The 72,089-nt window shown below is 46.5% G+C and overlaps 1 protein-coding gene and 1 long non-coding RNA gene across 3 annotated transcripts; one reads left to right on the plus strand and one right to left on the minus strand.

The window, feature by feature from the left end:
- The first annotated feature begins 30,161 nt into the window (after nt 1-30,161).
- On the plus strand, nt 30,162-31,957 carry LOC135820601 (uncharacterized). Of its 2 annotated transcripts, XR_010554132.1 has the most exons (4): nt 30,162-30,569; nt 30,670-30,712; nt 31,318-31,418; nt 31,799-31,957. It is a non-coding gene; the product is annotated as an uncharacterized LOC135820601 (long non-coding RNA). The 2 variants fall into 2 exon arrangements; XR_010554131.1 differs by lacking the exon at nt 30,670-30,712 and having other exon boundaries at nt 30,168-30,569; nt 31,799-31,955.
- A 6,609-nt stretch (nt 31,958-38,566) lies between these two features.
- Nucleotides 38,567-39,211, minus strand: LOC135821704 (uncharacterized). Its single transcript, XM_065334700.1, has one exon. It carries the CDS (start codon nt 39,209-39,211, stop codon nt 38,567-38,569), a length of 645 nt encoding a protein of 214 aa, XP_065190772.1.
- Nucleotides 39,212-72,089: the final 32,878 nt, after the last annotated feature.

A 72,089-nucleotide genomic window follows, 5' to 3' on the forward strand; every position in this document is an offset into this window, starting at 1 on the left:
AGGGATTTGTCAGCTGCATTCCTCCAACGTGCCGTAGACGCAGCAGGACGATGGTTGAAGGATTGGCATCTCCTCGTCAACACCACGAAAACCGTCGTCCTTTCCTTCCAACCCCAACACACCATCCACATCGCGCTCCACTCGACTCGGCTGCAGCAGGTCCACCAACATAGGCACCTTGGTGTTACACTCCAAGACGATTTGCGATGGACCCAACACATCATAGAAACCACCAATAAAGCCAAAAAACTACTACACCAACTCCACAAGACACGTGGCACAATGAACACTTTCAGCCTATTGGTAATATACACAACCTACATCCGACCCGTTCTCGAATATGGCAGCCTTGCCCTCTCGAACACCACACAGCAACAGCGGGACACACTGGAGAGAATTCAACGCCGTGCTATACGCATCTGCCTTCGGATTCCCCTCTTTGCACCAGTTCACCACAGCTCCCTCCTCCATCACGCAAAGCTCCCCACCCTTAGCTCACGACTAGTTGTTAAGGTGGCTCACGCCTATTGCAAAAAAATTAACGATTGCTCTGAACATTTGGTGGGTGGTTACTCTTAGGTAGTGTATGCAAATGGCGAGTTAAAAAAACGGGGTCTCAATGCTAACTTTTGAGATATAGGCGATGACAATTTCACTAAATTGTCAAATTTGTACAGGATTTGTGATGTATAGCGGACGGGTATTTCATCAAGAACCTGATTTAGAATCTTCCTCATTTTTTGGTTATTGAATGGACTAACTGTGTACATGCCAATGAGAAAATAAAAAACATTATGCATCAATGCTCAATTTCGCCAAATAGGCGCAGAATGCCTTTTTGATAAGTTTGCTTTGTTACATGTACATGCACATCTACATATCCCATGTACATGTCCATATACATCTACTCTTCTCTACTAGCCCACCCCAACCCTGCAATACACATTGACACAAGTGTACACACACATACCACACACAAACACAAACACACACACAAACACAAACACACACACATACCACACACAAACACACACACACGCATACATGCAAACACACACATGCATACATGCAAACACACACACACACACACACACCTGTCCTGTCGAGCCACTACCACTAGGGTCACGTGGGCCCTGGAGGGGCAGCAGAGAGAGAGAAAGAGCACGTCACCCGGTGGCGCTCCAGACACACACGCGCACACACACACACACACACACACACACACACACACACACACACACGCCTTTGGACCTTTGGAAAGCCCATCGCCGAAGGCGATGATAGCTATTAGGCGAGGCAGAACACACACACACACACACACACACACACACACACACACACACACACACACACACACACACACACACACACACACACACACACTACTACTACTACTACTACTACTACTACTACTACTACTACTACTACTACTACTACTACTACTACTACTACTACTACTACTACTACTACTACTACTACTATGTACAGCTACCCTATCGGGCCACGCCGCTCCCAGAAGCGGGAGACAACGACAAGAAGAGAGAAGAGAAGAGAGAAATCGCAAAGTCAACAATATTTGGCATGGCGTTGCAAGTCCTGTGGCCTTGAGAACCGTCTTTCGCAATGCTCGCATTCATGACGGCAGTTATTCCTGGCTGCACGTGACATCACACACACACACACACACACACACACACACACACACACACACACACACACACACACACACACACACACACACACACACACACACACACACACACACACACACACACACACACACACACACACACACACACACACACACACACACACACACACACACACACACACACACACACACACACACACACACACACACACACACACACACACACACACACACACACACACACACACACACACACACACACACACACACACACACACACACACACACACACACACACACACACACACACACACACACACACACACACACACACACACACACACACACACACACACACACACACACACACACACACACACACACACACACACACACACACACACACACACACACACACACACACACACACACACACACACACACACACACACACACACACACACACACACACACACACACACACACACACACACACACACACACACACACACACACACACACACACACACACACACACACACACACACACACACACACACACACACACACACACACACACACACACACACACACACACACACACACACACACACACACACACACACACACACACACACACACACACACACACACACACACACACACACACACACACACACACACACACACACACACACACACACACACACACACACACACACACACACACACACACACACACACACACACACACACACACACACACACACACACACACACACACACACACACACACACACACACACACACACACACACACACACACACACACACACACACACACACACACACACACACACACACACACACACACACACACACACACACACACACACACACACACACTACTACTACTACTACTATTGACAGCTGCCAGAAATGGCCACGCCGCTCCCCAAAGGGAGGTACTGTCAGAGAGGTTAGGGGAGAGGTAATGGCGCTCCAGGTCCTGTCGCCTCCGAAACTGGCGTTGACTACAGACTCGGCAATGATGTTCAAAGTGCTGGCGATCAGTCACTGTAGGGCGCTTCGGGCGGGGTCCACAGCGATGGCGCTTGAGGCCAGCAGTAGACTTGAAAGTACGCTGGCAGGCAGTACACACCGGAACCTCGGCAACAGGAGGAGCATCAAAAGGCGGTCGGTCGTCACAGTTGTCACTCCCTAGGCAATTATGCACTGCAAGCCCACCCCTGCTCCGGAGCCATCTACTGCAGGCAGGACACTGCACCGACCCAGGCTGCTGTGATACGGGGAGCTGTCGGACTGCACAGACACACACACACACACACACACACACACACACACACACACACACACACACACACACACACACACACACACACACACACACACACACACACACACACACACACACACACACACACACACACACACACACACACACACACACACACACACACACACACACACACACACACACACACACACACACACACACACACACACACACACACACACACACACACACACACACACACACACACACACACACACACACACACACACACACACACACACACACACACACACACACACACACACACACACACACACACACACACACACACACACACACACACACACACACACACACACACACACACACACACACACACACACACACACACACACACACACACACACACACACACACACACACACACACACACACACACACACACACACACGCACGCACGCACACACACACACACACACACACACACACACACACACACACACACACTACTACTACTACTGCTACTGTAGCATGGTTGCCCAAGGGTCACACCATTCCGAAAGAAGCCGGAGTCGTTGTCAGGAGCAGAAACGGAGATGACGACTCAGGTCACTCTGTCGACGGAACTGACGGCTGCAGCGAGAACAGCGGACACAATATGACGCTCTGTCAGACTTGGTTGCCCGATGGCCACGGTCGCACATGTGACGTCTGAAACCAGGCACTGGCTTGAATTGCCGATTGCATGTCAAACACAAGAGAGAAGCATGGAGGCTGAGCGGAATAGATGATGCCGGCGCGGACACTTTCGATGGTTCCAGGGGCAAACAATGATGCACACGCAGACCACCACGAGAGTGAAACCACCTTCTGCATGTACCACATTGCACAGCACCTCGCTGATCCTGGATGGGGAGACTTTGCTCTGCACCACATTTGTGCCTTGTTTGTCACCTGGCTGGCGAAATGACCAATGGCAGATAAGACAGTCCACCCGCCTCCTCATACCAGGCCAGACAGACAGACAGACACACACACACCACACACACGCAAAAACGTGCGTGTAAACAGTTACTAAACACACACACACACACACATACACACACACACACACACACACACAAGGCACACACATGATCGCACGCCTGCAGACCATCGCTCCAATGAAGATAAGATTACTACCTCTTTGCGTAAATATGTTTGAGATAGAGTGTCACTCTTAGATGTGACTGATGCCATCAACCAATGTCAAGGAAAACAATTCACGGTTCGCGTCAGACTCGGCTAGAGGCCGAGTTTTCCGCATCCGTAGGAACACCATCATCCTTCAAGGATCAAGACACTCTTCCCAAATGCTCCCCGGATGACATTGGTAATGTGTTTGCAGGCATTGTCAATGATCCTCAACGTCCCCCAGCCTTGACTCTACCTCAAGGCCCCATGTCTCCGAACAGCCTTTCAATCTTTAAGCCTGCTACCATTGCCCGTGTGCGTAAGCTCCTATCGTCAATAGCCATGACAAAAGCTACTGGCAGTGATGGCTTGCCCGGAACGATTCTTAAATCATGCGCTGACCTTCTTGCACCCTCACTGATGCTCATCTTCAACAAATCATTGTCCGAAGGCCAGCTGCCACCGAACATGAAAATCGCCAACATCACTCCCGTCTACAAAGGTGGTGACCCCAGTCAACCCACCAACTATAGACCTGTCTCTTTGCTCCCTGTAGTCTCCAAGCTGCTTGAGCGTATCGTCCATGAGCAACTCAGTCAATACCTGGCTAAACATAATCTTTACCCTTCCTGTCAATTTGGCTTCAGACGCCAGCACTCTACAGAGGATGCTCTCACAATGGTTACAGACAAATTCCTAAGAGCCCGAGATGACGGGCTGTCAACTGGCGCTGCTTTCCTGGACATGTCAAAGGCCTTTGACAAGGTCCAGCATCAGACACTTGTCGAAGACCTATTCCAGCTTGGAATCTCCGGCACAGCCATGAACTGGTTAAGCGACTACCTCTCAAATCGTCAACAACAAGTCGTCATCAGCGGCGATAGTAGCTCATCTTTCACGTGCTCAAGTGGGGTGTCCCAATTGTCTGTAATGGGACCACTATTGTTTGTCATATATGTCAGGGATGTGGCCAGTGAAGTGGATCAGTTTGCCGTCCAGGTAACCCAATTCGCGGACGACATCATGCTACACGATAGCAGGAAGGACAAGGTAGTGCTGTCACACAACCTGTCTTCAGCCATCACGCATCTCAGCAACTGGCTTGGTGAGCGCAACCTAATCCTGAATAGTCGAAAAACACAAATATTGTTTATTCTTGCCAATCGTCATGACGACAAGACATTGAATGTGCACTGTGCAGCTACACTCCTCCAGCAGTGACAAGCGCCAAGTACCTGGGCTTGCACATCGATGACGACCTGAAATGGAACACAATGGTTGACCATAGAGCCAAGACAGTGTCCTCAAAGATTGCCATTCTCTTCCGCCACAGGCAGTGCCTCCCAATGCCATGCCGCTCAACCTACTTGAGATGTATAATTTTACCCACATTCTAATACGCATGCAACAGCTTTTCCTCTTCCCTTTCCTCTGCACAACGTGATCGTCTTGAGAAACTTCTCAAGCGAGCTGTGCGTGTTGTCTGCTCTGCTCCCTTCCTGTCTCCAACTGCCCCTCTTTTTGAACGCCTCAGCATTCAACCCCTGCAATCAATGTATTGCCGCAAACTCCTCCTGCTAACCTTTCGTGTAATTCATAATAACTGTAGTGTGCTTCTTCATGACCTTGTCACACCTCTGTCACACACCCGTCGAACGAGGAGCACAGATGTTCCCCTGCTTCTTTTCCCGAGGATCATATCTGCCGCTGCCACACGCAGCCCTTCATATCAATGTCCCGCTCTCTGGAATAAGTTGCCTGCATCTATACGATCACTGAAGAAACCAGGTCAATTCCGGACCGCTCTCTTACCCCACCTGAAAAATTCACCGACTTACGTTGCTCACTGATCAAATAATAATGCAATCTTTCCTCTGCTAGCTAGCTGCTGCCTTAAATCCTACTCTTTTTTTCTATTTTCTTTTTTTTCTTTTTAATCTTTTCCTTACATTTGTGTGCCTGTTTGTCTTTAGTCGATCTCATGTAATAAGGCAACACTGCTTGTTTGTTATTCGACGTTAAATAAACTAATCCAATCCAATCCAATCCAAGGCGCAGATGCAAGGAAAGAATGTGTTCAATCTTCTTCTGCACAGGTAGAAATAGGTTTGGGCATTTTCGATGATTTAGAATGTACGTCGCGTGAATATGACAATGTGACAGAGGCAGCCACAATTTACTGATTACTGTGCATTGATCTAGCTATATACACTGCAAGTGCATTGTAAATATTGTGTTACATGCACGTAGTTGTGAAGGGAGACAGTATACATGTACATTCACCAATGACACACCTGTCAGACAGCAGGTTAGGGCAAGTCAAAGTTATGAAGGCACAATATACGATACGAAGGCACAATTTTGCGATGTACTTGAGTTTGTGAATATATAGTGGACTTTGTGTTCACACATACTCTACCAAATTGCCATGCACACCCTTGTAACACACACACACACTTGAGCCTGGGGAGCATGATTGATGTCAGACAGTGTTGCTTTCAAATGCTTATTATCGTAAGGAGTGATGTGAAACACATACTGGTAAATATCAATCTCTAAAAAATGCGTCCTAAATAAAACGCTCAAGCACTGAGTCTAGTCGGAGTGATATGACAATAAATTGAAGGAATTTCTCAACAAAAACTCAGTGTACCGCTGTGATCAAGCCGTGGCAATAACTATAGTAGAGTTCTTGGTGGACAGCGATTACCATAAAGAAATAGTGAGATACTACAGTAGTACCCTCTACTGACACAATGCAACCACGTTGTCCAGTACATGTTCGAATCAAAAATACTTTCGTACATTCGTGACCATTTCAATTTATATTCAAGGGCGACCTCCACAATTCACTGGCTTCAGAGTCGATTGATCATTATAGAACGGCCATTCTTGACAAAATAGTCAGACAAATTTTGCGAAGGATGGCGTTCTACTGTGGAAGGGACTCGCCAAGTAACTTGAACCAATTCAACGAAAATACAAAATACTCAGGTTTTACACATTCACGTACCCGTCTGTGCCGTCCCCCATTCCTTCCAAGACATCCACATAGACTCCAACGCTTTTATTCTACTCTTTTTCCGAAGCCGACCATGGGCATGGGCAGTGCCTGCTGGAAGGGACATCCCAGCACTTCTCTGACAGGTGACAATTTCCACAAGTAAAAAATGCACCTAAAAAAAGTAGCCATGTGAAGGAGTGAAAAAAAAGAAGAAAAAAGCTCACACTCTAGACTCAAGTACGAGAGTTTCGTACTCAGGCCATCTGCTCGAGCTGGACCCTTCGAAACTGGAGCGCGCTACAAGCTCGCTACGCCAACTCCGCATGCACTTTTCTCGAAAGTAGGATGCGCGAGAACCTGCGCAGAAGACGAGTTTAGAAATAGGCGCGAGCCACCTTAAACAAGCCCTACTAGCATGGGACATCCACCACCAAACCTCCCCACCACACCTGCAACAACCACATCTTGCACCACAACGTCAACACCAACCATACACCATTCGACAGACAAGGACCTACTCCATTGGACACGCACACACAAACAGGCACCGAGACTCCCCATCAACAGTGCCCTCACCCTCTACAATTTCACTCCCTATCGACATCACAACCCAACCTCGTAGAAATTCTTTCCGAAACAATGCATCCAGTCTTCTTTTGAGCAGTACCTGCTCCTGCTCCGCGCATCCCCCTGGTTTCTGATATCTCGAACGTGTACTTAACTATCTCGATCAACCCTGCTAACATTATTGCCCCCGCTTGTTTTTCATGATAGATTGCTTCTTGCCTCCCGGATAATTTCCATCTAGCTGTTTCTGGGCGTCACGCCATCGTGGAATAAAAGAATATAAAAGGCCACAGATCGAGCGACAGGTTAAGCCTTGACTGCGTCTGGATTTCACCACATCATTAAAGCCTCAGTCAGCAGGATCTACGTGAAGAGGGGGGATGGAGGCCGGGGCTTGGTCTCTTGTGAGGATATGCACGGCCGGAGCATGTGTGGCCTGGCCCGCTACATGAGTACCAGCCCAATAGACAGAAAAAGCCTGCTTTATCAGTATCTGCAGTATCATCAACAAAAACCTACAACAAAAAGCCACTCAAGAACTGCAAAGGCCGCTAAGTTCCTGTCGAGTTTGGATCTGCCAGCAGCTGGACCAGCTTTACCCAATAAGCATTTTTTTTTTTTTTTTTTTACTAAAAAACACAGCCCTACTAATAATCAGGGGAAGAGGACAACTGAAATGACGCTGGACAACAAGACAAAGGGGAGTAGGGGCGATGTGCCGATGTGGTTGCATACCATTAAACAAGCGTGCGCGGAGCGAAAATCCAAAACACAGTTTCCACTATGCCGCTGCATGGGAGATATTGGAGCCGATTGGAGGAGAATCGCCTAGATAAGGAGCTTACCTTCATGTGGTTGAAATCAAGGACACTGAAACCTTCAACTGAAGGAATGATTATGGCAGCACAAGACCAATCCCTCAAAACGAAAAATTACCAATACGCCATTACGATGTCAATTGCTCGAACTGATGCCAATTGCAGGCTTTGCAAGGGCAGCTTAGAAACCATTGACCACATTGTCAGTGCCTGCCCAGTTCTTGCTTGGACTAGTTACATTGAACGACATAACCAGATAGTAAAGTATGTGCACTTCGAAATGTGTAGAGCACGAGATCTACCTACTGGTGCTTCACGCTTCGACCACCAGCTTAAGGCATTGGTCAAAAGTGATCGGTATCCGGTATCGCCTCTATTGGGAGTATTCGGTCCCAACTGACCTGAAACTATCAGGAAACTGGCGCATCGCCTACATTATAGACATCAGCGTTCCTGGTGAGAACAACATCAATAAGAAAATGGCTGAAAAGCGCTCGAAATATTATGATTTGAAGCGGGAAATTTCCAGGATTTGGTCCCTCACCCAGGTTGACGTGGTCCCTGTGGTTGTCGGTGCCCTGGGAGGCTTGGTGGGAGAGACTCCTCAATGCCTTCGGACTGTGCAGGGAGGAGACATAGCTATTGTGCAACAGGAGGCTATCCAAGGTTCGGATAAAATACTAAGAACTACCCTTACATGTAGATGCATCTCTGCTGCGTTTGCATGTTCAATAACTAAGAGTCTTGAATAACGACTGATAAAGAATGATATTTCCTTTGTTACTCCCTTCATTGGTTGATATACTCTGCCTGTCGCTGCAAATTCTTTATTATTGTTTTGATGTTGGAGTTCGGATTGAGTTTCTTTCCTTTCTTCCTTTTCCTTCCCCCATTTCTTGTCCCTTTGGTTTTTAGCTTTTTTATTTTTTCACTTTCTTTTTGCTGTCCCATCCATGGAAATATGTCTCGGTGGGTCTGGCTTATCGCCTTCGAAAGAAGTGAATAAAGGAGACATAATAAAGGGTTTGCTCTACACACCGGAGCTCGCGCTATTCCGCCGACTTTACAAACCCTTTCTTACAAATCATTGCTGAAGTCGCAACCACTACTTCGTACTGTTGTGCCCAGCGCGGGCTTGCGACTAGTTGGGTTGGAGGTGACAACGTTGCGAATGACCTAGGGGCCTCGACGTCTGTCTCACCGTCCATGAGCGACACTGACTCACACTGCTATCTGGTGTTCACGAGGTGTTTGTCGCGCTGGAAACGGAGCGTCTCTGTAAGTTTGTATCCCTGGTGATGTTTGTGCCTGCAGAGCACTATATAAGTGGTGCTCTTCAGGCACAATCTTCCTCAGCCTACTCAAGCTCAACTGATGAGGGGTGAGATCCCCGAAACACTGTGTATTGAGCAGGGAGTGGTGCTTTCTTGCAGGATTGCCGAGTCGAAGGTTCGATGGACTTCTCGTGTGCTCTGGATGGCAGTCGTGACTCAGTCAAGTGTCAAGTAAAGTCGGCGGAATAGCGCGAGCTCCGGTGTGGGGAGCAAACCCTTTCTTACAAATCATCGCCGAAGTCGCAACCACTACTTCTTCATAATAATAATGCTGATTGCGTTATGCAGAGCTCACTGACTTGTCAGTTTGAGCACTCTGGCAAGGTACGTTCGGGCCTGATTGGAAATTTTTATTTCCATTGCTATCAGGTTCGGCCTCATTTTCTCTGTGCTGCGCTGATGAGTTCAAAAAGAACGAAACAGCATGCTGTCCGCAGATTGAGTATTTCGCTCCTGCTCTTGTAGCAGTTGAGCACTCTTGCGTGGGGTAGTGCCTTTGCTGATTGCGTTATGCAGAGCTCACTGACTTGTCAGTTTGAGCACTCTGGCAAAGTACGTTCGGGCCTGATTGGAAATTTTTATTTCCATTGCTATCAGGTTCGGCCTCATTTTCTCTGTGCTGCGCTGATGAGTTCAAAAAGAACGAAACAGCATGCTGTCCGCAGATTGAGTAATGATAATAATTAAAAAGTTTACGTGGAGATAAAAATGTAATCAACGCAATAAATAGAGTAAGCTGCGCACTCAGTACAAACACCACTAGCAAAACCTGTTTTCATGTAAATAAAGAAGCTTGTTCCTAAACGTTTTCGTCGCCATCTCATCAGAGGATTACTGTGGCAAATCAACATTAGCTCTAAACTCAATATATATACGCACAATGCAAGCAATATTTTAGACCCTAACTAGCGCGAGAAAATGAGAGCTGAAAGAAACATGACATCAATCAACGATATCAGGTGACAACAGATGCGATAAATTCACCACTAGAAAGTAACCATGCAACCACAAACGAGAACTACTGATCTAAATTCACAAACAATTTCAACGTAAACAAATTCTTTTTCTGCCTACACAAAATCGGCTTGGTGGTAAATATGTAGATAGACTCCAATACACGCAAATACCTTTGACTACGTGAACGAGACCAAACAGAAAAGCAATCATCAGTATAACTAGAACGACAATTACTATTCTCAACAAGATGGTTAGCAACAAAATATTCATACACCCTAACATCACTACTAGAACCAGTACATACTTTGGAATTACCTGAAAATGAAACCGACCTGACATTCCTTGCCGCTACTGCCAATCCAGACGAGGCCGATGCTGATGTCAGACAAGTTGAAATGGAGATCAGACATTGTTTGGGGATGAGTTTTTGTTGACTGGAGACAGAAGCGGACTTGGCTTAATTTCAGTGTATTCTCATGCATTGATCTTTGGCCTTTGTACGCGTGCTGTGGTATTATTATTAATATTATTATGTAGAGAATAAATAGGATGAAGGCCGCAGACATCACGCAACTACGTTACTTGTTTGACATGTATTACTGTGTAGTTTATAACAAAAATATAATTGAAAACCCAGAATCGATTTTCTCGTTCCAATCATCAGGGGGAAAAACGGAACTAAGGATACAACCAAAGAAACTGAAGTTAAGTACTGTAAATAGAAAGGTGTTATAAATAACAACAAGATACAAGTGCAATAAAACCACTAAAGGAAACGCAAAAAAGGTAACAAGATTACATAATCGAAGGCGAGAAGGCACTGAACGAAGTGTCAACCTACGAATACAACTTCAGTGCAACAACGTGCTCTTTCTGCTTACACAAAACAGGCTTATGAATACGTAAACAAACTGCCTCAAGGACTTTCAACTGTTGGACATAACGCGCACGACACAGTACAGAAAAATGAGAGTCATCATACACACCAAGACAGTCAGGACGAGATAACAAGTGTAGATACACAGCTGACTTCTTACGATCAAGACATTCATCCGCCTCATCTTGCTCCTTCCCACCCAACTCCTCCTCGTCCATCTCATCGCCCTCTTCCTCGTTCCGCTCGTCATCCTCACGATCATAATCACCACCATCATCTGCCTCGTCCTCTGTCTCCTCAACAACCGTTTCGTCGATCCAATTCCTCTTCCATCCTCTGATCATCCGTCTCATCCTCCGTTTCAGTACAGACCACTTGTCTCCCATTTGTTAGCTGCTCGTCCCGTGAGCGGAGTTGTTCCTCAGATCCGCTTCACTCACAGACTAATGATACTGCACGACCCTCCTCCTGTTGGTACTGTCCACAACGCGTGGTCCTTAGCCGTTTCTGGCATAGATCTCTGTGGAGTAGTTGACTGAGGTGGAGGGTTGGTAGGACGTCCTTCCGCATCGTGAACGCACGCATTGTTGTGAAGACATGTTATCTACAACTTCGAATGCCGACATTGTGCTAGTCGGTATGTTGGTAGGACTGTTCAGCACCTGAACGCACATATCAAACAACACACTCCACTTCACATCCTTCCACCCAGTGCGCAATCTGGGAGGCCCAAACGCGGGAGGCCTAGGAAAAACCCATCACCTACACGGAAGGATAGTTCCCTGCCGCTGTCTGCCGTTCCCCCTCTGGCATCTGTGTTGGACGGGCTTGAGGTTGGCTGCTCTTTGGAAGTGCGTGCGGAACCGCCATTGGTGCAGCCCTCGGGTGTGCCTAAGTCTGTGCCTCTGGGTGTTTTGCATGGGGCTGTGCCTCGAGTGTTGCCAGCACCTCTGCCTCCCCCTGACCCTCCTCCTTCGAGGTCTGTGTTGGCGGGGAGCACCCGTGCCGGTCGATTTGTCTCACCGGAACCAGAGCTGGATTCAACAGAAAGACCAACAACCATGGCTGCAACAACAACACCAGCTTCACATCCAACAACAACACTAGCTTCACATCCAACAACAACTAATCCACAAAACAAAGCAGCAAAGGACAGACCACGCAGATCTACAGCAGATTACAACCGGACCTATGAATTCACGGTTAAAATACAAAGGAAACAATCGCAAAGGACGACGACTGACATGAAGGCAACGGCATTCACGGTTGGCGTGGGTGGTGAAGGTGAGACGCAGGACGATGCAAGTGAGGAGGAGAGTCAAACCGCTGTGGAATACGGAGCAGGTTCTGATGCGGACAGTGAGGGAGAAGGTGAGCTGAGTGAGGTGAGAGTGAGTGTGAGGGTGTGCTCGTGACTCGAGATTGTGTGCGTCCGTCTCGTAATAACAAGTCTTCAGTATAAAATAAGTTGCTTTCTAGTACTGACTGTTGTCGTACTTATTCTGATTCCTGTTTTTCTGTTTTGTGCCGTGCTCGTCATGGTTATCTTTTGCAGTTACAATTTTGTAAGCTGTTTGTCAGCGCATTCATAAGCCGAATTTATGTGTCCAGAAAGATAGTATTATTACCCTCAAATTGTTCAAATAATGTTCTTTTGTGTAATGTGGCAACGTTGTTGCCTCTTGTGCCTAAATGTGTTTTGTCACCTTCTTGTTTATTATTGTTATTATTATCATTCGTTCTCACTTTTTTTGTTTTTGTTGCTGATACACACTTGTCACGCTTAGTTCTTACTTGTATACCCTTGTTTTCTGCACACTTTTGTGAGAAATCGCACCTCGATATTCTAGTACTGTCATTGTATCGTGTTACCCTACCTCGATTGCTATATTATTTACTTTGTTCTCATTTTGTTCTTTAGTACAACGGTGATTTCTGAAGAGTGTTGTACGAAAACTTGTTCGAATCATCTTTTTTTCCATTGCCTTTTTCTTCTTACATGTATTTTTCCTTACCCTTTAGATTGTTTCTTGCATCGTCTCCATCACTTACATTGTTAATAAAGAAGTCCAAATGTCGCTTCAGCTCGTCCTACTTATTGCCATATTAATATGATTGTCTCCTCGTCGAATTATTAATATTATGTAAACAGTTTCCTCTGAGACAAAAATGCGATATTACTCATAAAAAGGACACACTTCAGGCTCATTACAAACATCTTGAAAGTTTTTGTCTTCACAAGTATACTTTTAAGCCCTCTCGTCAGGTGAAATTTAGGCAAGGGAAAAGGAACAGGAACAGTGGATTAAATACAGTAAGAAGGTGGTAAAACAGCGCAAAAAAGAAGATAGCTAAAGTAAACAGCAAAAATTGCAATAATGACACAAAGGTGCAAGTGCGAGAAAACTCAATAAGCGTGACATTTAGTGCGACAACAAGAGACAACCACTGGACATACATGTAACTAACGAGGTTTTGACGACCTACCTAACAGCCTACTTCGAAGTAAGTGTGAATTTGATTTGTTTCTGCTTGCAAAGGTTGGGTTTCTTTGTGTGGGTGTATACGGCTTCAAAACATTCAGCAATCTAGCACTGCGCACACGTGACACAATCGAAAAACAATCATCTGAATACACAGCACGACAATCAGGATGCTCAAACCAATGACTAGCAATGGACGACTCATACTTATCAAAACTAACATCAGAACAATCAGCATGTGCGGTGGACACGTCCGATATCACACGGCTAGTCGATTGGACCCTAGCCGTTGCCTCTGTCTGTGCTTTAGTCGCTGCCATCGCCGTCGTTGCCGATCTTGTCATTCTTCTGGTTGACACGGTTCCTGTCACTGCCACGCCAGTAGGTATCTTGTCCGGTTGCTTTTCGGGTGGTCTAGTTAATTTTGGTGTGACGTTGCTTGGTGTTGATGCCGCTGCGTTAGACCATCTTGTACCAGGATGATTCTTTGCTGGACGCCCCCTCCATGGTCGAGTGGATCGTGCGTGTTGTGGAATAATGTGTAGCAGTGCGTGTTGTCGGATGTGTGCGTCCAGATGTTGAAGAGGCTACATGTTACGCTTATTGAGTTTTCTCGCACTTGCACCTTTGAGTCATTATTGCAATTTTCGCTGTTAACTTTATCTATCTTCTTTTTTGCGCTGTTTTACCACCCTCTTACTGTATTTAATCCACTGTTCCTGTTCCTTTTCCCTTGCCTGTAGTTCACCTGACGAGAAGGCTTGAAAGTATACTTGTGAAGACAAAAACTTTCAAGTTGTTTGTAATGAGCCTGAAGTGTGTCCTTTTTATGAGTATTATTATTATTACTTTTCCGGTTTGTGTCTTTCCCTCAAACTAGTGAGTATCTTATGATTTGGGGCTCCCCGCGTGCTAGTCTGTACATGAACCTCTCTGGTAAGGGCCTGTTTAGACTGCTGCAAAACGAATTAATCCTGGGATTATAATCCAACTCTCCATATTAACTTGCCACCAGAGCGCCAAAATCGAGAGTTGACGCTCCAAAAAGAAAGCTATAAGGACCACCCCTTTCCGCTCCAAACAGGAGTTTGACGCTGATTAGCCATTGAAGCTGAAATTCACGGATTTTTCAGCTCGATATCGAGGAGCTAATTGGTCACGGACAACAACCAAACATATAAGGATGGTTGCAAAGGATTTTACTTCAGGTGTTGGCGATCCCCAAGGTGAACGAGTTTGACATCGTTCGTGAAGGTCACCACTTTACGCCCGAAATGAAGTTTGAATTTTCATTCGCCCCACATGTGTAGTGTGATCGCGATTCTAATTCTGGACGTTTTTTCGTCAGGTACCGAGCATTTGCCGCAGGCAGACCAGGCCCTTACCAGAGAGGTTCTGCTATACTCAGTACGTGAAAAGTAGAGAATTCACATAGAGAGCAGGTGTCTGGGTTAAAGTCTACGACTTAGCATGTTTGGGGTCCAGATTTCAACGCGTAGATGAGATTCTCTACGTTGTGGCACGCGCACACGCAAAGAAAATGCGTAACTATCTGCTGGGTATTATTATTATATTTGTGAGGGATTCCCCAAAGGCCGGAGCCTAAATCAAGGGGGTCTCCGAGAATAGATATACGTGTACAATACGTGTACAATAGGGTGAAAATTTTAAAAGAAAGATATTATCAAGATAAAAAGATTAAGGCCATGTAAAATATGAGCCGCAATCAGCGAAAACGACCCTTAGAGGTCGCACTTTTCAATAATGGTGCGGTATGGTGAACAAGAGCATTTACATATTAACTTGATTTCGTCATAAGATGGGCTAAAATATTCATTTTCCAAGCAGGAGAATGATAGGGCCAAGTCGAACACACCAGATGTTCTCTTTCCAAGTTCGTTTCGGCTCAAAAATATTCCCACAGTCGGCCAGCTTCCTGCACATTACAGCTTAAAAAAAGAATGGGAGTGCGAATGGTGAACAGAAGCATTTACACACTGTCAAACCTCTTCATTGTCGTGTCGTTGGACGGCAAAAGCAGAACCCATTGTCGAAATAAATTAATCATCAAACAGTTGGCCTTTTTCTCAACTGAATAACCCACCACTTCCTTATAATAAGATGCACACCCTGTGGGTCTCTGGCAACATGATCAGTGAGAATCGGACACTAAAACTGTATCCGTCCTAAAGTCTGACATACAACTGCGCACCAGGGAACATGACGCAAGCTGCATCTCCGCCCAGTCAGTATCGCCTATGGCATTGGTGTTTGGTTTAGAGTATTTTATCACTTTAAGCGATATAATTATTACTATGACCTACACTGCATGTTCTGTATGCGAGTGTAGTTGGATGTCTTTCCCTAGCAAGCATCTACGAAATTAATCAATAGAGGTGTGACATGCCACATCATCATCATCATCACCAATACGCGGCTGTTAAACAACTGCTCCAGCGTGGGAGCAATCAGGTTCCTAATACGATTTTCCCCAAGGCTGCTTCCACTACTTCGTACTGTTCTTAATCAGTGAAGGCTTGTAATCACATGTCAGGAACTGACAGTGGTGCGAACGACTAAGAATCCTCAGCGTCTGTTCCATCCATGAGCGACACTGAATCAAGCTGCTATCTAGTGTTCAGGAGGTGTTTGTCGCGCTGGAAACTGCTGGTTTCTGTTAGGTTTTATCCCTGGTGATGATTTGGCTTGGAGAGCACCATGCAAGTGGTGGGCCTCAAGCACCATCTTTCTGAGCATACTCATGCTCAACGCATGAGGTCTTTCCGAAGAACTGTGGATTGAGTAGGGAGCGATGCTTTCTTGGAGAGTTGCCGATGGGAAGGTTCGAACGACTTCTCTTGTGTTCAGGATGTAAGTCGTGAGTCCGTCAAGTCATGTCGGTGGGAAAGTGCCTGTTCCAGTGTGGGAGCAACCTACCTTCTAGTTAAAAGTATTATTTTGATGCCTGTATTGGGGCTGCGTCAACTGAGAGCGAGCAAAGTGAGGAAGTGGCAGGGAAGGCTTTCGAAACTCCAGCGCGTTGACCCCGCGCCTATGTATCAACAGTATGACATAAATGTGTTCAACATCCATTGCCTAATGCAGCTGCTTCCTGAGACAACCATGACCACTGCCCTTTACCCTGCTGTTGGCGCCATTAGCTAGCACCAGCCGGAACCGAAAACATGCACAATGGTTGTAGACACTTGTCCTAGCCGTTCTTGTGCAGTCATGCGCATGTACACGTAGGCTAGTTCTCATTCTGCTGGATGTGTCATATCAGATGTTGACTACCTCCCTCCTTTATCTCTCCTTACCCCTCGGTGGACGCAGCATAATGCTGCGACAAATCTATGAGTGAGTTCTAATAATAATCTCTTTGACTCAATTTGTGGTCCATGACCTATTGACACACAAAGTGCGCATATTGTATTGGACTTCTGAAAAGGTTTATGTTCTACCTAATCAGCATTGTGCTCCTCGAACGTGGCGTTACATCGGAAAGATGAACATTAATGACGCTTTGTATTTTTATTACAAGATAAACACAAACTTGAGTGTCGCAGAAGTATGTTGTTGTTGTTGTTGTTGTTGTTGTTGTTGTTGTTGAAATTGAATTTTGTGACGCAGACCAACCGGGCAATGGTTCCCAACATTATGATGGCGATAAAGTAACGGCCAAAAGCCAAGGTTACAGCAAGCAAGCCTCCTCGAAAGAGAGAAAAATACAGGCTTCAAATACTCAAAAAGACAAAGAGAAAGGGAACAAGTAGAAGGGAATAAGGAAAAAGAAAAGAAGACAAACATTACGGAAACAAAAAAACACAGTTGAGCCAATTCGCCGGACGACTCGACGTCCAAGCCTAGATGCTGGCTAGCTATAAAAATAAACCTTTAAAGTCTCTTCAATGATCTAGAGCAGACGAGGGACCTGAACTCTTAGGGCATGGCGTTCCATTATCAAACAGCGGAAACGAGCGGCCGACAGTCACCAGAGACTCGCCTGGTGGCAGAAAAAACATACGCATTTGGATCATTGATCCGAGTGACGTCTTCAGTTTCACGACATAGGCCCTTGGACAGGAGATTGCTAATTCTGGCCATGTGGATACGAAGCATAAGGAGGTAGAGTTTACAATGGGCGTTTTGGATGAAGGGGATTAGGCCAGGACGGGTGTCGATGGGATCTGTGAGGGAGGGGAACGGCGGGTAGGCAACGCAGCGGATACATCGCTTGTCAAGGACCGAAAGCGGATGACCTTAGTGCGCAGGTAGAATCGATAAGAAGACATTGGATCCATAAAACAAGTCTGATAGTATGTTACGATCCGTAAAATAGCAGGGATTGTCGCTCAGTTAAGCAGGAGCGAATGGCTCGAAGCGCCGTCAGTTCCTGGAAAGTGTTCCGTATGATAATCGCAACTTGAGTCTCCCACAGAAGCTGGGAATCGAGATATAGACCTAGATATCGAGCAGTTATGGTCTGAGCTAGGGGATTACCATTGCACTCTATTTTAAGAAACAAAGGATGCCTGCGGAATGCATTTAGGGCCGGGACGTGGGTTTTGGAGAGATTTAGTATTAAGCATCTTTCCTCCAGAAAATTGTCCAGGTTGGAGACCGAAAAGGAGAGCGTTAAATTCAAGAATTCGACAGGTTGACTGATGGCGTCTAGCAGGTTATCATCAGCAATAAGTTGTGAGTGGGCTGGAGTTGTGATCTGTTCTATTTCCATTGTGTAAATGGATAACAAAAGAGGACCTAGCACACTACCCTGAGGAACACCACACTCACAGGGAAGGCGGACGACTGGCCATTGCTCAGAACAACACTCTGACGGTGGGCCGTCAGGTATCTCATGAACCAATTGAGGGCAGTTGAAGTAATGCAAAGCGAAAATAGATCTGTAACCAAAATTTGGTGTTTGACCTTATCGAAGGCCTTTCAGATGTCGACAAGTACAATGCCTGTATGGCGCTGCTGCTCCGCTGCCTCCAAATATCTGTCTACTGTCAATGTCAGGGCGTCTTCTGTGGAGTGAGGTGGCCCCTATGTGAACTGGTTTATGGGGGACAAGGAATGGAGAGGACAAACAATGTAGCAATCAAAACCCACTCCTGTAGACTGCAAGCTAGGTTTTACCATAAAGGCCTCATCAGTACAGCTACGAGCTAAATAGGCCGAGCTACCAGCCATGGTTCAAATGGTAATGTTAATAGCATTTCACTGGGGGCAAAACGGCATGAGAATGGATCAAAGCGCATGATTTCCCACAACTGCCGCCTCGTATCTTTTCACGATCCCTGTAACATCACCACTGACTGCTGTGTGTATTGAGTAGATCTCATGGCTATTTCAAATCGAACCTTCTTACAACCGAGCCTTTCTAAACATACCTGTTGTCCCTCTCATTCAGGACGGTTTAGACTACAGAACGTTCTACACTCCAGGTAGCATAGTTACGAGGTAATGAAGAGCATAACAGTTCACTTAGTTCCTTTGGACAAAGCAGAGCGAACATTACGAGCCTACGGGCAGAGGCTTGTGATAAGAATTCATTGGTGTACAAAACAAAAATGTTATGTAACGACTTAGCACAAAAAATATAATCGAGGAATACACACAATAAGAGGGCGGGAAAGGTGTTTCAACTGTGAGTTTCACGCACTTTGCAATCACCAGAAGATAGGAGCCTCTCTGTTTTGATAATAACAGTCTATAATGAACAAAGATTGCCCAGGTCCGAAATAGCACAAGACAATCATAATATTAATTTTGCTGTCATTAGCTATTTCATGGTAGTTGACCTAGAGTTTTGCCTGTATTTGTATTTGTATTTTTGTATTTATATCATTATCTCATGGCACGTCATGATGACGGCCAGTAAAACTGAGACAGGGGTGAAAGCCAACCACAGCAGTAAAACAGATAAAAGAATACAAATAAAAAGCTAAGAAGGCAAAGGAGGAGACAAACCAGCAGGATGTCATGCAAATACAAGAAACCTATAATTGAGCAGAGATTAGGGCAACAACATTATCCATCGACGTGCTGGTCTTGGCCTGCGTTGGTAACGTTGCCCAAAACACGTAGCCAGCAAAGATCGAGGATCTAGTGAATAGAGTGGATGAAGCGCGTGGGAGACTGAATGAGTTCCGGGTATTCCGTGATTCGGAGAACCAATTATAAGCCTGCATATGCAAGGGTATTTTATTTAGTAATATTTTATGTATGAGAACACAGGCGTGGTACTTATGTCGAGTGGAAAGGGTCTGATCTTTGCAATTTCGTACAGGCTAGCGGAGGGAAAGCGACGATCTTTGCTAAATAAGATTTTAAGGAGCATGCGGTTATGGGTTTCTACCTTGTTCTATATGGCCCAGAATCTGCGAAAACCAGGCTTAGGGTGAAAATCATTTTTTTGAGAAAAATGATGTTTTGTAAAAAGGTTGTGTCGCGTGGACGATTGAGTGCAGTGAAGTGGAACCAAAGAGAATCTCGCTTGTTTGAAGAAGTAGCAGTCATGGCAGGAAGGGTTTCAGCAGTCAGGGAAGTCAAAGGGCTTCCGGTAGAGTATTCCCTGCTACTCCTCTACTCTAGTCACAATGAAGAGTTTTTTGAGCTGATCGAACGGATTCCATCTCCTACACTCTGCGCTAGCTGCTGCTTGCGGAAAATGGTGAAGAAATCGTCTCCAGTTAGAGTCGTGATGGCGATAGCGAGCCGGAGAACCTGGACGACATCGATCCAGCCCATCGAAGTACGGAGATACTAGCTGTTTCTGGGCCTCATGCAAAGGGAACACGCGCAGCGGAGCTCATACGTTTGCAGCAAGTTCACGAGGAAAATGGCTTGAAGCGCAGTGTGAAAACGGTTTTGAATTGAAGTCCTTGGCGATGAAGTGCTACTGAATGCCAGGCGAATGAGCGAGCAGATCGAGAGGCCCCCACTCGAGACTTTCCTCGCTGGACAGCTAGCTGCAAGGGATTGTACGGCGTGCTGATATTTCACTTGCTGGTCAGCACCAAGCAGATACTGCAGCACGCCAGCACACTAATATGCGCTTAATACTATGAACAGCGGAACAGTTTGAAAAGGCTGTGTTCTTGCTTGTTTCTGAACAGGTGTACTAGATTCACCCTTCAAAAGGTGCCATCTCAACTGGAGTCAGGTTTCCTTGTGGTGTGTAGCGCCAGAGCATGCCAGTACATGTATTCAGCCCCAGAATGTGCTGAGTGCACTAGTGAGGAGCAAACAAAATTCATGCAGAACTGTGCATGGCCACTACAGTACAGCCTGCAGCACCAAGGGGCCACAACAAGCCTGCCCCCACATGCCTACCTTGTCATGTCACCTAAACAAAAATCATCCATGTCTCTTCCTTCAGTCTGGTGGATCTCTCTTCATTTCTTTTCTGTGATAACAATTTTGTGTTTTTTTGGATTTTTTAACACAATACCCTGGTGTGTTTGAGATGCTTTTAATACCACTGTGAGTCGACCCACACCTGTAATATTTTGTTTCCTGACCCTCCATGCCCAATAGAAGCTGAAAATGGGAAAAAGTCATTTTGTGAAATTTCACCCTAAGCCTGGTTTTCGCAGATTCTGGGCCATATAGTACTTGGTCCGCATCAGCAATATTGTCGCTTATCTTTCGACAATTTGAACTTAGACTTTGGACATCAACCCGTGCACTTGAAGGGATAAAACTTGGTACGATGGAAGGTAAGGTATAGAATGACAACTAGCTACGAGGAATTGATTGTCCAAGGAAGGGTTCATGCTTTTTTCGGTCCTCCTCGTCGCTGCTCTCGACGCTGGTGACAAATATTTTGCTCGGGATCGACTCTCTTGCTTTTGCAAGCTCTTCTCTCTCCTCTCCGTTGCCTGTTTTTTTTCTAAAGAGAAGACGATCGTGACGGTCGCCTTCTCTATAGGAATTCGCGTGGGCAGCACGAGAGCTTGTGTGGTTCGAATCAGACGCCGTTCTTTGCAAGATTTTATTTTGAACGACGACGACGTTAACAGTACTTGCAAATCTTATTGTCGCGCTGAATACTCCGGGCGTTGAGCTGGAGGTAAGGGAGCTGCGATCTCAGCTTGAGGAGCGATCCCCGAGGTGAGCGATCTCGGCCGTTCAGCAAAATGGAGCTGATTCCGAGTGGCCGATTAATTTATTGTGGCTTGCGCTGCTCCTGCCTGCACAGCGTAACAAGATCATCTATTTTGATGCGGCGATGTATCAATCAAAATCACCGACCCGTCGTTCTCGAAATCCACTCTAAATCTAGCTAGACCTTTCAGGTACAAGTAAACTAACTACCGAACCAAAATTTGGATGAAATGGGCTGCCAAGTGAGCATTGGCGACATGCTGAAAGATAAGCGACAATATCGCTGACGCAGACCAAGTAGTAGTTATGCCAGGCCAAGCGGTATCACAGTAGTCAAGTAAGGGCAATATATAGCAACGATAAAATAAAGCATTTGCAACAGAAAGAGGAAGATGTCTACAGTGGGCTTGAAGAGCCCCGAGGATGCAGCTTGTGCGCTTGCAGACATACTGCACATGGGGTGACCACGACAATTGAAAGTCAATAACAACGCCAAGATGCTTATGCTCTTCAACAATACGAATAGCAACACTTGAAGAAGGAAAACAAAGTGGCGGGGAAGGGGGAGAAGGGAAAATGTTCATAGCTGCCGCACTGAAGATGGGTGAATGACAATAAAATTCCGATCGGGACAAAAATCAGAAAATATATTTCATTTCTCGATCGCTGGCTTGTGTCATTTGTCACTACCCTCACGGCATCGAGGACGTTTGTGAACGTAATATAATTGTCAGATCAGCTTGAAACGACAGATTGTAGCGAGAAGAAGTGTTGTACTTGTTATAACCAATTACACATGAGAATAATAACCATTGGCATGAGAGGTCTCATCAGATTTACACGTGACTCACATTGACAGAAGGCAGAGGATGCAACACAGGTGGAAATGTCTTTGCTGTTAACACATAGATAGTGATTGTACCACCATAATTATGACGTATGAGATCAAAAGGGGACAGATATCACGGACATGAAATTGGAGAAAACTATACTTCATAAATTTGCGGCTTTGTGCTGTTTTAATCCATACACGCTTGGTCTTCTTGTGCTGGAGTTTTGGACATAATTGTCTGGTGGACTTTGCTGCAATCACATTGTAATCGTGGGTGACGTGCTAGCCGCGAGTTCTATCAGTGTGGAGGCTCACGGATTGTCTAGCACTAAGTCCACTTTGGACTGGAGAACAGATACAAGCAAGGAGGCAACGATAAACGGCAACCGTGGGGAGGTAGTCTTCCTACTCCGCGCATCATTCACAACAACTAGTGTTAATTGTTTCAGCACAGTCGATCGTACTTGTGAATTTGGTCCGCGAAGACCACGACATGAAGCCAACACTTTGTTCGACTTGCTCACTTGGTTCCTGCGCCGGACGAATTCTTTCATTTTCTTGAACAGTGTGTATACGTGGCGTTGTAAAGCAGCTGGATGTGCCATTAGCGCTAGAAGTTTAGTGTGTAAATATGACGACAGGTAGCAATGCTTGTCCTTGCGTCTGTCTACTATACCGAACAGGAATGTTCGTGCTTTTTCGAACATGACGGGAATGAGCAACTTGAATAGCTTCGAGCTGATAACCTGTAGAGAATCAATACATTTGTCATCTACATCCCATCTCCCTCGTTCTGCAAGGAGAAGACGCGCTCTTTCCAGTTCCGGCTCCCAGCATCCAAAGCCAGTCTGGCTTTCGTCCATTGAGGTTTGATTTGGTCTCTGAGGATGTGTCACGAAGAACAAGAGCGTCTTAGACACAACTAACAACTTGCAAGCCTCGGTGCTACTGGAGTTCCCGCAGTAATCCTGAGAGGACACTTGCTTCAGGTTGCACCTTTCTATGATGTTTCGGGAATGGTGGACCGTGGCATTTAAATTTTGACTTGATTTCAGCACATCGAATATGGTGTGCAGCTCTGGACGACTTAGAAGCCGTTCCTTTAACGCCTGAACTCGAAATACGGTGAAGGTTAGTAGTGCACAACCGACATTCTCCTTCCAATGCCTCCCTCGGTCAACAATGTGCCTACAGCTCTTTATCTCCTTGCGCATTACTGCGTCAAAGAGAACCATAATGCTTTCGCCCATCTCCGTAACGAAGCAAGTATTGTTTGCAGGATTGCGGGCCGATGATAGCTGTGAAACGCCGCAAAGGCGCTTTGTCAAATCAACCGACTTCTGCAACCCCGAGGGAGCAATACTTCTGCTGGTGTACTTGGTAATGCATTGTACATGTCCACCAATACTGGACATTACCAGTACGTACACAGCGATCAGCCTAAGCATTGTCTTCTCTGTTGTTCGCAAAGACGCTTACTACACCTTATTGCTGGTGATAAAAGCATTCGCCTTTATATGCAAGAAAGTGGTTGCCTGGTCACTGCGATGGAGCGGAGTAGGTAAGACATGCGGGTAGCTCGTAACTATTCTGCAAGTCCACTGACTTTACCGCGTGCCCTAGTGGTCCAGTGAACTGACAGCCTTCCCCAGCAACACCTTTCTTGCTTAAAATTTAATTAATCTTAACCAGAGGGCAATTTTCCATCTTGTTTCTCATTTTACCTTGAGGTCAGGAAGAATGGAAATTGATCACGTCGTCTTCACACAGATGCCGCCGGCATTGAGGAACATTTTTGCTTGTATAGTAAGTGCGTGTGTGCTTGTGTGTATGTGTTTACGCGTGTGTGTGTTTGTGTGTGGCCGTACTGGGATCGTGCTTTCGGCCAGTGTGTACTAGTATGTGTGTGCACGTGTGAATTTCCGTTTGTGTTCCTTTTCTACAATCGGAACACACTTGTAAATTAGCTCTGTTGTTAAAATGGTATATAGCTGTTGCTGGGACCTAATATCAAGTTCTCTAGCAGTCGCAAATTAGCTTTGTTGTTACACGGTTGCACAGCGTCAGTGCTGCGACAGTGTACTTCCTTGTACCGTTGTTTTCATTGAAAAGGCAACGAGAGAAGAGTTATGCCTAACACTGTATTGCACAATGGATGTACACGAGTCATTCGGCCACGGCAGACAGAGATACAGTTTGTGAAAGAAAGAGATCTTTTACTTTTGCAAAACTTTGAAGCTCCATTGTAGCCTTTTCAGTTGTCATCGTTTCACTTCACCTGAGTTCCGCGAACTACGAGCAGTCCGTGGCTACGCCACGTACTCCGATTGTTCCCAATTTTTAAATTTAGAAAAGCGATCCTGTCAGCTTTTCTACTTCGAAGTATTATTGTGTTCACATGGCGCTACCTAACGACACCGCTTTTCAGACACGCGTCTACGTAGCTACGTAAGTTTCTACGTAAGATGCTCGGTACCTGGTCCTCGACCTGGACCAGGGAGCTACTCCATGGCTCCTACCATCGCGCGGCCTACTGGCCGCATGCGTGTGCATTGCAGACTTTTTGTTGTTGCCTTTTCGGTTGTGCATGCACGACGAAATTCCTTCTTTTTGTTGTTGTATACTTTATTTATAGTGGAAATCAAAAGAGGCAAAATGCCTAATAACATTGGAACATTGGAACTCCTTGGAACTCCTTCTTGCATGAGCTGTTTCGGATATTTCGTCTCCTGGCCTGGCTTATTTCGTTTCGGCGCTGCTGAGACCTGCTTTCGCGGAATATTACTCAATGACAGGTGAGTTGACCAGTTCCCTTTGATTCATTTGCTTGTGTTGACTCTTTCATTTACGAAAAGTGTGCTGATTTTGGGCGGAATGCAATAAATAATGGAAAAGCTGACAGGATCTCCTTTCTCAATTTAGCTTTTCCGCTGCCGATGCCTCCTTTTACGGAATACTCAATGACAGCTGATCTCTGAGTTGACCAGTTTCCTTCGATTCATTTGCTTATACTCACCCTTTCATTTACGGAAACGTGTGCTGATTTTATTCGGATTTAGATCCATTTTTATCTCTTTGCCCTGGCCTACAGTGTGCGAAGAACGCGAGTTCACCTTCTTGATGGTAAGGCTTATGTTGCTGATGAGGCTTAGATGTGTTGTCGAAATACTCATGTTCATTGTACATTGGTAATTTACAAGGAAGGCACTGGTCAGTGGTATACTATCGTTCGCAGTTCCCAATCTGGAGGGAAAGGTTCAAGGACCCATTGACCGAGTATGCAAAATAAAATCGCATATCAAGGAAAATCTCCATTATGGAGAGGTTCAGTGACTTGTTTGCTTCATACGAAACAAGCCAATGGGTGGAGTCTCGTCTCGTGAAAATCTCGTACTTGTATGATTGGATTTGTTTACTCGAGTCTGGGCTGTTTGATTTGTGAGTACCGCCGAGATTGCACTGCCCCAAATAAAGTTGCGTGCCGCCAAAGCAAAAATTACGATCTGCAATCTGTTTGTAGTACCTGCCAGAATGTGCTGTACATATATCGTACTTTCTCTGTTGCTGTTTCAGTGGCCGTCATGTTGCTAAAGAAAGGTTCAGTGACTCATTTGTTTCATACGAGACGAGTCGGTGTGGCTTAGAATCTTTCGCTGTAGAAAAAATCTATTCGTATGTCTATTGGAGAAATGTATTCACTGGTTATAAAATAGGTTAAGACAAACTCACAGAATAAATACCATCGGTCCCTTGGTGTTCGTCCTAAAGAGGTTCGACTGGATATCATTCAAACTCACGGCAAAATATGTGTAACATTTTATTATTATGGAGTGCCTTGTTTATCTCTCAGTACCTCCAGAGTACCCTGTAAGAAGGCCTAAGGCCTGCGGGGATTGCCCTATCAAAAATTTGACAATTTGATAATAATGACCTCCAACCTCCAATAGCCTTGCCCCTTTTATCCTCAGGATCAGTGTAGTTATTGGAACGAGGTGCCGGACTCAACAATGTATTTGTTTACATTATAATACCTGTTTATTGTTTCTCCTTTGCTGTGTTGTTTTAGAAAATCGTGGACTAACAGTTTGAAGTCAGTGAACTACTTACAAAAGTTGTATCGACATCAACAGGATTACTATTTCAGAGAAATATGATGCAGGATGACCTTATCACGATAACCCATGATTATAAACAATTATAAACACAAAATCAACAAAAACATCTGCGACACGCACCTGGCTACATTTCTCAGTAAATCTGATTGAGGGTGCGGAAATCTGAAATATCTGAAAGGCAAGGCAATTGTATGACAGTCATGCAATTCTGCAACAGCAACATACACAGAATGACCTGCGTATAGAAAAGTATCACCACCACTAACCACATGTTTCCCCAGCAGAAGAACATGCATTATGCTAGTGCCATTTTCTGCAAGAAAAGGCTTGCACATCAATGCGTATAATACGGTATTGATAAGATGTGAAGGCAATCATTTACATAGGGGCATTCCATTCATTGGTGACAGAAAAAAACAAAAGAAATTATAGCAATAAAAACTGCTTTATGGCAGGTTTCTAAAAAAAGTTATTGTGTTCTAGTCCTGGGTCCGGCCTAGGCTATAGACAATTTATGAAATTGCTTCCAAACTGCCTTGGACTCCGTCTAAAAAGTAAGAAATTAATGAAATGTGATTGCCGAAAATTAAAATTTCACACAAAACCTCACAATAATCACAACACTTGACAATCAAATACTGCTTTCAACACTTGTTTAGTCTGACACTGTACTTGTACTGCACCAACATGCATGCATGGGAAAGAGGATCACGAGGGGAAAAGGTCTTCTAGCTTTTCATCCTGTGTGTGATTATTGTGAGGTTTTGTGTGAAATTTTAATTTTCGGCAATCGCATTTCATTAATTTCTTACTTTTTAGACGATGTCCAAGGCAGTTTGGAAGCAATTTTATAAATTGTCTAGAGCCTAGGCCGGACCCAGGACTAGAACACAATAACGTTTTTTAGAAAGCTGCCATAAAGCAATTTTTATTGCTATAATCAGGAGGGCATCGTCCTTGACTGTTCGTATGTTGCGCGTTAGTAGTATGTATAGGGAGGGCTTTGCGCCAGAACGCTCCCTTTATATACTACTCGGATTGAAGGCCATGTAAATAGATTCTTGACTGAGGAAATAATGATAATCATAGAGCCGTAACGGGTACCCACTGTCAACCAAGATTCCACCTCCAACTGTGAATTGGGAATTTTGAGAGTACATTATTTAGACACGGTTATTCACATAGTTACCAAGTCCAATCCATAACAGCGCACGCCTGGTGCGATCTCGTCTATTAAATTTTAGTTAGTATTGCGTTGACTCGGATGGAGAGCCAAGGATTTATTATAGACATTATAGCGCAACGTGTAGTACCTTGGTCCTTTTTCTTTTGTATAACTTAGTATTATTATTCTTTTATTCCACGATGGCGTGACGCCAATAAGGATGATTAATAAGTGCGATAGAACTGGTACTAGCCAGAAACAGCTAGATGGAAATTAACCGGGAGGCAAGAAGCAATGGATCATGAAAAACAAGCTTGGGCAATAACGTTAGCAGCGGTGGTCGAGACAGTTAAGTACACGTTCGAGATATCAGAAACCAGGGGGATGCGCGGAGCAGGAGCAGGTACTGCTCAAAAGAAGACTGGATGCATTGTTCCGGAAAGAATTTCTACGAGGTTGGGTTGTGATGTCGATAGGGAGTGAGTTGTAGAGGGTGAGGGTACTGTTGATGGTGGAATCTCGGTGCCTGTTCGTGTGTGCGTGTCCGATGGGGTAGGTCCTTGTCTGTCGAAGGGTGTATGGTTGGTGTTGACGTTGTGGTGCAAGATGTGGTTGTTGCAGGTGTGTTGGGAGGTTTGATGGTGGATTTCCCATGCTAGTAGGGCTTGTTTAACAAGGATTCGTGAGCTAAGGGTGGGAAGCCTTGCGTGATGGAGGAGGGAGCTGTGGTGAACTGGTGCAAAGAGGGGAATCCGAAGGCAGATGCGTATAGCGCGGCGTTGAATTCTCTCCAGTGTGTCCCGCTGTTCCTGTGTGGTGTTGGAGAGGGCAAGGCTGCCATATTCGAGAACGGGTCGGATGTAGGTTGTGTATATTAACAATAGGCTGGAAGGGTTCATTGTGTCACGTGTCTTGTGGAGTTGGTGTAGTAGTTTTTTGGCTTTGTTGGTGGTTTCTATGATGTGTTGGGTCCATCGCAAATCGTCTTGGAGTGTAACACCAAGGTGCCTATGTTGGTGGACCTGCTGCAGCCGAGTCGAGTGTAGCGTGATGTGGATGGTGTGTTGGGGTTGGAAGGAAAGGACGACGGTTTTCGTGGTGTTGACGAGGAGAATTGAATTCGCGTTCTCCCTGCTTTCGTGTGCAGGAGAAGACGCAGGTGCGACTTCGGCGATACTTTGGGAATTGTGTGTTGTTCCCTGCGTGGGAGCTCGCGCCTTTCCTGCCATCTTGAAAATTTCACTTGGCTTACAGCCATCCGGGGCACACGAGAAGTCCATCGAACCGTCCACTGGGCAAACCTGCAAGAAAGCACCACTCCCTACTGAACATACCGTTTTTTTAGGGAATTCACCCCTCATCAGTTGAGCTTGAGTAGGCCGAGGAAGCTTTTTTTCTGAATAACACTACATAGTTATACTATAGTGCTCTCCCGACCTAACCATCACCAGGAATACAAATTTGCAGGAATCGTCGCTGAACTAATGGACAGTGCAGTATGAAAGAAAGTTTATGGAACAACCAAGAGACAGAAACATATACTAGCAGCACTGAAAGACGCAAATGTGAGTTGCAACAATAGAAGTAAGAAAACAAACCCGAAATGTGTGCTAATAATGTGCTAGTCCAGTACGACAAAATGATACCGATATTAGAGAGGTTCCGGGGTACGATTTTCCGTGCCAAAATCCGTGTGGGCGCTACGGATTGTTCCAGGCGTGCTCCATACGCAGTCCGTGCGCCAAGCCCTTGAGTAGCCTGTTTTTTATTTGCAACCGCGGGAAAAATCGAGGTGCAAAAAGATGACGACGACACAATTGTTTTGTTGGTATTTTGCAACCTTATTTGGACCTGAACTGGCGTGTGCTGGAGGAATCCTTGTTCATAACTGGTTTGCAGCTGAGGTATGTCCCTTTGTAACCTATGGCACTTTAGCTGAGGTTCGTTGCGCCCAACTGTAGACCATGAAGACCTGTGTTTGCACTACATATTTTTTCGTCGTAATCGTACCATCAACTTGCTTGTCGTGCTGGAGTGGATAGCATAATCGGACACTCTCGGCTTATGCTCTAAGCGAAAGGTAGATATATTTGGGTTTGGATTCCCAAAGCACATCCCAATGAGGCTATGCAAAATGGAGCGGCCCACAATTTCGTGGAGGTATGTCGAATTGTGTGGAATTTTGCACTAAAGTAATTGTGCTTGAACAAGGACGTTTTGGCTGCTTATTTTCCTTGGGCATCTCGACATTGCAAACTAGTCCCCTTGCTGTTGTGTCTTCGACATCTAAACGGAATTTCTATGTAAGTCGTGTGGTTGGGGTCCAGATTTTAATCAAAATCCAGCAGTATTCCTGGCTGCTAATCTAGTTTGCTAAAGTTCTGGCTGAAGGTAGTCGGTTGAACAGTTTCTTTTGTATGTACCATGGTCAGATGGTAGGACGTTCATTACATAATTATAGATGGAGTACATAGTCAAAGAAACTTTTTATGTAGTTTAGCACAGCTGCACAGAAGTGCAGGGCCTGAAACAAAACAAGAGCTGGAGACTCAAGCGTCCGCAGCATATGCGAATGCATTGTGAGAGCATGTGTCTTCGAATTCAGCATCACACACATATGCACACTCACACACACACACACACACACACACACACACACACACACACGCGCACACACACACACACACACACACACACATACACACACACACACACACACATACACACCACACACACACACATACACACCACACACACACACATACACACCACACACACGCACGCACATCTGGCGCTGGTTGGGTGTTGCATACTGAACATTCTGTACTTGCAGCCTTATCTTGATCATGTGTGATAGTTGTGTCACAGGTTTTTGCCCTATTTTCTGGATTCTCTGTGCTTTCTGTAGATGGTCTTGTGCGCTCGTCATCAACAGCACTACACTACTGTAGGTCCAGTGGGCCAATCAGGCTGAACGTCATCATCCAGCTGTGACTGGGGTGGGTGTAGGTAAGTGTCTCTGCGTGCTCTGATGGTCGACTTGTGGCTTCTGGCCTTCAATCATTGTTCTTGCACGGGACCTGCCTCTCATACCCTGTGGTTCACTCGTGTTGGCAGGCTGTGATGCACAGTGGAATCCTTGATGTGGCACTCGATGTACATGTATGTTGTTGCACGCGACAATATTGCTACTGATGGGCTTTGGTGTGATGCTCTGAATAGATGTACCATGAAAGCCTCTTGATTGGTCTCCGCAGTACATTCGCTTGCCTGGCTCGTTTTTGTCGATATTATCCACTGTTGCAATGGAGAACTTTGCGCGAGGTATCTCACTGTTCATTCCGAGCTCTGATTTCTTATCAATGATGGTCTTTTGATATCGCTTGTAGGAGTCGACACCTGCTGTTGCGCCGGCTCGAGCTAGTACTCGCATGAGCTCGCTGGAATTGCTATGTGCATCCACAAAGTCCGAAAGAACAAGCTGGAAAGGGTAAGTGCATGCTGGTGTGCTTGCATGCATCATACATGATAGCACAAACAAGCACCTGATCCTCTTTGCACGGTGGTTGGATGCTTGACTGTAACAGGTTTAATCAAACTTGAAAAGTAAGAGGCCTGGTTGAGCGTGCCTCGACCAGTTATATGCAAAATGTGATAGTATACATGTGGCAATGGCGCCAATGAAGGTGCTAATAGACAGGCGTAAGACGCATGAGGTGCGAGGGAGTGTAAAGTTATAGAGAACAGGGGAAAACTGTTACATCATCCCCCTCCTATGGAGAGGAAGGAGCTTATAACCCAAATGCTCAAGTGGAATAGAGTACAATAAGCGCAAACACGTGCGAGACGAAAAAAAGGCTTCGCAGTGAAGTAACACAATAAGACGACTGAAACTCCATGCAAATAAAGTGTAATAAGCTCAACAAATGTGTAAGGTGAAACTAGAAGTTCAACTGCAAAACTCAGCGGGCAGAAGCCAAGGTTTTGTACTTCTGAAGTGGAACAATGTCATTACCAGATTCATCCAACAAATAATGTTCAGGCTCCCAAGTGGCATCAGAGTAGCCTTGCCACTTGACTAGGTACTGAAGCTGATTCTGCCGGCGGCGGTGACTGAGAATGTAACAGAATGTTACAGAATGTAATGAAGTCATGCGTCGAACCGGAATCTATCAGCATCACTGCACGGCGACCGCCGATCTTTCCCTGTATGCGCAGTAGGTCGTGTTCAGGTTCATTGCCGACGCTGACGTTGCTGACATGACACCTTTCTGCAACGGGACAATTTCCTACAGCTATGGGTGTCTCCGGCTCCGTAGGTTCCTGGAGAGCAACGTCTTCAACCTCCAGAGCTCCGAACCGGTTAGCGACTGGTACCGGCGTGGGCGCTTGGGTCGTCGCCAGTAAGCGCACCCCCTTTCTTACTGGCGACCAGCGTTTGGGTAGCGCTGTCCACCCTCAGTACAGTCTTTAGCGAGGTGGCCTGGCTTCCTGCAAGCAAAGCAGTGTCCCATTGCTCGCAGTTGGACACGCTCTTGGTCCGTCAGCTTGCGGAGGCCCTGACCACGGAAGCTGGGCACGGAACGCGACTCTCTACTGGCTGGTGGCCCCGACGCCGGTGGCCCTGACGACTGCTCCACGGTGTTTGCTGCTATGACAGCTTGCTCCAGGGTACGTGGATGCTCACGCATGACCTGTCGCTGGATGTGCGGCACTAGACCCCTGACGAACAGCAGCGCTCTGGTGTGGTGGTCGATTTCCGGCACTTGCAGGCTGAGGCGAGTGAAAGCAGCAATGTATGCGTCCAGCGACCCGCGCTGCGCTGCGGAAATTAGTCCCATACGCGATGTTTCCTCGTTGTGCCGTGGTCCGTACACATCGCCAAGTGCCGCTTTCAGAGCAGGCCAGTCGGAAAACACTTGGTTAGCTTCCAATGCCGCTATCAACCAAAGACGAGCGTTTCCAGTCAAAAATCCTGCCGCGTAGTCGACCCTCTGTGCCGCATTTGGGAGTGCCAACGACCGTAGGGCCATGTCCATTGCAAACGTCCATTCTTTGAATGTAGCGGAATCTCCTCCAAACACAGGCGGCTCTTTCGTAAGGCGGGGTGTTGGCTCCCACGGTTCCGAGTTCGGATGTATCGTTCGGTTTCCTTGGCTAACGCGCTGAGCGGTCTTGATATCGTTTATCAGCCGAACGACGAGTACGAGGAGCGTAAGCAGAGCGACCAGAACACCTGCCAAAAGCAGAGTAGTAACCATCCTCTGCTACCAGTGTAACAGGTTTAATCAAACTTGAAAAGTAAGAGGCCTGGTTGAGCGTGCCTCGACCAGTTATATGCAAAATGTGATAGTATACATGTGGCAATGGCGCCAATGAAGGTGCTAATAGACAGGCGTAAGACGCATGAGGTGCGAGGGAGTGTAAAGTTATAGAGAACAGGGGAAAACTGTTACATTGACTTCCTTCTGACTTTGATTGGCCGTACATCATCAGCCAAATGTGTCCCCACAACTCACTGTCCACACTATCCACCACTGCGTCCAGCTTCATTTCCGACAGTGAAGTTAGAACGTTATGCTCTTTGTGTTTGAATTCTTGTGCTTGACTTTTGATTAATTTTGTGAGTGCATTGCAGCCGACAGCTCTGACACGAAGGATGATGGGCCACTGGGTTGGCTTGTGTGCTGTGTGCGCTGGGTTTCATTTTGTGCTCTGTGTTTCAGGGTCTCGGATCGTGCAACGGCGAGGGAATTGTATAAGCACAGAACTGTGTCACACCCTGTACGGTACAGGAGCGTACCTCGTTTCTTACTGGTACCATATGACCCATGGCTGAGATGAGCGCCAAGCTTCGAAATAAGGCTGGACAGTAGCCACCGGTTGTTGCAGTTGATGGATGGTAAAGAAGAGGTGAAGAAATCAGCAGCCGTTGCCAGAAGAAGAGAACGGTTCTCGAGGAATGCAAGACAGACGAATCTTGCTGTTGCCAACAATGCGGACTCCTCGGGTGAGGTGCACTGGTGCATTTCGTCTGTTATACTCTGCATCAGGCTCTCCAGCTTGAAGTCAGTAGTCTGACTGTCCACCATATCCAGTTGGCCTTTATAACAGGCTAGGCAAAAAGCACTATCCGCGGTGACCGTAAGACCACGCTCAGCGTGCAGCTGACGTTGAACGGCTCCGACGTTCGGACATTTACGCTTAATTAACACTCCTTATTTGTGCGCTGCACATGGTGCATGTGGGCCTGTTGCTGTCATGTAGCTGCATGTTATGCCGGTTGCAGAGACCCGCTGGCTGATCGTTTAATGCTTGTAATGAAAGTCTACTGCTCTACTGCTTGTAATGAAACTGTGACATGCCGTGGCAAGTCACAACCATCTACTGAGCAGTCTGGTGTTGTTGCGAGTACGGGTACAGGTGTTGGTGGTGGTGCTGGTGCTGCTGCTGCTGCTGCAACATGCTGTGCAGGCATTGCTTCTGTAGGCTGCACGTTGTCAGTGACAGGCATTGGCTCTGCTGAATGATTTATGAGCCTTTTCATGCATTTCTTGCAGATACATGCATTTCGTGGTATTGTAAGATGATGTGCATATTCCCAGCATTGCGTGGTCTCGGCTTGGGCATATCTGCCATCAAGGGGAACATCTTGGCAGGCTACACATGGTCCGCATTGCCTGTCAGGATGCAATTTCAAGCCCTGGCTTTGGCGGCCTATTTGGACTTGGTCACAATGCGGACACTCGTGGTTTCTTCCTGGCCTATAGCAACACCATCTGTCCGCCCATTCGCGTAGTTTTATCAGAGATAGAGCCTTGCAAAATAAGACGGCCCACAATCTCCTGCGACGTATCTACGAAATGGGAAATTGAGAAGAGAAACAAAAAGGCACCGCAACGACGTGAGATGTCGAATATCGTGGTGCACTTTCGAAAATGTGCTCATCACTCACCCTTCTAACACGATAACGGCGCAAAAGCAATCGATATAGGAGGATAAGCCTGTATTCTCAAGGTAACCAATTGTCGAAAATTGAGAAGAATTCGGTATGTCACTAAATTCGTCTTCAAATTTCCCGCGGTTGCAAATAAAAGTGCAACTTTTAGACGCCTTTTTTGAACTTGGCGCACGGACTGTACGATTTTTCGGCACGGAGAATCCGTGTGGACTGGCTTTCACACGAACCATGTTTCGTATGGAGATTTTGTGTCATCGGGTGCAGAAAGATTTTTCGCGTACAAATTTGGTACGAGAAACATCGATTTTCCGCGGGAAGTTTTGATTTCGGTACAAATTTTCAAAATAAAAAGGCATAGTGCGGGAATGTGACGTGTTTGCGATGGTAACCTGGGCAATGACGGCAAACACATACTGTAGGTCCGTACTCCAGAACATTTCACTGCTCGAAAACGACGTATAACAAATCCGTAGCGCCTCTACGGATTTTGGCACGAAAAATCGTACTCCGGAATCTCCCTATTAGCAGAATAATGCGTCGAGAACGGCAATGGCCAAACCAGGCCACTACACTCAAAAGAAAAGCAACTTGAACATGCATTATAGAAATAATTCCACTGAATTACACCAAGTTCCGCAAGCGAAATCGGATTCACGTGCATGAACGTTTAGTTACATTCGCAATCACACGTTGGATTCAGATCTGAGATATTGACATGCATGACAATTGGCTGATGGGAGCGCAGAAAACCTAACGGTAACAGTGAGGTGATTGCTGCAGCAAGGACGACGCGCACAAGAAGGAAGGTCATGTTGCGCAAGTTGATACCCAATACCAACGGCAGTGATAACAGCCTCAGAACTGGATCGTGTACCTTTGATCTTTGCCGGCGAATCCCACAGCATGATGATGAAACTTGGCTTGAGCTCGACAGTTCGTTTCCGTGACGAACGACGGACTTGAAATTGTCGACGTTGAGTAAAAATAACGTTCCAGAGCATTTGAGACGGTAGAAAGGAAAGAAGAAAGCTGTTACAAATTTTGACATTATCTAGCGACTTTATCACCATCCTTCGAGCTTTTTGGGCAAGTGTGGGAAGGAGTTGTAGGTACAGCTTTGAGCCAATGACCTTCAGCGAATCAACACCTGTCAGTGATATAACATTTCTTCCGCTTGGCTAGGAGCTGACGTGCTCCTTCCAGCTCTGGTTCCCATCATCCCAATCCAGTGTGTCCAAATTCGAACGATGTTTGGCTTGGTTTCACACTATGTGTGACCAAGAAAAAGCGAATCGTAGACGTAGCTAACAACCTGCAGGAAATGGGACTACTAGAGTTTCCGCAGTAGAGCCTTGAAGACCCTTGGTTCAGGTTGCACGTTTCTATATTGTAGCGGGAATGGTGAACAGTGGCATTTAGAATTTGACTTGATTTCAGGATAGGATGGACGTTCTTCCGTGCTACTGGGCTCTTGAGTAATTGTATAAGCTGTGCTCTCAGACAATGCACAGCCCGAGAAGAATACACCATCGGTTCCCCTTTCAACTTCGTGTCGGCTCAAAATACTCAAACAGTCGGCTCAAAGAAGAACAAGGATATCTTCCCCATGTCCATAATCGGATATCTTCCCCATGTCCATAATCGGATATCTTTCCCATGTCCATAATCGGATATCTTCCCCATGTCCATAATCGGATATCTTTCCCCATGTCGTGGATATCTTCCCCCATGTCCATAATCGGATATCTTCCCCCATGTCCATAATCGGATAACTTCCCCGTGTCCATAATCGGATATCTTCCCCATGTCCATAATCGGATATCTTCCCCATGTCCATATCCGGATATCTTCCCCATGTCCATAATCGCGATATCTTCCCCATGTCCATAATCGGATATCTTCCCCCATGTCCATAATCGGATATCTTCCCCAATGTCCATGATCGGATATTTTCCCCCATGTCCATAATCGGATATCTTCCCCCATGTCCATAATCGGATATCTTCCCCCATGTCCATAATATAATAATTATATAAATGAGAAAAGCTGTGGAAAACAATAAATTTGATTGCCGGGGTCCTGTGACTGAGTGGAGACGCCGCAGGCCTCCCCCCCCCTACCTACATGCATGACGACTAGCGCAAGAGCTGTTTTTTTGTAGAGGGCGTTGCACTGTAGTAGCAACAGTTCAACGGGGTCAACGCACCGTCCAACCTGGCTACGACCGTCACCAAGAGTACATAAGAGAGTACATGTACTCTTGTCGTCACTGATTGTAGTGGACTGGACATGTTATCAAGGGAGTCGTAAACCTACGACTTCCTGGTACCGGTACTTGTACTTGTAGAACATTGTACAACTGTATGGAATTTGATGCGAACAGGTGGATTATTCCAATTTATGCGATTCGTATGCAATTTGCCTCGAATTATGCGATTATTCGATTTTGGTAAGAATTATGCGAAAAATCATGCTAGAATAATCCGTCAAGGCCTACTGCCGAGCCGCGTCCTTGACTTATCCCCTGCAGGGTGAACATCGTGCACGATCACATTTCAGTCTACCGTCTTTCCGAAATTGCCACTCGAACTTGACAATAGAAGCTGCTTTTCGTATGTGCAGTTACATTGAGCTATGGTGTTTTTGTCTTATGTTTGTGAATCCTTCCCGAAAGCAAATGCAGGATTTTATGCATTCGTGTAATTACTCAGCGTTATTTGCAATAATAATAATAATATTATTAATGACAACTCCTGTGCTGGACGAGTATTTGTTGTCATTGGTTCAATTTATTTTACTCTTCATAGGCTATCAAATCATTTTCTGTATTCGGTCTATTTATATTTATTATTATTATTATACGCATTCCCGCGGCAGCGTCAACCAAGCAGTTATGCTTGATCCACACGTTCGCTTATGCTGGACATTGAAACAAAGCAGATGTAGACAGCTCCTAGAGAATGGGGCTCTACAAAACCAATGATCGAAGTTAGTCCTTCAGTAACATGGAGCGTCATAAAATTGGTCTCATTGGAAAAATGTCATCACTATTGTCTCCTCATGTAGCATCATGGTCAATGGGTGGCCAGATAATTATACGTATGAGGTTGAGTTGCCAGATAATTATTAAAAGATTCAAATAGTAATATTATTATAGAATGGTTGTTATGAGTTGTTAAGGGTGCCATGGCTGTTTCTACTCGTGACGAGGGTGTGCACAAACACTCTTCACCAGCGCGTTCCATGCTGGACGGTCCACAGCAATCCGCTCCAGACGGCGCAAGTCCTCAACACTCCGCAGGTGCCCATTGTTCGACTGCGACAGATCGGTGTGGAGCTTTATTGGTAGTGTCACCCTCGGCCTCCCACGGTACCTCCCCTCGGGTGCCTGAAAGTATTGCTCCATGCTCAATCGTGCTGGCGTGTCCTTACCCAGGCGAAGCACATGCCCGAATAGACTCCAGCGTGAATTTCGGATCAAGTCCGACACCGGTTCCACTCCACATCGGGCATACAACGCCAAATTACTAATCTTTTGTGGCCATGTGATGCCGAGAAGTGACCTGAGTTGCCTTCTATGGAAAGCGTCCAGGGAGCGTTCGCTAGCAACCGTCAGGCCCCAGGTGCCTGAATTATAGAGAAGTATCGGCATGATAAAGGCGCAGTACAACCTCATACGCAGCGGCTCTCGGATCAGTCCTCGGCGCTTCCAAAGAGACCACATGGATCGGAAGGCAGCCTCGGCCAATTGCCTGCGACGTGTCACATCCTCAAGGTCGCCCAGGAGTGACCAGTATCTATAATGAGAGTGTGGTCTGTCCCCGTGGTCACCGGTGTTCATTTCATAACCATAGCCACTTCTTCTTGTTAGACCTTCTCTGGAAGGCCTTTTCTTGCATATTCCAACAGCAGCCAAGGGAGCCAGCTCTCTTGGTTATGCGGACTGGGTCCGATCCTAACGAGCTGTTTTTTATGAACTGTTTTTATGAAGTATCTAATATTGACTGAGTACGAGGTCAATATAGGAAATAAAAGCCGAGTAAAAGACCGAGGCGAAGCCGAGGTCTTTTACGAGGTCTTTGATTTCCTATACTGACCAAGTACGAAGTCAATATTAGATTTATCACGACGAACAGTCCGTATTTCAAATTCCAGAACGATAACCTCATGAATCCCGGTTTTATGATTGCACATTCGTTGCACCACCACCTACTCATGCAATGAAAATGCTGCACTAGGCACCGTTCAACTGCGCAACCCCTAAGCAGTCAAATATTAGCAGTCAATATAGCCCTAAGGAGTGAAATATGCATGAATATGTGACTGCTTAGGTATGGCAAAAATCTATGCGAGTCAATACTAAGGGAGTGATAAATGTTTTTATCACTCCCTTAGTATTGACTCACATAGATTTTTGCCATACCTAAGCAGTCAAATATTCCTGCATATTTCACTCCTTAGGGCTATATTGACTGCTTATATTGGACTTAGGGGTCGCGCAATTGAACGGTGCCTAGTGCAGCATTGTCACTGCATGAGTAGGTGGTGGTGCAACGGTTGTGCAATCATAAAACCGGGATTCACGAGGTTATCGTTTTGGAATTTGAAATACGGACTGTTTGTCGTGATAAATCTAATATTGACTTCGTACTTGGTCAGTATAGGAAATAAAAACCTCGTAAAAGACCTCGGCTTCGCCTCGGTCTTTTACTCGGATTTTATTTCCTATATTGACCTCGTACTCAGTCAATATTAGATACTTATCGGATAGGATATGATTATGTTGAATAAACGAGGTTTGTGGGACACTTGTACGTGACCGTTGTACTGGAGTCTGTGGGAGAGCCTTGCCAGGCCAGGGGCTACACACCTGGGTTCCGGGTATGGAAAAATCCCTGGTGTTGCTCCTTTTTTGTTCCTTTCCTTTTTTTGTTTTTGCTGAGAAAGAAACGTTGCTGGAATTTTACTACTGTAGTATTTGTTCTTGCTGAGAAAGAAACGTTGCTGCATGAAAAGCTTTCTGTTCACGCCAGCGCCTTTGCTCTAGTAACATTGCTGGCTGATAATGGTAATTGCTCGTGATGCTGATGGTGAAGAGAAGCTGGGTTTCTTGGCATTTGAAACTTCCTGACTCTGAGAATGTAGCTTGAACTAAGAGCTCCAAGTATTTTAGTTTTTTGATGTGTCAGACCTATTGTTACAAGCTGCAGAGATGAGGAGCAAGGGAGGCGTTGGATTAATGCCAATGATGGTGTTTATGGCCATGAAGACGCTAGCAGTTTTCACTTGTCAGGAGGACAGCCAAGTTGGAGCAGGCAGATGACAGATTATTTGAGCATTTATAGCAGATCGTCTCAGCACCTCATGATTACTGGTTTCTGACAAATGCCTCTTATTGCTAGTCTGCATTAGACCATAGCAGAATTGATCATGTCACAAGGAGTGTCAAGACTTGATGTCGTAAGGTGATACTCAGATCATGTTGCAACTTCAGGGGAATATTCGTCCTGCCACTGTACGCTCTGCCAGAATTGCATGCGGAAGTCACGTGCCTGTCACAGTGTACATGTACAAGAGACAGCGTGCTTGAATGCTTATGGATGCAAGCGGATGGAGTGTAGACCAGGTGAGAAAAAGTGATCCGGATATTCAACTAGCTTGGACTGCCATTATTAGTTGGCCAGGTGCCTGGCCCATCTGAACATTGCTCCGAACCAATCCACAGAAACAATACCCACACAGGAAGCCAACTGATAAACCCATTCATCAGCTATCAAACCTTTTATCGAAACGTAATGCAGTGCATGCCTACTACTGCTACTCAAACGAGATCAACAGATGCCACATGTCTTAACAGATACAACGCGGAGGCTCAGTATGTTCAAGAACACAGTGCAGTCTAGACAACTAGAACAACGGGTCTTGCACCTAATGTCCCTGATTTGCTTGCCGTATTTAGGTCCTTGCAATTCCCCGAGGGTTACATACCACAGTATGAGATATATGAGGGATCCCCGGCAGCATGATAGATCCATCGGTACGTGAAATTCTCCTGGACGTTTGTGTGTGGTTATAGTGGTACAGGACATGTGATGTACGCCTCTTTGGTCGCTCACACATGATCCAATGACGGCATTGGTTACACTTTATTATCAATTTGTTATGAACTAAGCTTGTCTGCTTACCCACACACTGTACTCTAAAAAGTAGAGACTCTCGCTTGCCATTTTATCTGATAGTTTGACTATGTGCGGTGACACATACATGCATCCCTCTGTTTCTGTTTCTGTCTTTCTGGGTCTGTATGTCTCTAGCTCTGTACCGGCCGCTGTTCTGCACATAATGAAATCGTGTGGCACCGCACATAAGCAATGCAAACGCGTTGCCCCTTGCACACTGTGACAGGCACGTGACTTCTGTATGCAATTCTGGGAGAGCGTACAGTTGCAGGACGAATATTCCCGTGAAGTAGCAACATGATCCGAGTATAATCGTAGGACATCAAGTCTTCACTCTACTTGTGAAATGATCAATTCTGCTATGCTCTAATGCAGACTAGCAATACGAGGCATTTGTCAGATACTAGTAACCATGAGGTACTGAGACTTTGGCAAGCCACCCACTCTGCTATAAATGCTCAAAGTCACAGTAATAAATCTATCATCTGCCTGCTCCAGTTTGGCTGTCCTCTTGACAAGTGAAAACCGCTGGCGTCGTCCGGACCCTGAACACCATTTTTGGCATTAATCCAACGCCTCCCTTGCTCCTCATTTCTGAAGCTCGTAACACTAGGTCTGACACATCGAAAAACTAAAATACAGGGAGCTCTTAGTTCAAGCTACATTTTCAGAGTCAGGAAGTTGGAAATGGCAAGAAACCCAGCTTCCCTTCACCTTATGCAATGTTTTACTAGAGCAAAGGCGCTGGCGGGAACAGAAAGCTTTCCATCCAGCAACGTTTCTTTCTCAGCAAAAACAAGTAAAAAGGAAAGGAACAAAAAAAGGAGCAACACCAGGGATTTGTCCGTACCCGTACCCGGTACCCATACCAGGTGTGTAGCCCCTGGCAAGGCTCTCCCACAGATTCCAATACAAAGGCCACGGCGAAGTGTCCCACTGAGTTGCGGTCGTTTGCCCGGACCGCTGGGACGCGGACACCTACAAAGAGAAGCCTGGCCTGTGACGGTGATTTTTTTATGAAAGAAAATCCTCAAAAATAAATAATCTTGTCCCTTTTACATGACGCATTGAGCTTGACCCGGGTTGAAATTTCGCCCCGGGTTGATTTCAACCCTCCCATGGGCCATGGGTCAAGAAAATCGTACAAACGTACTTCTGTGCGTATTTCGCGCCAAGTTTGAACAGCACTGCAAATGCAATTAGGCCTGGGTGCAGCCGGTGGCAAGCTAACGCCTGTTCGCCAATGGTGGGACAATCTCGTCAGCCACGGTCCCGGGTATGGCTACCACTGCAATGCCCAGAAGTCACTCCTTCTGGTCAAGCCCTCCAGGTACGCAGCTGCTATCGAGATGTTCGAGGGGACCAGTGTGCAGGTCACGTGTGATGGTTGCCGCCACCTTGGTGCACCTTTGGGCACGGATGAGTTTATAGAACAATTTGTCCAGTCCAAGGTCGCCACCTGGTGTGAGGAAGTTGCGCAGCTCACGACCATCGCTGCATCGCAGCCACAGGCCGCCTACTCCGCCTTCACACAGGGCCTGCAAAACAAGTGGTCCTTCCTCTGCCGGACCTCCTCCATCCCGCCGTCCCTGCTTGAACCGCTGGAACACGCAATCAGCGGTCGGCTCATCCCGGCCATCACGGGTCAGGCTCCACCGGGGACAACTGTTCGCTCCCTACTCTCTCTGCCTTGCCGGCTTGGGGGACTGGGTATGGCAGACCCTTGTTCAGTGGCTGAACAGTACACCTCATCCCGAAGGATCACGGCTAGCCTCGTGTCTCGCCTGCTGGAGCAGGAGTCGTCTCTTGGCGACTCTCTGACTCAGCTCCGGACGGTCAAGGCGACGGTTCGGGCCGAGAAGCGGAGCGCGTTCAAGTCTATGGCTGACGCTCTTCGCTCGGATCACCGGGAGCTGGCCCCTGTTCTCGACCTGGCCTCAGAAAAGGGTGCATCCAGCTGGCTGACCTGCCGCCCCCTCAGCCGCCATGGTTTCACACTCAGCAAGGGAGATTTCCGGGATGGCCTGTGCCTCCGGTACGGCTGGACACCTCCTCGGCTCCCAAGCCTCTGCGTGTGCAGTAAGCCGCTGAATGTGAGTCACGCCCTGTCGTGCCCGTTTGGTGGCTTCCCGACGCTGCGACACAACGAGGTGAGGGACATCACCGCCGGAGCTCTAAGGCAGGTCGCTCACAACGTGACAGTGGAACCCCACCTCAAGCCCGTCACCGGAGAGGCCTTCCGCCATCGCACAGCTGTCACGGAGGAGCAAGCTCGGCTGGACGTTGCGGCTAGTGGTGTGTGGGGTGGCCGATTCGAGCGCATCTTTATTGATGTACGGGTGTTCAACCCTTTTGCGTCTTCGAATCGTGCCACCTCCCTCGCTGCTAGCTACAGACGCCATGAACAGGAAAAGCGCCGGAAGTACGAGGAGCGAGTACGTGAAGTTGAGCATGCCTCCTTCGTGCCGGTTGTGCTCTCTGCCTCTGGTGGCTATGGCAAGCATGACAATGCTCTTTTCACGCGGATCGCCTCTCTCCTGGCTGAGAAGAGTAAGGAGTCATACGGGCAGATTATCTCCTTGCTGCGCTGCCGCCTTGGGTTTGCCCTGGTGCGTTGTGGTGCTATGTGCCTGCGTGGCTCAAGGAGCATGTTTGCTCCTGCCATGCCTGAGTCCCCTGCTGTGCTAGTGGCGGCGGAGGCACGCATCCAGTGAACCTGCACAGTGCAGTGATCCTACTGAGTGACAGACTCTGTAAAAACTGTATCTGATGATTCGTTTTATGTGTTGATTCTTCACAAAATGTGTTATTTTGCCCGTACAAGAGGCTCAGTGAAAACAAAATATATATATATTAGGCCCGGGTCAAATACTGATATGCCGCCCAAAGTCCACTTCTACAGTCCTGTATACCGGTGTCAAACGAATCCGTTCGTTTGACACCGGTATACAGGACTGTAGAAGTGGACTTTGGGCGGCATATCAGTATTTGACCCGGGCCAACTCACTGTCTTCATGTAAACGCTCAACTCTTTTGTCTATCGTACACACTTTAAACCCGGGCTGAACTCGACCCGGGTTGAAATTTCTCATGTAAACACAGCCTTTCTTTTTCTTTTTACCAGGCGTGGGCCATCCCCTGAATTCATCGGCGCCAAACAAAAAAAACAAAAAACAAAACACACAGCCCAACTGTGAAAGAAGAACTGTGCAGGAGTACATGCGCACTCATGTTATACCAAGAGTACTCGTACACAAAAACGGTTTTCATGTACTCTTGAGTCTTGGTTGTACTGATCATGATTGTCCACACACGGCACACAGTACTCTGAACCAGGGAGTAGTATACTCGTAATTCTATTTATATTTATATATTTATTACATCTCAAGACTCGGTGGAAACACCGGCCAATGTTAAGAGAGTGCTAGTGGGTGATTGCCAACCACGGCGATAAATAAAAATTAGGGGAGGGAAAAAGAAAGAGTAGCAAAATGAACAGCAACAACAACTCCGTACAGAAAGATACATGTAATGTCAAATAAAAACAGTGAAAAATACAGAGACGCAAAGATTTTTTTTTTTTTTTTTTTACCAGTAGTTACATACATGGACCATACGAGTAAAAGCAGTGATGACGAGGCATAAACAAGTGTCTAGTGCTGTATGGCAGCTTCCGAGACAGCGAGTCGAGCGGATGACTCAGCCACCTCCGGGTGCGAATACAGCCGTCGTGCACCACGCAGGCAAGCCACGCCTGCACGGAGAAGGGCGAAGCTGAACCTGCAGCGGATCCATGCCATCACTGCAGAGTATGGCTCACCAGATTTGTCGGAGACCATTGCAGCTATTCTCTTGAGGAGAGCGGCAGCAGCTCGACCAGTACCACCAGTTGCAGCGAAAACCACAGGGATGAAGGTTCCACGCTCGACCTCCTTGACGCGCTGTTCGTATCGCCTCCGTTTTTCACGTTCATGACGCTGGTAGCAAGCGGTGATGGAAGAGGATCGATTTGAGGGAGCAAAGGGGTTGAAAACCCGAATATCGAGAAAGACTCTCTCAAACCGACCTCCCCAAACACCACTCGCCGCAACATCAAGTCGAGCCTGGTCTTCTGTGGAGGCAGTCTTGTAGCGGAGCTGCTCACCAGAGAGCGGTTGTAAGTGTGGCTCGATAGCGACACTATTGGCGACACGTTTCAATAGCGAGGCAGTGATGTCCCGCACCTCATTGTGTCGAAGTGACGGGAAACCTCCGGTGCTGCATGTCAGGGCATGGGCTACTGTGAAGCTGGCTCCACAGACACAGGTTGACGGTAAGCGAGAAGGCCGCCAGCCATAGCGCAGTCCCAAACCATCGCGGAACTCGCTTTTGGATAGCGCAAAGATTGTACTACTCCCTGCTCTCAACGTGCATGCGCAGCCGTACACACTCCAAATTTGGCTCATGTCCATTTCAAAATATGTTATTTTTGAAATATTTCAAAGTTGGCAAGAGCTTTTCGAGAATTTCTTTCTGAATATTGCTCAGGTCCTTCCCCCAATTATTTCGAAATTGTTATGCACAAAGTGATCACAGATTTTATGTGGTACCTAGTACCTGGTATCAAGAGTACATAACCCCCCAGAGTGTGCAACGCCTGATCCAGCTCTGTGTAGGGTCTTGGTCGAGCGGAATCGGATCTTCTGATGTCATGCGTACACTTCACACCAGCGCAAGGCCGGTCTCGAGGCAGGGCACCATTGTTTTTGATCCAAGAGTACCCGCGACTCCCCGGGTTCCCCTCAGATGTGTACGGTATTATGACGCAAAGATCCGATTCCGCTCGACCAAGACCCTACACAGAGCTGGATCAGGCGTTGCACACTCTGGGGGGTTATGTACTCTTGCTGGTATACGTAGATGATGGCCAAACGGTTTTTTGAAATCACACGTCAATATTTTTGAAACACACTGTTTGTACGAGGTGATTTGGCTACCAAGAAACCAAGAGTGCATACCGGTATGTACTCTTGGTACAAACAAGAGTACATATGTACAAACAAGAGTACAGCCAAGAGTACATGAAAACCGTTTTTTTTCATGTACTCTTGGTAAACACAGTTCTTCTTTCACAGTCATTACCATTGCCAAGAGCAGAAGCACTTTTGGCCCCGCTTTCCCAGAAGTAGTCACCGTTATTTCTCTGTGCGAGCAATCGGCATTTCACAACAGAAAGAGGGCTACCGAGAGAGGGAACTCAAATTTGTATGTTGCATAATTATACTTTACTTGGATCTCGAAAGCTGTTTGCAACGAAGACATCATGAACGCTTCGCAATTGTGTGTAAGTACTCAATAATTTTATACTAGCAGCTGTTAGGTTTCTTTGTTGTCACTTGTACATGTACTGTGTTATCAAGAACATAATTATAAGTGCCCAAGAGTGTCTAATCTCTAAATCTGCATGCGTGGTCTAATTCTCACATTGCACTTTCGCCGCTGGTTATAACAAGCAGCAGAGTACATGCTCCAGCTTGGTAACCAGGGGTGTCAGTGATAGCTCTACCCGTGCAGCTATCAGAGACTGTGTTAACATTGGAGACTGTGCTCGTATTTGTTTGCTCCACTATCAAATCGACTTCAGTATATAATTATAGGCATAAGTGAACCATATCAAGACTGATTTTCTCAGCGCTAAACTCAGGAATATTGTCACAATTGATGTTTCACAATAACATGGACATCGGGAAAGAAATAGTAGCTAAGATGAGAAAAAATAGTATGATAGATCAATAATTATGATCAAATATGAACAGTATGGGAAATAATAAGATGTCATGACTGTCAGCACCTCAATTATAAATACCATGCAGCAGTGTATTTTATGTGTGTTGTGGATGTACCGTGCCGTAATTTGTAGAGGGGTCGTCCATAATTATCGAATGTTCTTCACAAAAATAATGTCGTTATGGGGTGGGAGGGGGTCGACCAATTTCGTTTCAGATAACATTGATACATACACATGGCCGTTGGAACAGTGACACACATGCAACTTTGGTTGTATATGCGTGTACTGCATGTCAACGTTTTTTACGTTCTGAGGGGGAGGGAGGGAGGGGCTGGGTCTAATCTAACATAATTCGTTTGGCGAAAAACGTTCGGTATTTACGGACGGCCCCTAATGAGTTGAGAACAGAGGGGGGGGGGGGGAGGGGCTTGAATACGATGATATGTAAATCTAGTCTTTGGTTTGCTACTTCTTTTTCCTCTTTATCTCTTTATGATCGGTTTTTCGGGCTTCTTTGTGGCACTGTACACATAGTACATTGTACTGTTGAGCTACCAAAGTAAAATTTATTCAATATACAATACAATACAAAAATACCGGTATTGCGATAATTCGTAAACTGTGCAGTTTCTAGCAGAAGCTTTCTGTTGTGCTCTGCTTGTGCATCTGCTATTGCATCTCGCCATTTGCTTTGGATGTTCGCAGATCTTATCGCTGGTCGTGCTTTCTATGTTGCTGGCATGGAGTGCACCTTGCAATGCCAGCACCGTCTGTGGTCCATGTACATGCGTGGACGGCTTTCTACTGTCGTGCAGAAACATTACATACATGTGAGTTTTCTACTTTGTCTGCAGTTTGAAATCTTCAACTTTTACTTAGATCAATCTCAACTCAGCACTTCCTTTTTCTTTTGCGGTAATCATAGCTCACAAGCAGTGAATACATTTTGCATATGGGAGCAAAGTGATGCTGAGGCTTGTTGCCCTCAGCCGACGTGACGGGGACATGATATGGAATTTTAGGAGGAGAGACAGTACACCACCTGCTACTGCCTACTGAGTCAAATGACTGTCAATCTCAGTTCGCAAAAACAATTTTTTTGTCAAAATTAAAAATCTGACCTGTAAGACTAGCCACTACACAAGACTAGAGCTATTGGTCCACGAAGTTTGCAATGTACCACTACCATAACCGTACCAGTAAGAGTAGGTTAAAGCTAGCACACACACACACACACACACACACACACACACACACACACACATGCAGCTTTCTCACTTGCACATCTTCACTCCGCACTTGCTCATACTATTGCTTGACTTGTAATCACGCCTTGTGCACTGTTTCCTAATAAGGATATTAGTGTTTCTCGTATTAGCTTTAGACCCAATTTTATTTACATAAATGGTACCATAGTGCAGGTAGACTCCCTCTAATTCGAATACGGTATAATTCAAACATTCCATGTAATTCGAACTTTTTCGTCGTACCTAACTTCTGCTAGTCACTTCAAGTCAAAATCGAATGCATAATTCGAAGTTCGAAAAGTGTGCCGGTTGGATAATTCGAACCCAGTCTTCGTACAGAAGAGCTGTTTACAGTACATTCGCTATGTCCTTTGAACGCTTATTTCGAAGTGAGATTGAGTTGCTATCCTTGTAATTCGAAGTTCATCCTTTTCTCATTCTCTTGCCAAGGGTAGCTCAAAAATCGATCGATGGTCTGCTGCAGGATCGACTATAGCGTTCAAGAAACCCACCTTCTCTCGAAATTTGATTCAAACTCGTGCGAGGCAAATTGCAAAGGTTTAATTGAAGACGACTTCTTCCAGGTGGCTGACTCTCTTCGCGGATCTCGATGGCCTCTCTTGCCGCGCCAGCTCGTGCGCGGAGATGTTGGCGCACAACAACACTATTGTCGTGAATATTGTCTATCCCTATGCTTCACTTCCGTTCTTCAGAACGACGTGCTGCTGTTCTACGGCCTTTTATGACGCGGATTAGGCAGCGCAGTTCTTTTCCGTTGAAATTGTTTCAGGAAAGCTGCAGTGACTGACAACTTCTTCACTAGAAGGTGAAGATAATGTCAAAATGATTTTGTGTCGATGCAGTGTTTTGATGATCCGTTGTACATGACCGGTACGACCACCTATGTTTCATTGATGCAAACAAATTGGGGAAAAATATTCAGCATGCGGTTTCAAGCATTTTGACATACATATCAGTGAATGGGGCTGCATTTGGATAATTAGAAGTTCTGGATAATTCGAAGTTAGGGCCTTGCAATTTGAGGTTCGAATTAAAGGGAGTCTACCTGTATTTCTTTTGTTAGTCCAGTTCTCATTGTGATGAAGATTTCTGGAAAAAATGAGGTTAAAATGTATACATAGTGTTCCTCAAGGTATGTATGCATTCACTATAATTATGGATTATACCAAGAGTCCATAAACAAGAGTATGCAACGGTGATCTATTTTCTATGGGCCAGATGCGCGGCGCACTGCCTTCATTAAATCATTCAGCTGCAGTCCGCGCACTGCGGAAAATCAAACACCGCACTTTCCCTCTCGTTTGAAATGAACTTTCGTACGGAACTGGAGTTCACGCGCCATAATTCAGCGATCGCGTAGGTACTGGAACGAATCGAGCAAAAACGGATGGGCTCGTACGAGAAATTGTGAGTTTGAATGCATGCTTTCAGAGCGTGATGAAGGCAAGTTACGTAATGAAGGCAGCGCGCCCCGCACTGGGCCATAACCACAGTTGCATACTTTTGTTTATGCACTCGTGACTATAGTCTAAGGGAAATTGTACATGTACTCTAACCCAGTCATTCTAGAGTACGGTGGCTGCATGCGTTCGATTTACACTTGAGTCGATTCATGGATCCATTCGCATGCATTCTCACTATTTTTTTAGAGCTGTTTCTGACTAAGCCGTGGCTGCTGAAGACGATAAAAGTATCGGCAAGTCTGTATAGTTGTCCGTTTGTTAGATGTAGCGATCTTCCGCTGCATAGGGAAATTGTACATACATATACTCTAACCCAGTCATTCTAGAGTACGGTGGCTGCATGCGTTCGATTTACACTTGAGTCGATTCATGAATCCATTCGCATGCATTCTCACTATTTTTTTAGAGCTGTTTCTGACTAAGCTGTGGCTGCTGAAGACGATAAAAGTATCGGCAAGTCTGTACAGTTGTCCGTTTGTTAGATATAGCGATCTTCCGCTGCATACGGAAATTGTACATGTACTCGAACCCAGTCATTCTAGAGTATAGTGGTTTTCTGTATACAGAGTCCGTTTTAGACTCCAGTTGGTGGCAGTCAGGGAGGGTACGACTCCCATGGTGGCAATAAAACATCATTCAGCTGAATATATTTAAAAAAAAGGAAAATGTAAAATTTAGGTGGACTTGCAAGGTCAGTGCGAGCAGCTGTACAAATACAATCAAATTGATTTTCATGCGAGTCTGTGGCATGGCTGTCAAAAACTTCGAGTTGTGTAATGTGGCGCTCAGTCCCTGATACAAATTTCGTGTTGGTGCTACAAAAATGAAAAGTACATTGGCTGTGTCATGTACTCAAGCGCAGCAGCAACTAGAATACAGTAGCAATGACTCTGAGCCGACATAATTAAATACAAGTGAAACGGCGTCTGCTGCATAAAAGCTGCTGCGCATTTCTGTTTAGATGAGATTTTGATAATAACGAGCTATTCAAACTCCAGGTTTGCACCGGAGAGAAACTCATTTATTCCCGTAGCTATGCAGAAGACATTACTTCAGTAACGTCTGGCGCTGGCCAGGGTCCACACAGCTGTAATTTGGTGTTTGTTTGTTTGTTTGTGTGTTTGTGTCACGCTTGGAGCTATCCCGTATCTGTGCCGTACCTGTCCCGTATCTGTGACTACAAAGGCTCCACAGGATTGTACATAACAGCTGTCCACAATATTTGCTGGCTTCCGTATCTGTCCTGTACCGCACCAATATTCGTCGTATTATGCATACGACTCCCTGATGTAGACGGAGATTTGGAAAGAAATAGGGAGACGAGGAGGAAATGAAATTAGAATAGACGCTGAATAGGTGACATGATGCGTCAGCAAAAACATACTTCCTCCGCGTCATCGAAATTGTCGCAGTTTGACCAGTGACTTGTCACTTGTTACTGACAACTCCATAAGCTAAACCATTCAAAAATTATTACACAGTATGATAGTCTGAAAACTAGAGTAACGTTCCGGGACAGTTGGACTGAAAGTTTTCATGCACATATGAAGTCCTCGTCGTCGCTGATGTCAATGGACGCAAAAGTATCGTTCCGAAATATTTCAAGGAAGGTTGAAAGTCGGTCGCGCCTCATCTCAAACGCTTTGACTTTCTCCACAGGGCAAGAGCTGCTATGCTTGTCGTCTGCTAGCTCTGGATGATTTCTACTTCACCACCAATGAAGCCTAGTAAGAATACACGATCGTTGCGAGGTCGGTTGATTACCGTCGGAATCACCTCGATCTTGAAATGATCATTTTTTTTAGCCGTGGCATGACCATTTATTTTACCTGTGTGGTCACAGCTCATGCAGGTAAGTGTTCTATCACGTCCAGCGCGCCCTCTTTTTCAGCATCACTGGTACGGCACCTGCGCGTGCATCACTAGCACTACGTGTAGAGTCTACACGGCTCTTGCAGGTACATGTACAATCATGTACTGAGTGTCTCAGCCAGAGCGACAAATATTATCGCTGTTGCATGCATTTAGTTTGCTGACCCCTCGATATCTCACCAAGCGCTGCCACCTGTTCCACGAAGTCATTCTCACCCCAGCTAAGGTAAAACAGTGATGAGGCTTGAGTGAATGGCCATAAGCACGAGAAATGAGCAGGCTGCAACGCCTGATTGGTCTCAGCGAGTTGAAATTACCATCGCAGCGACATCAGCGAAGAAATTGCGTCTAGTTCAAAAATGTCAGCTTCCAATAACAGAAGATAGAACTTTGCCGTCACTCTATACTGATGACTATCGCCTATGTCCGATTCCTTGCCTCTGGTACAAGTGCTGGTGAGTAAATACCCCGTTTTCTATCAAAAGTCAAACTGCGACAATTTCGATGACGCGGAGGAAGTACTTTGGAAGAGAGATCCGTTCGTCTCCAAAATAAGCGTAAACGGGTGATTCAGCGCCGGTCACCGGAAACGTTGGAAGAGAGATCCCGTCGACTCCAAAACGCCCATGATCGGCAGAGTCAGCGCCGTTCACAGGAAACATCAGGACAGACATCCCGTCCACTCCAGATCGCCCGTAAGGCCACCCTTTCTTTTTTCGTTGTTTAACGTCCGCGCCCGCGTACCTTTTTGCCTCCGACCGGAAAAAAATACAAGAAAGTAGTAGTACCAATAATATGCGAAGTTGTAAATACATGATTGTGTAGTTTCACAGTGTGCCGATCATGACCCTAAACTTATAATCTTGCCTCCCGGGCACATGCCTTTGTCTTGTGTTCTTTTTCTTTTTTTGTTTGCTTTTAAATATCGTACGGTGTGTGTCCTAGTAAAAATACAGATGTAATGAATTCATGACATGCTAACTCCATGCTATGTACCTGTTTTGTTGGATTCATCAGGCATGTGCTCCAATGTACCATCAAAGAGTGTTGTTCTATGCCTGCAAGTGCCGTTAGACCCAGAAATATTGTATATATCACATGCTTTACTGGTCAAAATGGTTGATTGGGGTTTCCAGTTTTTGGAATGGGCTTTTGTTTTTTTTTCCGCCCTCCCGCGTACGTTTTCGCGAAAAAAAGGACGTTACACAATGAATTAACAAAGGGTGGCCTAATCGGCAGAGTCAGCGCCGGTCACAGGAAACGTCAGGACAGACATCCCGTCGACTCAAGAAGGCCCTTGATAGGCAGAGTCAGCGCCGGTCACAGGAAACGCCAGGACAGACATCCCGTCGAGTCCAGATCGCCCGTGATCGGCAGAGTCAGCGCCAGTCACAGGAAACGTCAGGACAGACATCCCGTCGACTCCAGAACGCCCGTGATCGGCAGAGTCAGCGCCGGTCACAGGAAACGTCAGGACAGACATCCCGTCGAGTCCAGAACGCCCGTGATCGGCAGAGTCAGCGCCGGTCCCAGGAAACGTCGAACGACACAAATGCAAGAAATGAGCATAGGAGGCTTAATCGTGCTGATTCGCGTCATGCTACTGCAGCTGCGCACATGGAAACTGTGCGGTCTATGGTAGAGGAAAACAATCAGGCAATGGTGTCCTCTTTGATGCGTGAAGAGCGCCAGCAGTATAGCCACCTATATAGCCACCTATACAATGATGTGGTCAATCAACGGAAAAAAAATACATTTCCATCAGTTCAAATAACATGTACGATGAGCTAGGCAAAAACAAGCATAAAAGCATAGCGTAGGGCCCTGAGCTTCCACGCTCTCTCGCTTGCCGCTTCTTCTTTCACTTCTAATATAAGAGAATAATAATAAAAGGTAACTCGTGTTAATTGCACCGCGCCTACCACTCGGCTACCTGTTACATTACATTGGTGGCAGCTCCCGGCGACGAATCAAGATGAGAATCATGTATCGTGCCTTCCTGGGCTTCGCCCTGCTTATTAGCTTGCAGCACAGTCAGGGTGCTAGCGTGGATCACCCTTCCCTCCGCATGGCATCCACTGGAGACTCCAATGGTGTTTCCAAGCGACCCGCTACCTACATGTATACTACCGGTGGTGATGGCGAAGCTGATGAGGATGACAACAGGCAGGCTACTGCCCAAGACAAGGAGGGTATTCCCCCGAACCAGCAGCGTTTGATTTTCGCCGGCACGCAGTCGGAAGCAGGAGCCCACTCTTCATTTGGTACTTCGCCTCCGTTGTGGGATGCAGATTTTCGTCAACACCCTTCCTGGCTAGACCATCACTCTTTACGTCGACTCGGCTACCTGTTACACAACATGCACGATGAGCTAGGCAACAAAGCATAGCGCAGGGCCCTGAGCTTCCAAGCTCTCTCGTTTGAGAAATATAACCAGGCGCATGTCGCAGATGGTTTTGTTGATCCTGTGTTTAGAATTGTAGTCATGAGTTGTCGTGACAAGGTCATTCCGCATCATATTGCACTGGTATCGTAATCCTGTTGATGTCGATAAATTAAAAAAAAAGTAAAATATTGTGTCCGTTTAAAAGGGGAACTCACGACGGCCGCTTAAACCCGGTAAACCCTAGCGGCATTGATGTCGATACAACGTTTGGAAGTAGTTCAGTGCCTTCAAAGTGATATTCCACGATTGTGTAAAGCTGCAGAGCAAAGGAAGACCAATAGATATGTATTAAAATGGAAACGTATACATTTCGAACTTAGAAGTTGCGACTTCGGCGGTAATAGTCATGAAGTTGATTGTTCCAACTAGGAACACACGCTTCTTGCCGAACTTGACACTTGACTGACTCACGACTGCCATCCGGAGCACACGAGGAGCACGTCGCACCTTCCACTCGGCAAACCTGCAAGAAAGCACCACTCCCTGTATTGAGCAGGGAGTGGTGCTTTCTTGCAGGTTTGCCGAGTGGAAGGTGCGACGTGCTCCTCGTGTGCTCCGGATGGCAGTCGTGAGTCAGTCAAGTGTCAAGTTCGGCAAGAAGCGTGTGTTCCTAGTTGGAACAATCAACTTCATGACTATTACCGCCGAAGTCGCAACTTCTAAGTTCGTATTGTTGTCCCTCACGCGGACGTGCGACTAGTTGTTGGAGGTGACAGCGTTGCGAATAGCTATCTGGCTCTCAACGTCTGCTTATCACAACTCCATGAGCGACTCTGACTCACGCTGCTACCTGGAGCTTCACGAGGTGTTTGTCGCGCTGGAAACAAAGCGTCTCTGTAAGTTTGTATCCCTGGTGATGGTTTGGCCTGGAGAGCAGTATATAAGTGGTGCTTTTCAGGCACAATCTTCCTCAGCCTACTCAAGCTCAACTGATGAGGGGTGAATTCCCCGAAACACCGTGTATTGAGCAGGGAGTGGTGCTTTCTTGCAGGTTTGCCGAGTGGAAGGTGCGACGTGCTCCTCGTGTGCTCCGGATGGCAGTCGTGAGTCAGTCAAGTGTCAAGTTCGGCAAGAAGCGTGTGTTCCTAGTTGGAACAATCAACTTCATAACGTATACATTGTTGATTCAAACACCTCATTCCAACAACTACACTGATAATCCTGAGGATATAATATTTGGGCAAGGCTATGGTTGGAGATACTGAGAGATAAACAAGGCTATCCTTAATAGTAAAATTGTACACATCTTTTGGTAAGTATGAATGCTATCCAGTCGAACCTCTTTAGGATGAACACCAAGGGACCGAAGGTATTTGTTCCTTGATTTTGTCTTAAAGGGGAAGTTAAGGCTTAAGAGAGCATGTCTGAGAAAACCAGAACATATGTGCAAGTCGATCTCTCAGATTTCGCTCAAATTTTGCAGGTAGGTTTGCTTTGGGGTGTAGATCGACATCCCAAAGCCCGCACAAAATCTTTTGAAGGGAACCATGAAATTGGCATACCCCTCAATATTGGCCCAATATTGGCACGATTTATGGGTCTACAAACGAGCCACGGCACAGCGTACAAGAACCAGCTACGAACAAAACTCCATCAAGCCATCATTACCTCACCTTAGAAGAGTTCTTGGGGCAGCACCACTTAGCCACGCCAGCATCCCAGAAGACGAGGGAAATCATCCCTTGACGCCACAAATGATCGTCTTGAAAATAGCCAAATTACAAGCGCTGATAAAACAGCGAGCTACGTCCTCAATTAGCAAACAAGATACACCGGCAGATAGTAGAACACCTCTTCTAGCACTGAGGACATGTCCCCCATCATCCTTTTTGGGGTTTTCTTGAAATAAACAATTTTGAATTTTTCCACTCGACCATTCTGAAATACGTCCAAACTCATACCTGCGCAGGAAAGCTCGCCCCTCCGCGACGTCTAGTCAGCAATTTCTACTCCAACGCCACTCCCAACGCTGCAGAACAAAGTGTATTGTTGACTCTGACAAGGAAAAGCAGCGGTGATCACTTGTCACTCCAAACGACAAGCTTCTCCTTGCGCCACCAACATTTTTCGTTGCAACAGTTGATGCAAAAGTGACTGAATTTTTGGGTGTAGTTTTTGGATTTTCCTGCAAGAGGAATGATGAAATCACGTGCCTCGTGACACAAGAATGCCAGGTCTCGTAGATCACGGTTCAGCAGTTGTTCCGAGTCACCTTGATCAAGCGCTCCTGCACTTACATGGATCACCCGTTGATCTAGATCGGATCAAGTGCATCTTGATGTCCAGCTCAAGAGCACGCATGTCGTGTTGTAGGCCTTCCAGCTGGGATTTTCCCTCAACATGCAGCACAGAGACGGGCGCCGGGCGTGTAGGGTCAAATCACGTTGTTCATGACGTAAGAAATCTGCCATGTGGCCGCGCCACATACTTCATGCAACCAGTGTTGGCCGCGTGCTGGTCAACTCCAAGCGACCTTGACCACGCTCATTCCTTGCTGTTGCAGATCTACGTGGATCATCACTGCATCAGCATGTAAACCAGCCGTAGTTCCTGTTGAACCATGTTCGGGATGAGCGAGGTTAGTGTGAAAAAATGCATCCCTGTTCTTACTGCAAGAGGAAATATCTCCAAGAATTCTTGTCAATGCAATAATGCTAGCGTTATAATTATAACGATAGTTTCTGCATGTTCTGAGCAGAGCATGCAAGAAATATAATGCATCTTACCTCCTCCCTCATGGTCCGTTTCGAATAGCGCCTCAGGAACGATCGTGATCGTGTGCATTGTGTCGTATACCAGAAAGCATTATTCTACGTCACGATCCACGTGATTTCTTCATTCCTCTTGCACCGCACGAACTGCATCAGGCCATACCGCTGTGTTGTCCTGCCACACACACAGCACATTATCGATGAGTTGATTTTGGCGCTCCACCTGAGCCTTTGACTGGTTGTGGTTGGGACTGCTGAGTGCTTGCCGCATGCCAATTTCGCTTAAGAGAGCATGTCTGCGAATACCAAAGTATGTGTGCAAGTGGATCTCTCCGATTTCGCTCAAAATTTGCAGGTAGGTTCCCTTTGCGGTGTGGATCGATTGTGCAAAGCCCTTGAAAGTTTCTGAAGGGAACGTTGAAATTTGCATACCCCTCAAAAATGACCGAAATATCACATTATTTATGGGTCTAGAAACGAGTCACGCCACAGCGTATACGAACAAGCTATGAACAAAACTCCATCAAGCCAACATTGCCTCACCTTAGAAGAGTTCCTGGAGCAGTACCGCTTAGCCACGCCAGCATCCCAGAAGACGAGGTCCATCACCCCCTGACGCCACAAATGGTCGTCTTGAAAATAGCCAATTTACAAGCGCTGGCAAAACAGCCAGCTACGTCCTCAATTGGCCTGAACTATACACCGGCAGATAGTAGAACACCTCTTCTAGCGCTGAGGACATGTCCCCCATCTTCCTATTGGGGTAAAACTTTTTTGAATTTTTCCACTCGACCATGCTGTGTAGTGTTGACTCTGACAAGGAAAAGCAGCGGTGATCACTTGTCACTCCAAACGACAAGCTTCTCCTTGCGCCACCAATAATTTTTTGTGCGACTGTTGTTGCAAAAGTGACTGAAGGCCTGAGCGCAGTTTTTGAATTTTATTGCAAGATGCACGGTGAAATCACGTGCCTTGTGACGCAAGAATGCCAAGTCGCGTGGCCCGATGCTCACGAGATTTCAGAGTCACCTTTGTCAAGTGCGCTTGTTACTCGCCTTGAAGTAACAAAGTTGAACGCCCGTTGGTCTGGAAGCGATCACACTTGTGTTGTTACTGCGCTCAAGAACACGCTGACCGTGTTGTAGGCCTACGAACCGGGATTTTCCCTGACTATGTAGGTCGAAGACCAGTGAAATGATGATGAAATCACATTCTTTATGACGTAAGAAATCTCTCATGCAGTTCACGCGACAAGTGCGTGCAGCCAGTGCAGCTCGCGTGCCAGTCAACACAAAGGGACCGAGCTAGCCGCTTTTGTCGAGCATCGACATGAAAACAAGGGACTTTTACTGTTGGACTATGTTCGGGATTGCAGGAGGTAAGTGTGAAGGACGAATAACTCTCCATGCTGTACGGGGCATATTTCAACGGCTTGCTGCCATTGCAACACTCCTAGGACAGTTTGTGGGGGTTCTCAGCAGTTCAAGCAGGAAATGAAGCTCATCTTACCTCTGCCATCATGGTCTGTTCCGAGTAGCGTTCCAGGCACATTCGCGATCGATGGCCGCGTATCGTGATGCAGGAAGCGTCATCCTACGTCACAGAGCACGCAATCTCACCGTGCATCTTGCAATAAAATTCAAAAACTGCGCCCAGGCCTTCAGTCACTTTTGCATCAACAGTCTCACAAAAAAATATTGGTGGCGCAAGGAGAAGCTTGTCGTTTGGAGTGACAAGTGATCACCGCTGCTTTTCCTTGCCAGAGTCAACACTACACTTTGTTCTGCGGCCTTGGGCGTAGTGTTGGAGTGGAAATTGCTGAGGAGACGTCGCGGAGGGGCGAGCTTTCCTGCGCAGGTATGACTTTGGCCGTATTTCAGCATGGTCGAGTGGAAAAATTCAAAAAAGTTTATTTCAAGAAAACCCCAAAAGGAAGATGGGGGACATGTCCTCAGCGCTAGAAGAGGTGTTCTACTATCTGCCGGTGTATAGTTCTGGCCAATTGAGGACGTAGCTTGCTGTTTTGCCAGCGCTTGTAAATTGGCTATTTTCAAGACGATCATTTGTGGCGTCAGGGGGTGATGGACCTCGTCTTCTGGGATGCTGGCATGGCTAGGCGGTACTGCTCCAGGAACTCTTCTAAGGTGAGGCAATGTTGGCTTGATGGAGTTTTGTTCATAGCTTGTTCGTATACGCGTGTGGCGTGACTCGTTTCTAGACCCATAAATAATGTGATATTCCGGCCATATTTGAGGGGTATGCAAATTTCAACGTTCCCTTCAGAAACTTTTTCAAGGGCCTTGCACAATCGATCCACACCCCAAAGGGAACCTACCTGCAAATTTTGAGCGAAATCGGAGAGATCCACTTGCACACATACTTGGTATTCTCAGACATGCTCTCTTAAGACACATCCAGTCAAATGCGAGCCACGGTCTCTCTGCACAGTTGCTGGGATGTCGAAAATCGTTACCCAGCGCTGCAACAAGACCATGGCGGCCGTCTCCGCCGTGCAGTCCACCGTTGGAATCAACATCGCATAGCGGGCCAGCACGTCCTGAATTGCCAGGATATACTGAAACGCCTCTGGTACCGATGGTTGGAAGGGGCCAACAAAATCAATCTGAATCCGAGACAATGGCGCCTTCGGAATATCCGTCGTCTCTAGCTGCATCTTGTCTGGTTGCTTGGGGCACTTGTGACCCTGGCATGCTTCACATCCTTGTACGTATGTCGCCACATCCTTGGACATAAACGGCCACCATTCAATATCTCGTATGCAATCGCTTGTTCTGTTTCTTGATATGTGACCACTCAGTGGTGCATCGTGCACCAATTCCAGGAACCTCCTGCGCAGAGACTGCCCTAGAACCACTACCATCATCTTTCTGCGACCTAGCGGCTTCTGTTGTGTCAATCTCCCTTTTGATTCTGTGTAGCGCAAGATTCCGTCATTGCCAATACTCAGTCGCGACCTTTTCATCAGTACACACTTGGCTTCTTCCTCGAGCACCCCTACCGAGCCCGGCACTTTCAGCTCTTTCATCACTGGGCCCATTGCCGGGCACTTGAGCTGTTCTTCGACTATTTCCTGGGTCGAGAACAGCGGCGTCAGTTGGTGGATACCGTCCTGCCTTCTGTCTTCCTGTTGCATGCTGAGACACTGCATCACGTTTGGCAGGTTGCAGTGGCCAATTCTCGACAGGTAGTCCGCCATACTCAATTCGGGTGATGTGCCGGGGCGGTGAACCGGCTTCATTTTGAACTGCTGCAGATAGTCTAGCCATCGTGCCCTCCGGCCATGGTTCTGATCCATGGACAAGCTGTTGATCCACTTAAGAGCTGCATGATCCGTGATTAGGTCGAATGGCTGATTGGCCAGGTAGACCCGGAACTTCTTTATTTGCTAAAACCGTTGCGAGCAGGTCCCTGTCCGTCACTGGATAGTTCCGCTCTGCCATTGGTAATGTATGGTGAAAGAATGCTAACGGCGCTAACTGCTTACCATCTCGTTGCTGTGCTTACATTGCGCCTGTTCCGACGTCCGATGCATCTGTGACCAGAACGAACGGCCTGTTCATGTCTGATAACTGCAGTACCGGGGCTGAAGCACCTTGTTGCTTTAGCATGTCAAACGATTTGATAACTTTTTCACTCCATTGTAGAAGCGTGCTCCGTGAGCCCTTCATCATTTTGTAAATGGTTTAGCAATTGTGGCCATGCCTGGAATCCAGCGCTGAACATAAGAAAAGCACCGATGGCTTTCCGGAGCAGAGTCACTGTTGCCGGTCTTGGTGTGCGGAGTAACGCCTGGACTCTGGCGTCTGATAAGCGCATTGTACCTGCTGCAATCATGTGTCCCAGGAACTCTACCTCGCGTACTCCAAAACAGCACTTGTCAGGGTTCAACAGCACTCCTACCGACCTGAGCTTGGTGAGAGCCTCACGCAAACGGCTGCCGTGCTCTTCCCAGTTTCGGCCCCAAACCAGCACATCATCTAGGTAGCAGAGCGAAGCTGTCCAATTCAGTTGGCCCAGTATGGCCGACATCAGTCTCTGAAATGTTGCTGGAGCTCCCGACAGGCCAAACGGAGTTCCACGACCTGTCCATTCATACTGGCCATCCGGTGTGACGAAGGCAGGTTTTGCCGCATCCTTGCCACACATCGGCATTTGGTAGTAGCCAGACTTCAAATCCACCGTGGAAAAGAACTGTGCTTCTGTTAGCTGATCCACCAGGTCATCCCTCAAAGGTAGCGGGTGATGTTGGGGGTGGCTTGCTGCGTTTAGTTTCCGATAGTCCATAGACAATCTCAGTCGTACGTTCTTGCGCCGAGCAGCTACTATCGGCGCAGCCATTGGTGATGTAGATTGTCGAATCAGTCCCTGCTGAATCAGGTATTGGACTTCCTCTCGCACCTCTTTCCATGTGTCCTGTGCCAACCTGTGCGGTCTTGACCATTGTGGAGCCGAGTCGCTCTTGAGGTGGATTCTGTGCTGGATTGTCGTTTTTGCGGTTGGGAGCTGATCACCCTCTGCCCAAAACACGTCGCTGTACTCATCGACCAGGTTATGGATTTCCTGCTTCTTGCTGTTATGTAGATTTTCATCTGTTTTATATCCGGTACCCTGCCGTCGCTTCCCTTCTGTTCCCAGCGAGCTCTGTAGCGAGACCTCAAATTCAGCACGTGCTACGCCAACAACTCTCCCTTTGGCTGCCTCCATTTCACTGTCCCTGCCATTGACCATATGTACCGTCGCACAGGAGGAAGCCGGTCTGAGCAGACAGCACATTGGTCTGACTGTGTTATTGCTACCGGTAGAACTTGGCTCTAGGAAGTACTCAGCATTGGGCGTATGGCCACGGAGTGTGCACGGAACCAATGCTTCCTCATCCGGCCTGATCTTGGTCGTGTCTTTCACCACCACTCTGCACACTCCGGTTGAACGATTGGCTCTGTCCAGTGACCTTGAGTTATGATAGACTGGCTCCAGCTTCAGGCGATGTTCCTGTGTTATCAAGGTGCTGCGTGGCCAGTCCCAGGTCTGTTTGCCTAGCCAACTCAAAAAGTCGGCCCCACCGATCATGAGCACGACCAGGTCAGTTACAACAAGGAATGGGTGGTTAGTAACAACGACCTTACCCAAGCGAACTGTCATTCTCAAGACACCCTCCATCTTGACTTCATTGCCGGAAGCTGCTCTTGGGTTTGATTGCGATGACTGCTGGATACACTGCTTTTGGCGATCACTGAGGTGTGCCCTACTGATCAAACTGATATCAGCACCGGTGTCCAGCAGTATGCTTACCTCCTGGCCTGCCATCTGGGCCCGCACAAAAGGGCTGTGTGACAATTCACTGGCACCATGGATATTTCGCTGTGTCGGTAATGTTGGTTGCCCCATGCTACCGCCGTCCTGCACCTTGGACCGGTGGGGCTTTAACGAAAACTCTTCCGGTTAGCAGCACGACGCTCAGCCTGGGTGTGTGGCCTCCAGGCAGGCGCCTCCCGCTTTCTCGCTGGGCAATCTCGCCAGCCGCCTTTGTGGGTCTGTGACCCCCAGTACCAGCACTTCCAATTACTAGGGCCCAGCTGCCTCCTTGCTCGAGGCGCCCGTGCTGAGGGCGACCGCAATGCCGCTACCTGATCAGTCAGCTCCTCAATCTGGCTCATTAACGCTTCCACAGTTGAATCCGTCCTCAGTATGTTTGCACTTTGCTGTCCAGTTCTTCTATTCTCTGATGGCCTCCAGCACAACTCCAGTCTTGTGGCCTTGGAAAGAATTTCCTCGCACGTCCTTGACATACTCGACTCCTTTATGAAACCGTACACTTGCAACTCTTCCTTTAAACGCTGGTCCCTTACGCTCCTCGCACATTTCGACAACACTCTCCCGTCGGGCCTCCTCAGAGAGTTTCGGGAATGCTGTGCTGGCCAGCTGCTGGAGACGACTCAGGAACGCTGGTGAAGTCTCTCCGGACTCCTGCGCTGATTCCTCTAAGTCGTTAAAATATGCCACTCTGGCTCTGGTGTGGCCATATCGTCCCTCCAGCAGTTTTATCACGTCCTCATTATCTTTGAGGGCAACCTTGTTCTCCTCTTGGCTCAGCCGAAGTAGAGGCTCCCCACGGAGTTGCTGCATAATAGTACAAGCCCGGAACTCCTTGTCGTCTGCCCACAGCTTGGCCTCCCCAACACACCCTTCAGCTTCTCATCCAGCACTCTGGTTTTCCTGTAGGCAGCGATGAACACTCTCCACTCGCTCAAGGTCGTAGAGGTGCCGAAGTCCTGCCGAAGTTTCGCTGCCATCTCCAAAACTGGTCCAAATCAAGCCCCTGCCACCAATGAGACGGGTTTATTGTCCAGAATCCAACTGACTACAAATCACCTGAGGCCTAACTATATATGGCCAAGGTGTGAGAGTAGGCAGCAATAGGCGCCAAGCGTTGCAGGCAGCACAAGCGCAGATATGACGTGTGGTATGGTGTGGTTAGTGTGTAGTATGGTAAGTGTGGCGGCAGCACAAGTGCTCCCTATGGAAGTGTCGACACCTAACAAGACCGTGCAAAGGTAGCACGAAATGGAAGGTGTGATCGTCACGGTCCAGCTCTGACAATCTATTCCACAAAATGGCTCCACTATGCTTTAGGCACTTAGCATAACGAGCAGTGCTAGCAGGTTGGACCACAAGCAAGTTGCTTTGGCCTCCTCGAGTGCGAGTGGAGGGCACGACAGCAAAAATGATTGAAATAGGGTGCTACATGCATCATGCAAACATCGCCAGATGAAACAAAACATGATTACAAGTGCACAGAAACCTGTAGGTCACATACACGTGTGTTGACTTGAGTTTAAGCTCAAATTGGTCCTCTTGGCGAGAGTATTCTAGGAAGCCCCAGCATCATAAAGATCGCACAAGGTAAACTGACCTTTTGAATCCTTCTGCATCCCCATTTACGTAAATTCTCGCAAATTTCATTCTGTGATGTGAAAAGGTTGAGCATCCGTGTTGAAACACTGCACTGCACAAGTTGGGGTCCAAGCAGCTTATGGCTTGAATGAAGAAGGGAGTGTTTTTATCTAGGCACAAGTATAACATTTGTACTTTTAAAATTAAATACAAGTGCAGGATTTACATATCAATATCCACGGCAGAAATCACGACCTTTGATTTCTGTACTTGTTTTTATATCTTCATTTAGATTTTTGGATAATAATAACTTCAGTTCTCTACCTGCTGGACTGTTCCAAGCCACAACAAAATTGGAAGAGTTGTGAGTTTTAGTTTAGCACTGGAATTCTGAGTTGCAAAGCTCTCGTCTCATCCTCCTACCAAACGCTGTGTTACAAGTTAAAGTCAATTTGATAGGGGTGAAACGAAGTAGTCAAAGGTTCGAAGAACTTTCGTTTTCCGTTGAAACGAACCTTCGTTTTCGATTAGAGCGAAGGTCGACAGGGGTTTAGTGCATGCATCAACGGGCCATTGCATGCATTGATCTTGTACAATGTGCTGTACCGCTGTACATGTACTACAAGTAGGGGTACGGTCCGCGTGCCCACCGGAACTGAAGAAGTGACAAGTGACAAGTTTTAGTCAGTGAAGAACTGGTCCTGTTCCAGTCACCAGCGCTCAGCGTGTTCCCGGTTTGCTGTAGTGTGTATATCTACCATGGTGTACTCATAGATGACCTTTTTGATTGTATTCGTCCAAAGTGTACGGTGCTTGGTGATACTAGAGTAGTTTTGCAATTTCGATCACGTTTTGCTCAGTTACGCTGCTTGTACCAGGAATATAGTTTGCTGTAGCTGCCGTCGATATCTACTAGTGATGGTGTCTGGAGAAATTTGGAGCAGCGATACGAGTGAAGTCTCATAATTTGAATCAAAAATATAAGTTTCCATCGCTGAAGCCGTTGCAGTTTTCACTCTCCGAGTAGCATCGTGCGTTGTGGTAGAGTTTGGATGTCGTGTGAATGGCCTATTATAGGCCATTCACACGACGTCCAAACTCACTTTTATCGTACCGTTTCCAAGGATATTTACTCGGATATGATAAACTTGGACACACGCTTGCAAATTATTTTTTTTATCTTGGCCGAGGCCCTATTGCTCGCGATTATCTTTGCATGCCAGGAAAAGTGTCGGTTGTTGAAAGTACGTATTGCAAATGCAGTGCTTGATCAAAGGAAAATTCAAAATTTCGCATTTCCCGGTATTTTCAGGTCACTATGATTGTATACATTGATGGTTGCACAATTTGCCCAGCACCGTGTGAACTGGATCATGGTTTGCCAATGTTATCTTGGTCATACACGTGCAAGTGTTTACACGTCGTGTGAGTGGCCTATAAGGAGCAACGGGAACCAACGGGACGGTCTGACGGCGTCCAATGTGAACACCAGGAACAGGAACGTAACCGTACTACCGTACAGATCATCATTATATACGACGGGAAGAGTTGAACGTGTTCAGCTTTTCATACCATATGCAGGGACGCAAGCTTACAAACAGCTGTATTTCGAGCGTGAACAGGAGGTGGTGGCATGCACCGACTCCTCCCAATTCGTATTTGGAAATTTTAGCATTTCGAACACTATGAATCTAGTCCATTATTCCCACGATAGCTAAATGAATGGCTAACACCAAGCGTCCATGAACAAAGTATGCAACTGTTATCTCTGCTTTCATTACATAATTCAGCTGCAGTCTGCGCACTGCGGAAAATCAAGCACCGCACTTTGCCTATGGTTTGAAATGAACTGCAGCTCACGCGCCAATATTTGGAGATCGTGTAGATACTGGAACAAATCGAACAAAAAAGGGTATGTGGGCTTGTATGTTAAATTGTGGGTTTGAGTGCTTGCTTTCAAAGCACTCGGGAATCCAAAAAAGCCTGGCCTGCCTACGAATTAAACTTTGAATTTTAAAACTATCGCATACGAAACAATGCAAAGTACGGGAAACAGGTCAAGCCGCGACCGCGGCTCGAAGTGTTTGATCAAGAATCACAGTGAAGGCTCGTTGTGAGCTGCAGCCTCGATGCCCCAGCTCAAGCCGCGGTCACTATGATAATAATGATGATGTGTCACGCCGATGACGAGCATCGAAACCGCAGTGTAACGCGGCCCTAACACCACTACACCACATTACTGATGGTGTACATATCCATGTTGGACGTGATAAGAGGTCGCCGGTTCAAGTCCTGCGTGGGAGCGGTTTTTCCAGCCGTGCTGCTACCCACAGTCAACTGGGAACTTGTGGCCAGGCACAAGGGGTACATGGATGCAGCTAATGGGGTCGTTTTCGGCACTTTTGCCAGGGGTTGTGAGACTTATCCACTCACCCCCACCGTTAGGTGCTGCATCTGCCGCTAGGGTTTTTCGGGTGTTAGCGGGCGTCGTGAGTTCCCTTTTCTTAACGGACACGATAATTTACTTACTTTACGTGATAAGAGCAAATCAGGGTATTGTTGCATGTTTAAACTTTGACGACAAGTGTGTCAATATTTCCTTGCACATCACACCCATTTGCGTCTTTTTGATATTTTCTGTGTTGCCTGTTCTGCACTTGCATGCGTAAAAACACTTCATTCACTCCGCTCAATCCTCATTCTTCATTCCATTTAGCCTACTGCCTCCGCATCATCGAAATTTTCGCAGTTTGAGGAGTGACTTGTCACTTTTTACTGACAACTCCATATGCTAAACCATACAAAACTTATTACAATGGACGACCAAATATTGTTCCGCAAATTTTCCAGGAAGGTTGTAAGTTGGTCGCGCCTCATCTCAAGTGCTTAGACTTTCTCCACAGGACGATTTCTGCAATGAGGCACATGGACAGTTTCTGCAATGAGGCAGAATTCCCAGAGAGAGCCTGAGTGAAAGGGCTAAAACGGGTAAAGAGGAGTACAATTTGAGGACTACATTGCAAGCACCTTGGCTGGATTCGTAATCAAGCCGCTTTTGACAGCATTTTGTGGTCTCGAACTCGTCAGTCACTGAACTGATTTTATTCCCGTAGCTATGCAAAAGACGTTACTTCAGTAACGTCTGGTGCTAGCCAGGGTCCACACAGCCTTAATTCGGTGTTTGTTTGTTTGTGCCATCGGCATGCCTGGCGCTATCCCGTACCGTACCGTACTGTCAAAGACAGCTTTGTTGTTATTAGATATCCTTAGCTAAATAAACGCTAACGTAAACGTAAACCTTTCCGTACTTCGGATCTTTCAAGCTGACTTTTCCCTTAGCACAATGTACGTTATAGTTCAGACGAAGTAGTCGTGACAACCATGGCGATATAAATTTTCGTGGAAACAAGTGCGGGAAATTCTACATTTTGAACCAGGGGTTAGGTTGCTGTCGTTCCGAAGGAATACCTTGGCGAGATCTTTCACTCTGGAATGGCAAAGGCATGGCGAAAATGAGTTTTCGCTGTTCCCTGGTCCTTGGAAAACCTTTCCTAAAAGCAGCACCGAAGACTGTAAGGGTTCTCCAGCTCCAGCACGTCTGGGAAAGGCCGATGAATTTCTTCCTCAGGATTTGTTTCTTCATAAACCCCCTCCTTTTTGTGGATGAGTGTGCTCTGTATCATCCCATGTTACTTCACAAAAAAATTAGGGGGTGTTTCCGCGGAGATAAGGCTGTTTGAGGTGTATTTCTGGGGGTGGGTGTATTTATCGATTTCGGCCTAAATTTGCTTGCTTTGGGGTCATATTTCAGATTTACCAGTTGTCTGGCTTCTCTTTGTGATTGCAAGTCCTTTCACACATCACAATGAAGCATTTGAGCAAGAAAATCAAGAAAGCAGCACTGACTACTCAGAAAAATAGTAATTTTGGTACAAAAATGAACTTAACAGAAATGCCCGTCCTCAAAGTACAATTGGGCGCACACCTTCATAATTTCTTCATAGACATGCCCTTCTTATTTTATTTTTTAGATCCTCATACTTCATAGAACCTAGAAATATATAATTTTAGGGGGGTTACCGTGCATTCAAGACCTCCAAAAATAAAAATAGGACAGCAAAATGGCCGATTTTCCACCATTCTTGGAATTACTATTTTTTAGGTAAGGTGATCATTCTATGCATTATTACAGGGTGCGACAGAGCTCTCGGCCATTGAAGAAAATGTTGAGTCACCTCCACCATTACACTGCGCTCTTTAGCCGACTAGACCCTCCTGCACACAACCATCACCATTGCGAGGACACTTCCGTAGACGATATTGATAAACTCCTTCAGACAGCTGTTTCGCTAATACATAGCTCATCAGTGAAGGTAGATGTTGAATGATTAAAAGTATAGATCAAACTGCTATTATATAGGGGGTTTCCACATACAAAACTGTCATAGCTGAGGTCATAAGGCGGGAAAAGGAAAGTGTGAAGTACTGCAAAACTAGTACACCGACTTTCACTAGCTACATAGTACTCTGATTCTGGCACGTTGTTTCTGCATTGAATAGTGATTGATTTTCCGCGCCTAATTTCCGACGCTGCATGCATGTCCAATGCGCCTCAACAGTATTTCACACTTTCCTTTTCCCAAGTTTGACTTGCTATGTAAAATAAAAGCAATACAATACAAAACAATGTTATTCATGATCCAGACCGAGGCCTACTGACCCTGTACGCAGTTCAGACCAGCTTTGCATCACAACTCTTGCAATAGTTCACTCCTAGTATTAGTATAGGCAAAAAAGCATAGCGTAGGGCCCTGCCTTTCCAAGCTCTCTCGTTAGGTATTTGTTGTGTGTTTGTGTGTTTGTGTCACGCCTGGAGCCATCCCGTATCTGTCCCGTACCGTACCATCAGCTGGCCACATACAGCTGGCCGCAGGATTCAAATCGGGCCTTCAAACGCAAGATCATAACGTGAAGCAACTTGGAAGAATGAGTATGAATGCGAAGTGTATGGGGGAATGCATGTGGGGCGATAGTGCGGGTTCGAATCCCAGGTAATGCCTGAAAAAAAAAATAGGAGAATTGAAAAATTCATAACATCCCTTTTCTTTTTTTGCCGTCAACAAGGCGGTAGACGGTGTCGTATTACCCTCGACCGTACCTGTCCCGTACCTGTCCCGTACCTGTCCCGTGCCTGTCCAGTACCTGTCCCGTACCTATCCCGTACCATACATTCAAAGACGGCTGGCCACAATGCATATTCAAATAGGGCTTTCAAATACAAGATCATAACGTGAAGCAACTTGGAAGAATTAGTATGTATGCGAATTGTATCGGTGGATGCATGCAGGGCGATAGTGGGGGTTCGATTTCCAGGTTATGTCTAAAAACCCAAAAATTGAAACTTATAAGAATTTATAACATCCCTATGCTTTTTTTGTCTAGGTCATCAAGGCAAAAAAGCATAGCGTAGGGCACTGAGCTTCCAAGCTCTCTCGTATTTCAAATGCCTTTAACTTCGGTATGAACGGCCACATCCCACCGGTATTTTACAAGCAACAACCCAAATCATAGCCCAAACATATAACATTTTAAAATTGATGATATGTGGTTATACAAGTAGGTATAGTCTTCAAACATAAATTGCTTCCGATATACACTAAATTGGCTCAGTATTGAGGGTCGGGCGCACATTGAAGACTAGATATACGTCCAAAATCAATATTGTTCTGGGTTCATATAGGAACAATGAATCCTAAAACAGAAAATGGATCGCTCTGAAGTATTGCTCTCCACACTGCAGGTCGTGTTTTTCTCACTTTAATTGTAGAATGACTGACTCACGACTTCCATCCAGACCACAAGAGACGTACTTCAAGCCTTGCATTCGGCTAAGCTGCAAGACAGCACCACTCCCTGCTCAATACACTGCTTCTAGGAATTCACCCCTCATCAGTTGAGCTTTACTAGGCCAAGTTGAGCCTGGTGAGCACCACTTACATAGGGCTCTCCACTCTCACCAGTAATACAAAACTGATAAAGGAATTTCGCGAGCAATGCTCTAACCAGCTGAGCTACAAAATGATTTCCATCTACGGTGTTGGAAAATGTATCCTTCTCCTATCAATCAATACTTGGGTTGAATTATACTGGCAACTCACTCCACTCTAAGGCTGCCCGTGTTGAGTTTCGGAGAGAAAAGAGCAGCATGACTCGGGCAGCCTGTTTTCATTCCTGTTTGTTCTTGTCTGTATTTCACCCGAGGGAAGGGCACGAAAGATTACTTGTGGGAAATGTCAGAAGTCAGTGTCGATGCCAATCGCTCGACAGGTTGGCACCAGTGTAAACCTTCTTGTCACTGCAGATCGTAGGATTGCCCGCATCAATTCTTTTAAACTCGATGAAAGTGTCAATCTCAAATGACTCGTCGCTGTGGCCGTCATGGTCTTACTTCTGTTTCCGATGCAAATCCACAAAATATTTCATCCTGCGTATGGAGCGCGAGGATGTTGTCTTCTTCCGCTCCGCAGTACAGTAGGCTGTTCCCTCTATACATCGATGACGATCTGTTTGAGAAACTCAGTACAACATGGAATACAAACTCAAACAAATACCGCTAGACTTATTTGCAACAATGAATTGCATCCAGAATTGTCCATGGTCCAGTTGACTGAGCTCGGAGAACAAGAACAGCAACTGGGGGTTGCAAAACACTTTGTATTTTTTTTGCCGCGGAATTCAAATTGCGATTTTCTCGACTTTTCCAAAATATCTGTGGTCATGTTTTAGCGCGCTCTGGCTCACTTTAAGATCTACATATCCAGGCCAGAAAAGTACTTTCGGAGTTTCGGCCTTTCATTCCTGTACTTGGTCCGACTTATTAAAATTTGCGCTTCGCTTCAAAGCTCAAGCCTATGTCCAAAGGAGCACCTGTACTAAAAAATGGACCAAGAGACGATAGATAGATAACTACTGTGTCGTTTCTTGACCTGACCTTCTAGTTTTCATCTCTGCTGGTGTCTCAGGGCGCTTCTTAAAGTGCGTCAACCTGCAAAACGTCGACATTTTTTTCATCTCCTCAGAGCTGCACTGCACTTCTTTGATTTTTCCACTCCATAGGCACGATTTACACGATCGACTCCTCCTCGTGCAGAACGACTGCCAGAATGGTGGCTGTAGGTGTTTTCGCCTGACGCTCCCACGAGACTTTCAAATGAGGCGAACAAGTAAACCACCGCGCATAAAAAAGCACTTCTCATCACCATGATCACCGTGTGCCGCGCGCGTGGAACTACTGAGTCTGATCTGTGTCGATCAGACCATGCGTGCTCTTCCTTGCCTGTTTCACGACTCCACTGTCCCCGGAGACTGGCGATCTTGTGACGCATCGCGGCTCCGAGGAGTCGGCGAGGACTCCGCACCATTCACGCACCGTATTCACCCTTCTGCGCTTCAGTTTTCCAGCCAGGTTGTCGCCTGAAAGTCGACCTCAATGGCGGTTGTTTATATCGATCAACTTCTCGATGATCTCTTCTGCGACCTTGATTCGTCGGCCGCAACACCGTGAACGAATGCGAGAGAGATCAGCACAAACTGGATGAAGCGATGCAGGTGCTTTCTGCACGGGTTCTTGATGACGCGTTTGCTGAACTTGATTCTTCCAAGGAAACAGCGACTGCAGCGATTTCAATCCCCCAGGAAGCACTCGAGAACGATCGCCCAGGAGTTTCTGGTACTCCATGACAATTCCCCATCGCAGTGGGGTGTTGATTTCAACACCAGGCCTTCTCTGTGTTGCGCGAGAAGCAACAGGAGTCCTCTGACGACAAAATTTGCACGCAAAATGCTCGAGTCGACTAGGATCCTGAAGCGCTGCCTCCTTTGGGGTTGGAGCCATTTCTTCTTCAACATCACAAATCGACAACTGAAGGATAGTGTTAGGTAGCTGGAAAGTTTGTTCCGTCCTGAGATTATTTGAATTTGTTTGGCTGACGTTCGAAGCGAAACGCACATTTTAATAACTCGGACAAAGGACATGCTTCTGTATCTTCATCGAGATGTTTGAATGCTAATGAAGAGGGAGTGGTGTGTAGGCATTAGCTAG

The sequence above is a fragment of the Sycon ciliatum genome, chromosome 7 (assembly GCF_964019385.1).
Source record: "Sycon ciliatum chromosome 7, ocSycCili1.1, whole genome shotgun sequence".
NCBI classification, from domain to species: Eukaryota; Metazoa; Porifera; class Calcarea; order Leucosolenida; family Sycettidae; genus Sycon; species Sycon ciliatum.

Bases quoted from the DNA above. Each gene is read 5' to 3' on its own strand.
- LOC135821704 (XM_065334700.1), bottom strand. From the start codon at position 39,211: ATGAACACCGGTGACCACGGGGACAGACCACACTCTCATTATAGATAC.